This window comes from Oryza sativa, chromosome 6 (genome assembly GCF_034140825.1).
Source record: "Oryza sativa Japonica Group chromosome 6, ASM3414082v1".
Taxonomy (NCBI): Eukaryota; Viridiplantae; Streptophyta; class Magnoliopsida; order Poales; family Poaceae; genus Oryza; species Oryza sativa.
The window spans coordinates 23,638,471-23,709,798 of record NC_089040.1 but is presented as its reverse complement, the minus strand read 5'-3'; the positions used below and the strand labels follow the sequence as shown (position 1 = coordinate 23,709,798).

Here is a 71,328-nt window from a genome sequence, read left to right as displayed (position 1 = left end):
CAGTGTTGTACTGAAATTTTTTAAATTGTTCAATGATAGTACATCCCTCTTGTTTTGATGGGAACGAGAACACGACTCGGTTTGGATTGATGTTTGTACAATGATGTTTGTTGTTGGATTATGTCATTATCTGGGAGCAGTTGTTGAAGCCTAATTCGTACGTACGGACGACAGCGAGAAGATGGGGGAGAGTCACTACATACGACCAACCTCCGCGTGGCCTTGCATTGACCTCGCGATTGACAAGTCATATCCCACAGAAAACCACCAACAACTACGATAGTGATCCCCGATAAGATACTCGATCACCATGTGTTTTGTCCTTTAGAATGAGAGAAATTTTACGTTAATAAAGTACATATAATTAGTAAAGTATTGCATTAAAATTTTTAGCATGAGGTATTTATTACCAGAAAGTATCAAACTTTACATTGAAAATATGTTAACTCCCAATATTTTTTTCATGATGATAAAATTACATTTAGGGCACGTTTGTCACCACTCCAGCTCCCAACTCCAACTTACCTAGAGCTGGAGCTGTGCCAAACGATGTAGAATCTCTATTTTTGAAGCAAAGATGCTCCACAAATTTGTACTGGGGTGGAGCTGTGTTTTTTCGCTACTTCACAACACTGCCCTTTAATTTTTTTCATGTATTTACACGATATGCCACTGAACTACCCCTTTCACACCCCCTCTCCTCCTGTTCTCTCTCCTCCCCCATCTTCCTCCCTTGACAGCGGCGACCGGTGGCGGCGGCGGGTGGCGGTGGCGCATGGGCTGAGCGGCGGCGGCGGTGGCGACGACAGCGGCAGGGCGATGCCAACTAGATGTTTGATGAAATGCCAACAAGAAACGTGGTGGCATAGAGCTAACCAATCTACAAACACTTTCATACCCACTTCAGCTCCTATAGGAGCTAGCTCTCATAGGAGTTGGAGTTTAGAGTTGGGAGTTGAAGATTGGAGCTCTACCAAATGGGACCTTAGAATGAAAGCTGACTATTGCACCCTGCTATTTGTAAGAGGCTTTGAGCAATATAAACGTGCCCCTTACAGTGTTGCCAATATCTACTAGTTCAAACCGTTTGTTATACTATAAATATATAATTACTATTTGCTTGGATTATTTGGGAGTAGGGTTAAGTATTGAGTAAACTACACTGACGTACACAAACTTGCATGTTGGGTATAATCTAGTACACAAACTTACAAAACGATTGTTTTAATTTGGTGCACAAACTTATTTGGTCCGTGCAAACTCAGGACAAATGGGCATGTTATGGTTAACAGGGTCGAGTATGATACATCAACCGTCGACTCTATATCTTTGTACGAGTCCACAATCACTGGGTTCCTACTTAGTTAAATATTTATTAGGATGCCATGTGGGCACGTTTATCAGAATGATGTCTGTAGACATACATATGCTCAGTCAAATTAATAATAACAGACACTAAGTAAAAGAAACAAATAATTTGAAATATAAATGAAGGATACAATGAATTAAAAATAGTGGAAGAACAAAATTAAATAGCAAGTAGAGGCTATTCACACATGTAGCATGTCTTATAACCCCTTGTGTGACACAGGGTGAGGGGGCATCACACAAGCAAGCTGTACTACAGCGACAAGGCGGCATGCGAAGGCTAGGTGGTGAAGCCCGAGTGGTGCACATAGGTAGGAATGTAAATCGATAAGTGACTAACCCGTAAATCTATTTATAGCTTAAAATAAGCAGTTACTTATTTTGATCTATAAGTATACAGTTTACAAGTTAGCCACTTACGTCCCTAGGTCGACTCACGGTACCTATTGACTCGTATACTAATTCATTTGATTAGCATTTTCCATTTTTCCACCTAATATGAACCAGGAAGTGAGAGAAAAATGCATTGTTTAATAGTGCAGGTGCAGCAAACGTCTTCCTCCGTACTTCAGCTTTGCCTGCATTCCTTCAAAGTTTCAAACCATTTGCTATCTGCCCACTAAATATTTTGATGTTAATTTTCCCGGACAATTTGGTAGTAGGTTAAGTTATTCAGCCTACCTACGTTTGTATTACGTACGGAGGTCCAAGTATAGCTAGTCGTCTGGAAGGTTATCTCCTCGAGTGATCACAGATCAGTAGTTGAGACTGGCGATTTAGGCTGCGTCAATGCTTTTGATTTGAGTTAGAAACTTAGAATGACCGGGTTAGCTGTTTGGCTATATAGAGTTATGTAATAATGGAATAAATTATGACCTTGTTCGAGTAGCTACAGCTAATTATTAAAAATATCCGCTCAACAATAAGCACAAACCAAAAAGTCCATAACATGTACTAGAAAAAGAAAGAAGCGATGCACAAACTAATGACCACCAACACCAGATAAAAACCCAATAATATTGAAGTCTATTTGTAAATCTCCATTCACGGTCGGCAAATATTTGCATAACCATAGATTTAAATTAGGTTAATTACTTCAACAGTGGACCAAGAGGTTTTTACTGGATTAAATTATCTCACCATCTCACATGGTATTTACTAATGTGTTTAATAGAGTGAGGACTGATTCAATTCTTTACCCATATTACTCCTACTAAATTAAATTTGTACACACGAAAATGTTTACAATAAGAACGATGTCTTCGGTCGGTCACATGATGCCCGAGAAATATCAGGTGTATTCCTCTCCAGTACAGCTCCTCTCTTCCCCACCTCCTCTCCCTCCTGGTGATGAGGCAGTCACAACAAAGCCCCTCGATCGTACGTCGCCGATGGGCACCCCACAGGATTCACCAGCAAAGCACTCGGGGATGGATTCTCAAGGCCGAGGGGCACATCAACGAGGAGCTAGCAAAAGGTGTGGGGTGGGATATGTATGAGGAGCAAGAAATGGTCATAGTTGTCATGGAAGGGTATCGTGACACCAGCGATGGGGAAAGCGATAAGGAGCCTGTACCAGCTATGAGGTAGGATTTGAGGAGTGAGGTGCGGTCATGTCTGACCCGTGGGCTAGCTGCATGGCCGATGCCTTCTTAATGTTTATTCTTATGAAATTTTACAAGTATATGTCAATAGTTAGAACTCGATGTTACATGCGTGATATAGAAATGCTTAGGCATGTTTCCTTTCTTATTTATCTGTGATGTTAAACTCCGCATCAGTGTCTAATGTTTTGATAATGGAATTTTATATGTACACATAAATTTTGGTAATGTACTTATCTCGCACAACTTAATTATTATGTTTTTAAACACACTACAGAGATCTTTGAGCGACTAGATCAGTATATCTTCTTGAGATTAAGATTGATGAAGTCACCTTATTAGGTGTCTCGCTGTCGAGCTAGAGTCGTCGATGTCAAATCTAAAGTTTTAAACCAGGTGAACAAGTTCTAACCTAACCGCCGAGCTTTTGTTCAGTTCGCCATACTACTGAATTTTGCATCAAACCAAACATTATATCTTAATTAGTCCTACTGAAATTTAGAATCGAAATTTTGGTAGTGTAGGCAATCCAACCACACGTACAGTCTCTAACCCCCATGTCCTTTACCCAGTACTACTATATTTTCTTCACAAATCCACCAATGTCCTCGCCGCATGCCGCTGCATTATTGCACCCCCTGATACTGACGAGTGACGACTTACCCTCCTAATTAAACAAAAAAATACTGACGAGACATAAAACCACCAAACATTTGATACTCACTGATCCATAAGATAATCCCCCATCCAATCCAGTCGCAGGAGCTGACGCCTCCGACGACGCAGCCATTTACCCCACCCCAGCTCATAAATACTTCTCGCTCTCTTGCAACGAAGCCACTGCAGTGCCCGGCCAGTCACAGGCAAACCATCTACATTCTACACACATATCTCACTCATCCTGTCATCCACCCATCAACGTACGTACGTGTGATCTGCTTAATTGGGAGTTAGAAGAAGAGGCCGAGGTAAGTTGAATTTGCTGCAGAGAGAGAGAGAGAGAGAATCAATGGCGCTTATCCCGTCGCTGGCCGCCGCCCGCTACGCGCTGCTCGCGTTGCCGCCTCTCATGGTGGCCGCGTATGTTTATAACGGCGGGGGTCGGGGAAATGGAGATAGACCGCGTGCAAGAAGCATCAACAAATTCACCGATGGCGGTCCAGCTACCGCCGGCCCTGCAGCCCGGAAAGACAGCAGTGCCTTGTGATCGATCAACTGTAAGCCCTTCACACATGTACTTCCTCCATCTCATAATGTAAATCATTTTAGCATTGCGCATATTTATATATCTAGATTTATTAACATCCATATGAATACGGACAATGCTAGAATGACTTATATTATGAAACGGAGGGAGTACGTAATTTACCGATGATTGCTGTATCCAACTAAGCTTTGCGGATTTATGTACGCACATGCAACTACTATTAAGCTTTATGTCGTTGGTTTTCTCTACCGCGGTGCATGTGTACCGCGAGATATGTAAATTTATTTCCAGTGCCTTTTTCTGATGTAATGAAAGTACTACGTACGTACGTCTCGTACCAACGTACACTTGTGTGTAACTCTTTGTGTTGTTTTCCCCTTTCTTTAACTGAAAATTGTACTGTCTCTGGGACCGCTTACTGGAGTCATGGCGTGATGATCAGCTTTCAGCTAACCTTGATTCCTTGATCTTGTGAGTGATGCCGCTAGCGGGGGAATTTACTATTTGCCACTCTCTCAAAATGCCAGTGCTTAAATGCCACTCTCCCAAATTTTCATTCCCAGATGCCACCCGGGCCCACATGTCAGCCTCACTCATCATCGGGTCCCGCATCACTTTTGTTTGAATGGAGAGTGAGGCTGACATGTGGGCCCGGGTGGCATTTGGGAATGAAAATTTAGGAGAGTGGCATTTGAGCACTGGCATTTTGAGAGAGTGGCAAATAGTAATTTCTCCCTGGAGCTAGCACGTCCTAAATCCTGCAGATTAGTGCGATTACCTCTTTTTGAAACCAATAAAACGTTAATACATAAAAATCCAAATTATATGAAAATGGTAACAGCAAAAAGAAGTCTCTTCTTGGTTTGATGTAACATCATAACACTTCAGTTCGCTTCAGTAGGAATTTTATTAAGTTTAATGGATTTAAACTAGCATGATGAGTTATAATGTGTTGACATGGCTTTGATGTGTTAAAAGTAAATAATGAGAGTTACAACACAAGAGATCACCTCCAGTTGATCACGTACGACTTCCTTTTTTTTAAGCAATCCGTTCACAACCAGTGACGGAGCCAGAATTTCAACATAGGAGGGGCCTAATATACTACTACTTACTTAGGTTAATTACCTAATTAGCTAGGTGATTATTAATTATGTGTGAAAACAATTTTGTTTGAGGGGGGCCAGGCCACTGGCCGCCCCTGTCTCTGCCACTGTTCACAACATCGATCTATATCAGTGTTGACTTTTAAATATTTAGGTATCTTGATGATTTCTAATTCAAAAACTATCATGGAGAACTACAACTTTCATATCATGTTTGCTTCGTCCCGATGGAGTTCATATGAAAAGGTTATAAATTTCCTATTTTTCATAAAAGTTATGAACTTCTAAAGAAGAGATGCCATCTGTTATATCATAACAGACGATTCATGAATAAGAAAGGACTGCTCAGAAAGCTAATATCCTGCGTGGACGTTATCTCGTTATTGTATATCAACTAAATAATTATAAGAAAAAAATTAAAAAAATGATAACATAGATCACTATGTAATGTATCACACTAAAAATGTGCAAGTTAAAATTCAACTTCTGAGAGTCGTAACAAAAACAACAAATTAAACTTTAATTATTATGCTAATATTCATATTCAATTTTCTACAATTTGTAGAAGTGGAATTTAAACTTACGTGTTTGTGGAGCGATTTATTATATATTGATATAAGTTTTCAATTTTTTTTAAAATATTTTGTAACTATTTAGTTAACCTGCAATAAATGAGTGGACGTCCACCCAGATACCTAAAAGAAAGTTTCCTTTGTTCTTAACATGAACTGTATTGCCACTGCCGGTTGGGTTTGGTCTGATATTAATTATAACTAAGTTTAACTATCTTAATACATGCTTTGCAAGTTCGTCCGCCTATGTGAAACCGCAACTCGAAGAACAGGTGGTGCAATTTACTCTTTGGATATTGCCACGCTTCAATTCAGAAGTGCAACTTCATCACCTGCGTTTTCAATCAAACCAGATCAACGCCGACCTGCTCCTGTTTGTTTTGTTGGATTATCTGGGAGCAGTTGTTGAAGCCTAATTCGTTCCTACGCTGTGGAGATGTTCCAAGTAAAATTCAGGAATACATTACAGACGACAGCGAGAAGATGGGAGAGTCAGTGCATACGACCAACGAACCTCCCGCGTGGCCTTGCATTGACCTCGCGATTGACGAGTCATATCGACAGAAAACCACCAACAACTACGATATTGATCCGTGATAAGATACTCGCTCACTGTGTGTTTTGTCCTTTAGGAATTTGATAAAATACGTTTCTTAATTAAGTACTGTACTAGTACATATAAACACTAAAGTTTTACACTAAAAATTTTAGCACCTCAAAATAACTACACGAAAGTATCAAGTTTTATATTAAAAATATATTAACTCCCGGTATTTTGTATTTTCTTTATGACGGTAAAATTACCTTTAGAATGAAGCTTACTACTGCACTCCTCTATTTGTTCCTCTATACTCTATTTGTTACTCTATTTGTTAGCGGCTTAGAGCAATAAAAACGTGTCCTTATGTATTCAGCTTTGCCAGTATATGGGAGTAGTTATACTAATACATTATACGGGAGTAGGTTTATTCAAACCGTTCGTTATACTAATATATAATTATTGTTTGCTTGGATTATCTAGGAGTAGGTTAATAAGTATTAAGTAAATTGCACCGCCAGTACATAAATTTGTGAAGGTGGATGTAATCTGGTACACAAACTTGTAAAACGTTTGTTTTGGTGCACAAACTTGTCTGCTCGCTCCTTGAGAACCCAGGCCAAATGGGCATGTTATGGTTAATTCTACTTAGTTAAATATTAATTAAAATGCTATGTTGGTCACATATCAGGATGATGCCATGTAGACATAAATATACTCGGTCAAATTAATGTATAATAACGGACACTAAGTAAAGAAACAAATAATATGAAGTAAAACGAAGGATGCAATGAATTAAGAACAGTTGAAGAACAAAAATAAATATCAAGTAGAGGGCTATTCACACATGTAGCATGTCTTACGACCCACTGTGTGTACATATTCCATTCTAAGTAAACCCTAATTCAACATTATTAGCCACAACTTATCGTTTTGCCCTTATTCCGCATGTATTAGACAAGTTTATGCAGTAAAACGAATGTTTTACAAGATTGTACACTAGGTTACAACCATCTGTCAAGTTCATCACTACTACATAAATACACATAGAGGTCGGCACTAGCTAAAGAGTTAATCTCGGGCCATACCGGAAGCTCCACCACCGGTAGATGTGTCCAAATTTATATGGATGTCAGTGAATATAAACGACCGATGGAAAAACAAAACATTTTGGCATAATTTCGTTCTTACCCCTATTTTGATTTTCAATACTGGCTTTGACCCGGTTTTTTAGGTGTTCGTTATTGGATTTGACCCCTTTTTTTGGATTTTCATTTTTGCCCCTACTTTTTAAGTGAAGTAGACGTTTACCCATATTTTTAACAGAATTTAGTGGACTCGGGATCAATAAGCTAAAGAAGTAAAAAAAAATAAGTACTCCCTCCATCCCAAAATAAGTGCAGTTTTACACTATTCACGTTCAACGTTTAACCGTTCGTCTTATTTGAAAAATTTTTAGATTAGTATTTTTATTGCTATTAGATAATAAAACATGAATAGTACTTTATGTGTGACTAAATATTTTTAAATTTTTCACATATTTTTCAAATAAGACGGACGATCAAACGTTAAGCACGGATATCCACGGCTGCACTTATTTTGAGACGGAGATAGTAATGTTTTTTTCATTTATTGATTGACCTTTGTACCCCTAGTGTTTATAATACCTAGATTCCCTTTTTCCTTCTCCAATCCATATCCACAGAGCTCTCCCAGGTAGCAGAGATGAAGCAACAACAATGATGGCGGCTCAGCACAAGGAGGAAGCAATGGTAGCAGTCTCGTCAGGTGATAGTGGCTCGGCACGGAGTGGAGGTGACAGCGGCGGTGGCAGATTGAGACACTTATACGAATGAATTATTAATACGATATGTGTTGTATTCGATTGCTTTTATCGAGTGAACATCTTCGTTCTCCGCTCCATCTATATTTTAAAGCTGCGTCCGCCACTGCAGTTTGTATTGCCAAAAAAAAAGTACAGAAATGACCTTAACATATTCTGTAAAAAGTAAAACAGGATAAAAGAATTAAATCACACATGCAAACAAATTATGATCACTGCAGTAGCAGCTCAGCATGTATCACAGGGTAGGCAAGAAAACAACCTAATACAAGGGACTAGTGCTCCAAGTTAAAAGGAAACACTAAATTCAGACATCTCTAAACCAAATGAACACAAGCACTTCTCAAGTTTGTGATTAGTATTTACATTATGCTATTTTGCTGGCATTTAAGTAATTCTAATTAGCTAAAATGATTACACTTACTATTATCAGGCAATGATCTAATTTATAGGCTCTAAAGAGTCACTAGAGGTCTAGAGCACAAGTAAGCACACATCTCGTTTGGGATAAACTTGATACTTTCACAGGCTGAGGCACTTGAATAGAAACAAAGAATTGAGAGAATAACAAGCAGATAAAAAACAAAGAGTGCTACAAAGGAACTGGACTAAAAACCCTATTGACTTGCAACCAACTTTGCGAATATAAACCACAAAGATAATTCAGCCCATCGGGGGTAGTTAAATTGTCTACCCATCGGATGTAACCTAGCTCCATCTCTGACTGAAAATGCTGCATAAATACCCAAGAACGAACAAAGTCGACTGCACATTGCACAACCCAAGTAGTGGAGCTAATTAATCAAAGGCTGAAATATAGCGCGTTGCAGAAATGGATCGAGCCACATTGCTGTCCTGCCTGGAACCTGTCTTTGCGTTGTATCATCGGCTTCGCCAAATTGTTCTCCCCACTGCCCCGGGTGTTGAAGGGGATGTCCTCAGAGTTTGCCCAGCTCCAGCACGCTCAATTGCTCATGTTGTGCACAGCGCCGCACCTGCAGAAGGTGCAGGCGGTGCAGGCGGTGCTCCTCTGCACCTGCACCCCATACATGAACCACACAAACCTGCCATGGTGGCCACTTCAAGCTCTACAGGTTCACAGAGTGAGAGTGCCGCTGCACAAGTAGGAGTATGTTTTATATGAAAGTGATTCTATATTAATTGTGGATGATTGTGAATTATTATTTTCATACAATATTCATATCATTAAATTTGATATACGCATGATTTTAAAAGCGTTGCCTAGGCGTCTGAGCACCATCAGGGAGCAAAGCGTTGCCACCGCCTACCTTTCTACACGTCTTGGATCCTAATATCTCGTAAAATTAGGTAGACATGGGCAAGGTAGGGTCAAGGGTGCATACGCTGTATAGAATTACGCATGCTGGGAATGAAATCGCATAAAGATAGGATGGAAATCGGGTGAGTGACAATTTAGGGAGACGGAAGGGTGAAAGATGGAAAGAGAACAGAGAATAGGACGAGCAGAGATTGGAAACATAGCGACAGCCGACAGGAAAAGATAGAAAGAGAATAGGGGAGGGGAGGGGAGTGGAGTGGGAAAGATGGAAAGAGATGATGGTTCTCTCCCTTCTACTGCTCCCTTCTTCTCCAATGAATCCGTCTCCATGCTCTTCCTCGTCCCTTCATGTTCTTCCTCTCTTTTCTGCCTCATAGATCTCTAGCATGCCTCTTGTACTTGTGTGTAATGCGTTGTCTTACCCTTGTCTTAAACGCTTAAGGTGTCACCTAGGCAATTGAGCAGGGGTGGGCCGCCTTGTCGCCTTAAGTACACTGGATATACGGCATGAATTGAACTAAAACTCTATTGCACAAATCATAAGAAAATATATTTCACTGACATAATTTTTTTTAGTTTTTTCTTTAAAAATATAATTGCACCCTAGCGTTAGAATGGGCATATTACTGGTACGTTTAGTTGCCTGATTAGTAAGTTCTCTAGTCCTTACAGATTTCCAGGCTAACTTCATTTGCTGTTGCTTGGAATTGCAGAGTAGTAATTCAGATTTCAGAACCCTTGCCTGCCGGGGGCCTGAAGAACGAAGTCACAAGTTCACAACTAGGTACGGGAGGAAGTGTTTGCCTCCTGTGCCTTCTCGTACTTGTTTCTTCGACGATGTTATGTTTCTTCGAGCATATTATGCAACAGGATACAGAATGTTTTTCCAGTGGTTTCTAATATAATCAGCTACCTATGTGTGTACCTATGTTTGATTGCTGATAAAAGATTTGCCGTTTCATGTTGGTTCTCACTGATCGTTTGATTATATATGCTGCTATTCGCATGACTAGCTTTCCTTTCTGGGGATAGGAGGCTGCAGTACATTTTGTATGCCGCCAAACCTTCACAGGCCTGACTGCGGAGTACTTAAGTAAAATCCATGGGGCATAACTATGAAAACTAGATAGGTTTTTTTTTGTTTTCCCATCCACAGAGACTGAAAACTACAATAGCAATATAGCATAGTACAGCATCTCATAACTATGTCTTTCGTGCAGCAGAACCTATATTTATACATGTTGCACTTGCTAAGTTTGTACTGTATTACAAAAAATGCATCTCTGGTGCAGCTGAGCCTATGTGTATGTGTATATGCCAAGTTTGCATTGCGAGAGAGAGAGAGAGAGAGAGAGAGAGAGAGAGAGTACAGAAATGACCTTAACATATTCTGTAAAAATTAAAAGTGGATAAAAAGAATTAAATCACACATGCAAACAAATTATGATCGCTGCAGTAGCAGCTCATCATGTATCATAGGGTAGGCAAGAAAACAACCTAATACAGGGGACTAATGTTCCAAGTTAAAAGGAAGCACTAAATTCAGACATCTCTAAACCAAATGAACACAAGTACTTCTCCAGTTTGTGATTAGCATTTACATTGTGATATTTTGCTGGCATTTAAGTAATTCTAATTAGCTAAAATGATTACAGTTACTATTATCAGGCAATGATCTAATTTATAGGCTCTAAAGAGTCACTAGAGCACAAGCACACATCTCGTTTGGGATAAACTTGCATACTTTCACAGGCTGAGGCACTTGAATAGAAACAAAGAATTGAGAGAATAACAAGCAGATAAAAAACAAAGAGTGCTACAAAGGAACTGGACTAAAAACCCTATTGACTTACAACCAACTTTGCGAATATAAGCCACAATCATAGTTCTTAAAGAATCAGCTTAAAATATCCTGCAAAGGCATTGTTTAGAAAAATTGACATCTCGAAATTACACATGATCAATTGAGCACAGCATCCCACATAGGTTATGCACCCAGCAAGTATGACAGTAATTAAGCTAGTCAAGAATAGAAAACATATATGCATGTCTCCAGAATCTAGATCAACAGTATGTACCGAGTGAATTGGGCACATGCAACTTACAAAACTAGTGGAAGTAGTGCTTCCTAAGGAAATCCAGTATATCTCGTACAAGTGAATTCATCTGTTTAAAACAAGATGCACCCGTTTCATGCATCCAGTGACATCTCCATGTATTATGCAAGGATGCAACTTTTCTGAATCCTGACTATGGTATCAAGATGAGCATTCAAACAGTATCCGTGAACTGAAGTGCAGTCAAAACTGTTTCCTTTTGCTCCTGAACAATTTATCTCTCTTCGAGTAAACATAAAAGAAACCAAAAACGAAAATTCCAGACATGGAAACTGACAACCAGGGAAATGGTGGATCTTTGAAGCAAACCAGAGAAGCCTCCAACTCCTGAGACGCCTGATACACCAAAGTGTGGACGGCAAACAGATCATGATCTGACGATCTCAGAAAGTACATCGCTTTATTGTAGTCGAGGCGGGACATGGCTGAGACCACCTTCTCCAGTTTATAAGTGAGCAGATTCCATCTTTGAATGAATTCAACACGCCTTTTCCTTCTAAGGAGTATACTCTCTCCACCATGCGCAGCCATTGACTCCAAAACATCAATAGCGCTTGTGATTGTGTAGTTCAGAGTGGTTAGAAGAACATTCCTACGGGCTGCATCTTTCTGCACAAAAGAAAGCGATTTGGTCTCTGAGAATGGGCCAAATGGTGTATGTCCAGTGCTCCAAGTGTAGTCAACGACGGTAGCATTGTGCTCAGGGCTCCATGACTGGTGTGTCGGTGACACACCCCACATGCTCTGCAGAACTGAAGCGATGATCGGCCGGTCAAGATTCCTAGTCATTGTAATCACATGTCGACCATTACAGCTGTAGTCGCTGACCGTCTGTGAGCTCCTTGTCCTCACAGAAATCACCATATCACGAAAAGCCACTGCCTGGTGATACCTATCTAGCAACAGAAGCTTATCATAATCTAAATCAAACACAAAAACTGGCACAACCTTGTCATAGTCATCATTATCATGAACACCAGCCACCTTGTGCAACTCTTCCAACGAGTCAGACAGCACCTGCCTCATCCGCTTGGAGTCCAAGTATTCACTCACAATCAGCGTGTAATTATCAAACAAGAACCTGGACGTAAACGAGGTTGTCGACCGCGCAACCGCAAACGAGCAAATTGGGCAGTCAGAGAACCTGATCCTGTTCAAATCAAACTTCAACCTCTGCCCTTCATATGCCAGATTCCCATCACGAATCGACTGTTCGATCGAACCCCAATCAAGCCCGGACGTATCCCTCTCGTGTCCATGGATGTGAAAGACCTGAACCAGCAACGAGCTCTCGTAATGCACTGGAATTCTGAGCGAAGGCACTAGCAATGACTTGTAAGCACTGAGCACCAGCGAAGCAAGATCAGCAACCAATGCCTTCTCCGACCTCGGCCGGCCGTGGAGCGCGGCGAGAGGGTGGAACTCGCCACGGGGGAGCACGCCTTCACCGGAGAGCGCAGGGCCATAGTCCACCGGCCCTGCACCCAGGTCGATCCAAATGTACCGCTCCTTGCCAGCCCAGACGGGGGCGAGGCAGCGGGAGAAGCCAGGTGAATGCGCATCGGCCGGCGACGATGCCGCGGTGTAGGCGTACGGCCGCGGCTGCGGGCCGAGGTTGAGCAGGTAGATGTACACCGACGGGGCGGAGCCGGTGTCGACGAGCGCGCGGTAGTCCTCGGCGACGAGGTCGTCGACGACGGAGTAAGGGACGGAGGAGAGCGCGGCGGCGTGGAACGGCGCCGCGGAGGAGTCGAGGTGCGCGCGGACGGCGGCGGCGGCGCGGGGCGCGAGCTGGGAGGAGGAGGCGGCGACCTCGAGGTGGATCTTGTGGGAGAGCGCGAGGCGGTGCGGGCGGCGGCTGGAGAGGAAGCGCGAGGAGGAGACGGCGGAGTTGACGAAGGACTCGAGGAGGCGGCCGGTGGCGGGCGGGAAGGAGGCGCCGGCGAGGCGGACGGTGACGGGGACCTGCGCGGAGAGGGAGAGGAGGCGGGTGGGGAGGAGCGGGGACGGGGTCGAGAGCTGGCGGAGGAGCGCGGCGGGGAGGGCGCCGAAGGTGTCGTTGCCGGCGGAGGGGTCGCGGGCGGCCGCCGCCGCGAGGAAGGAGTCGAGGCCGACAAACGCGGCCGCCGTGGCGGCGGGCGTGAGCGAGGAGGAGACGAGGAGGAGTAAGGGGAGGAGGAGGAAGGAAGGGGCTCGAGCCATGGCTGGTCGCCGGTGAGCGGCGGAGGGGGGCAGCCGGCGGCGGCGGCGGCGGCTGGGTTCAGTGAAGAGTTTAGATCGATCTGAGTCTGAGATGGGGAAGGAGACTGTGATGACGACGATCCGCACTGAGATGGGGATCTTCTGTTGCACGAGACGTTGATCGATTGTGTGTGCTCTATAGGTGTCCAAACGGGCGGCACGGCCCGGCCCGGCACGGGCACGGGTCCGGCACGGCCCGTTTCGGCACGGCCCGTTAGGCACGGCTGATGAAACGGGCCGTGCCGTGCCGGCCCACGTGCCGAGCCGCCGGCCCAAGCACGGCCCGTGGATGGCCGGGCCGTGCCCGTGCCGGCACGGCACGCCTGCGGCCCACGGGCCGTTCGGGGCACGGCGGCCCGTGAAGGCAGGCCGGCAGCTGAGGCCCAGTGCACAGTGTTTTTTTTTTAAAAAAAAGCAAAGGAAATGTATAAGGAAAAAAAAATTAAAAATGGAAATAAAATGTTTAAAAAAAAGTAATGATTTACTAATGTTAAAAAATGAAAAAATGGTATTTAAAAAATGGAAATAAAAGTTTTTAAAAAAAGTAATGATTTGCTAATGTTAAAAAAAAGAAAAAATGGTATTTTTTTGTTGTGTTGAAAAATTTAAAAATATAGATTGTGATTCATTATTTTGAAATAATTTAAAGATAAATCCACACTTGCGAAAATATTGCAAAAGAATTTGTTAAAAATAGTAATGACCTTTATTGATGTTTATATCATTACAGGATACAATGATACATGCTGCCTCGTTAAAAACTTTGTCATGTAAAAACTCATAGGGGAAAATGAGAAAACCATGACAAAGAAAAGAGTACAGCTCAAAGGTCAGAACTACTTCTAACAAAATTCTACTGGGGTTGGTCTGGATCCAGGTAGAGTTGCTCGAACTGGGCGGCCAATTCTTGGTTGTCCGCAGTGTATTGGGCATGTTGTCGAGCAAGCTCCCAGTCTTTAACGCTTAGTAGCATTTCGACGTGGTCGCTGCGCAGAGTCGTCCTCCGGTCTTCGATGATTCGGCCGCATAGACTGAAGGCCGATTCGGAGGACACCGTCGACACGGGCACCGTCAACACATCCCGTGCTAGTTTTGAAAGCACAGGATATGTTATCTTGTGGTCATTCCACCACCCGAGGACGTTGAAATCTTGTGCTTCGTGGTGGATAGCGTCGCTGTCCAAATAACCGGACAACTCTTCGGCCACAACATGCGAAGAGGCGTCTCCACTTGTAGCCGACGAACTGCCACCACCTTGGATTGAAGACGATCCACCCCAAATCCTACCCCACTGTATCTTCTTCTTACCTGTAGTGGGGATAGGAGGGGGTCTCTGCTGGCGAACTTCCTGAAACTTTACTTCATATCTTCCAAAAACCTCATATAATTTACGTCTAACCTCAGTATAAAAAGAACTATAATCTACACCTATAGTATCTCCAACAAGTGATAAAATAGCAGACAATCCCCTTAATTTACACCTAGGATCTAAAACAAAAGCAAAAGCATACAACATAGGTATATTTTTCCAATATTTCAAATATTTTTGTTTCATGTGAAAGACAGGTTCAGTTAGAACGTCATCATTTTCGTATTCTTTAAATAAATTAGCAATTTCAAGAAGGTTGTGCAAAATTATATTAGCAGTTGGATAATAAACTTGTGACAAAGTTATAGTACAATCATAAAAAGTTTCTAGAAATTGGTGAAATTTTTGGACAATTGCCCAAACATGCTCGTTCAGTACTGAAGACCCGTCACTGTTTCTTGGGCCACCACGTGACTGAACAAAATCAGAAAGTAAACTACTATAAGGTAAAACAACTTTTAACATTAAATACGTTGCATTCCACCGATGCTCTGCATCGGTGGCAAACTTACGAGCTTTCACACCGGCCGCATTGCAAAACCTCTTCCATGCAGCAATCCGCGGGTTAGAAGCAGTTAACCACGCGATTGCTTGACGAACAGCATCGATGTGGTCACCTACCCTCTTCATGCCAGTCTTAACAATCAAATTAATTATATGACATGCACAACGCTGATGGAGTAGAAAAGATTGAGCATACACACAAAATAAAGGTTGCAATATTTCAATAGCCCTAGAATTAGCAGATGCATTATCTAGGGTGACAGCAAATATTTTATCAGCAAGATTAAATTCATTAATTACTTCCCTAATTCTTTCAGCTATGTTTTCTCCTGTATGTGAGACATCTATTAACCTAAGCCCTAAAACTCTCTTTTGTAATTGCCAATCATCATCAACAAAATGAACAACTACGCTAAGATAATCCTCTCTAGCTCTACTACTCCATATATCTGAAGTAACACTAACAGAGAAAGTACATGTACTAAACAGTTCCTTAAGTGCAGTTGCTTCCTTGTGATAAACATTCTCTAAATCTCTAGTTGATGTTTGCCTACTCACAGCTTTAAACCTAGGGTTATGAGATTGCTGAATGTAATGTTCAAAAGCAGGGAACTCCCCAAAGTTCAGGGGTAAATCTTGCCTGGCGATTAACCGGACAAGAGATTCCCGAGCAACCATGGGATCGTACTCCCAACTGCGTACCGTACCGTCTGGGTTTACCATAAGTTGCTGCTGCCGGAGTTGTATTCCTTGCTTCTTGGCACACGACTCTGCATGGCGCTTGAGGTGACCTGTACCACCAGAAGAACGAGCAGATAAAATTTGCCTACATATTCTACAACGGGCTTTCGATACCTCCCTTCCGTCGGGGCATGTTTCCTTTATCTCGTCGAAGTTTTGCCACACACCGGAGGTTCTCGATCTCTTCGAGCCGGTGTGTGTCGAAACACTTCCGCTCGCGGTTCCGGAAAATCCTTCCGAAGCTGTCGCCGCCTGAACCGGTACCTCCTCAACGACAGCCGTATGAACCGGTACCTCCTCCACAGATGGTGGAGTTGGAGCCGATCCGGAGGTATCGTCAAACCCCGACATGTAGTTGGGGTCGAAATCACCCAAGGTGAACGACGGCGACTGGTATGGAAAGTTCGGATCCATTCTGAAAATTTAAACCGACATAAACAAATTTTCGAATATTTATTGAATTCACAAACACAATACAAATAATACACAAATTTGAATATTACTTACATCTTTCCAACCGCGAGCTCTTCAAACCTCTGCGATCAAACTGTTGAACTACGAAACTAATTTTGATTTTTGACAAAATTTGAGCAAATTTTGTCAAAATCAAAAAAAATGCACACTTGAGAACAAAGAGAGCACTTAAAACACTTGAGGGCACAAGATGAGGAGTGTGGGATGAGGAGAAATGGCTGGGGTTCATGCCCTATTTATAGGGCGAAATTTGAGATTTTTTGGAATTTTTTCGAAATTTTTATGAATTTTTTAGCCTCCCAACGGTTATTTTCAAATTTGAACAGTCAAATAGCCGTTAGTGCCACGTGGCGCCTTCCCATTCGACCGTCGCCCGCCCTGTCAGTGCGCCGCTGGCCCGCTTTCGGCCTGACGGGCCGCCGGCGAAACGGGCCGTGCCGTGCCGCGGGCCGTGCCGTGCCGTGCCGCTACAGTAGCCGTGCCGTGCCGTGCCGGCCCGCGGGCTCGGCCAGCGGCCCAAGCACGGCACGGCTACTCGTGCCGTGCCGGCACGGCCCGTTACTGTAGCAGGCCGTGCCGGGCCGTGCCTGCTACAGGTTCGGCCGTGCCCCGGGCCGCCCGTTTGGCCCGGCCCGTTTGGCCACCTCTAGTGTGCTCACTCCATCGGACAGGTGCAAAGTTCGCAATGCCGACGAAAACCGGTCGAATTTCGCAAAATTTCGAGGTTTCGACGAGGATGGAAAGTAGAAACCATCTAAGATTTTGATGAGTTTCATCCAAATTCAAATTTTAATTGATAATAGGGGAAAAATCAAAAAAATCTTCTAAATAGTATGATATTCATATAACCTATTGGGATATAAATTTTCGAAAAAAATTGATGTATTCCGTATTTTTACTGAAATTTACAGTAGGAAAGAAAAGAATAACGAATTAAAATAAGGAAAACAATTTCAGTTTACCTCTTTTTCTAGTTACCGATTGAAATTTCAATGATTTCGCTTGGAATTCGTCAAAGCCGACCGGTTTTCGTGAGCTTAACGTTAAACTCAAGGAATTTATATTCAAATTTTGGTCAATGAAATTTGTTCGGAATCTACCGGTTTTCCACCGGATTTCTTGAAAACCGTCATTCCGCCATAGCCCGAAACGGACGGCCATCTCGGAATCGTAAACCCTAGACAGGTGGCAACTAATACTGCGAGCGTGTACGTGTATAGGGTTGTCAACAAGCCGAGCTCAAGCGAGCTTGTCTGGGTAAGCTCGAGCTCGATACAGACTCAAGCCGAGCTTGAACCAAGCCTTATCGCTCTTTGAGCTTAGAGGTAAGCTCATACTCAGCCCGTCCGAGCCTCGAGCTTTCACAAGCTTGTGAGGTATAGGTTGAAAACAAAAATCTGTGCTCAAAACAAATGGTTGTAGTAGTGACAAGTTGTGCTATGCACACACTTTTATGGGGAAAAATACTAGTGGATGGCAACAGAGCATTGATGGAGATGTAGAAAACTGCACACCATACCATAGAGTAGTACAAGCTTTTACAAGGCAGTAATATAGGCTACATGGTAGGTACTACATGTAGGCACTTTGAGCATACATGTGCCTTCGTTGTGACATGTCTTGGGTAGCATAGCATTTAGACAAATAAAAAAAGTTCAAGCTAAGTAACAAAAGGGTCTACGGTACTGACTAACACTACCATGCATGAGTGCTGAGCTCGACGAGCTATTCGAGCTCAGCTCGTTAAGGCTTGTGAATCTCACAACAGGCTCGGGCTCGGCTCGTGTGAAGCTCGAGTCGAGCTTGGCAAGCTCAAATGCTTCGAGCTTTTCTGACAACCCTATATGTATATTCGACTTTAAGTTGCCTATTTCGGTGTAACCTAAGATAAAAGCCCTTAACAAAAAAAATTTTGGTCCAATTCAAATTTTCATCTTAGTCCAAGGTCCAAACACAAGCTCATGGTTACCTCCATTGAGTATAAAAGTACAAACCCCACTCTGGAAAACCCTAATCCTTTCATTTTCTCCATGTCCCCTCTCCTATGGCGGCCAGTGGTTGGTTGAGCAAGCTGCCAGCTAGCTAGAGGAGCGAGGAAGCACGGCTCAATCGTCCTCCTCTGTCTCTTGGCTCCATCTCACATGTTCCTCTCCATCATCTTCTCCTTTTGTCCCCCAATCTTCTTTTTCTTCTCATGGAGGTATCCTACAGTCAAATGGGCAATTGTCATGTATACACTGGTGGCGTAGCGGTCAAGGTAACGGCAACGGCGACGACAGTCAGATGAGGGATAAGAACAATTGTATAGCTTCATGTGCATGTGTTAGTGTTGGTGATGCACGGATTTGCCGAGAAGAACTGCAACGTCCTGGTCTCCACCAGCTTGCGAAGGTAAAATAATCAATCCCATGTTTTGTTGGAACCACTGGTTGTCACTACAAGCCTTGATAGAGTTTGTGGTAGCCTTAAGGCTGTGTTCTTAGCCCAGATTTCCCAACTCAATCTCCTCGTTTTCCGCGCGCACGTTTTTTAAACTGTTAAACGGTGTGTTTTTTAAAAATGTTTCTATACGAAAGTTGCTTAAAAAAATCACGTTGATCCATTTTTTTAAAAAAATAGATAATACTTAATTAATTATGTGCTAATGGACCGTTCCGTTATCCGTGCGGTTGGGAACACGCTGGAGCAAACACAGCCTAAATATAGTACAAATGTTTAGCTAGTGCCAAAGCATGGTCATTCATTTTGATTCTAGAGAAAAGTGTATTGGCAAACCTTAAACTTGTAGGGTTGTGTCATATATGTTCGTAAACTCTCAAAATGTATATCCAGATCCCAGAACTTGTCAAAGTGTATCATCTAGATCCTAAATTGACACATCATCTCTAGGATCCTACATGGCGCTGATGTGGCAATGCCACATGGACGTGACGTGTTCTTTTCTCTTTTTTCTTCTTCTTTTCTTTTTCTTTTTTGTTTTCTTCTCATTCTTCTTTTTTTTCCTTTTTTCTGCATGGGTCACAGAGAAAGGAGAAGAAAGGGGAAAAAAAGAAGAAGAAAAAGACAAAAGAAAAAATTAAATGGGTTCCATTTGTCCGTCAAAATAATGCCATATCATGTACGTGTGGCATGCCACATCAACGCTACGTAGGATCCTGAAGGGTTGTGGCGATTTGGGACCTATATGACACACTATGACAAGTTCTGGAACTTGGATATGCATTTTGAGAGTTTAGAGACCTAAATGACATACCCCTACAAGTTTAAGGACCGCCCGTGCACTTTACTCTTGATTCTATTCTGCTGCTATTCATTTAGGATCTACTGATCTTCCCATTCGTGTATCTATCATGTACTTTGCTTATGAAATTGCTGGAGATGAAGGGACGAAATTCCAGTACTTAATTTCTCCATGGTCTCTGTTGCTTAGGACTTCTTAGTTTTAGTTTTATGCATCGACATTTAGCTTCCTTAGCTTGTGAACCGTATTCATGTAATGGCAGTAGACATTCTCTAAAAACTCAATATGCTTCATTGTGAGATTTAGTAATTTCTGAATGTTAAGGTTCAAATCAAATGAATGCATGCTACACAGAAAACAGAGCTTACTCTGATTCAATGCTGCTCCATGCCATGATTACTTATTACTCCTTCCATACTCACGAAGGGAGTCGTTTAGGACAATGTTTAAGTCAAACCTTGGAAGTATAAATCATGAATAACTCTCAAGTTGTTGAGTTTGAAAATATAAAAATTATATGAATAGATTTGTCTTGAAAAATATTTTCATAAAAGTGTACATATATAACTTTTCAATAAATATTTTTATAGAAAAAAGAAGTCAAAGTTGTGTTTTGGAGTCCGTGTCGCTGTCCTAAACGACTTCCTTTACGAGTATGGAGGGAGTAATTATTACTTATTGAATTAAATTGATAAGTAATTTCCTAACTTTCATTGAACTACATCCCTAGATGCACACATTGGTGTTGGTGATACCATGGATTTGCCCCCGAGGAGCTGCAGCACGGCGAGCGCCATTGTCGCCACCAACTAAACATCATCCTCAATTTAGCTAGAATCATTCATGTATGTGTGTAATGCATTTCTTTTAGAGAAGAGTATTTTTCCGGCCTCTACATTCAACTGGATATATGCAACCTTTTTAAAATTAGGAACTTAGCCTTTCAAACAGGAAACTTAGCCCTTAAATAAGCCAATCTGAAATTCGCTCATACGAAGATTTGAACTCAGAACCTTGGGGTGCTACTCAGGTCACTCCAACAGGACCAACACCAACACATGTATGTGTGTAATGCATAGGAAGGACATGTTTGGCTTTTTCTCCTTTATCAAATTCATCGCTATTCATCTTATCATACATTTTGATTAGTTACTAAAAAAATCACCACGGTGATATATTTTCACTGCCTTTTTTAGTTGAAGATGTCGGAGAATGTTATGGATATGCCGAGAGAAGTTGTAGGCCAAGATTTGTCGCAAAGAGCTACAACACCACGGTCGCCACTAGCTCACTAAGGTAAATAATCAACGTCCCACTCCCATGTTTTGCTATAATCACTGATGCAATTGTATAAAATAGTCACATGTTTTGTCTAAGGGTTAATTTGATCCGTGCCATTGCAAATGTGCCTATTCATTTCCATTCGTCTATTCATAGTCGTGCCACTCAAATTTTACAAAATTAGAACCATGCCATTGCCATCACGTTTTCCATCTTCTTCCCCATCTACATGTGGGGCCCACATGTCAGGAATCTATTGGATAAGCTCAACATTGGTGGTAGTAATCCCAAAGTAACGGTCGACGGGTTGATTTCCAAGATCAAAGAGAGGCCTAATGGCCCTGAGCTTGTATGTTTCTTCATCATGATCGTAGTGAACAAGCTTTTGATGGCCACCACTAGCTTCTATATTATTGGCATGAATGAATACATTGCTAGTGACCTTGGTCAGATATCAAAAGTGTACTGGTCAAGGATGGTTTTTGACTCACTGCGCAACAAGATCTGTGCATGGCATGAAACTGCTAAGGACAGGAATGAAAGCCTAAGGTGTAGCCTATAGGTGGGTTAATAGGCTTTCATGAAATTTTCTTCAATTGAAACGGTTAAATTATAGGGACCGAAACTTTCTAGCAGCTCTCACCCGAAGACAATAAGGGCTCCCTGGAACTTCCGGGGTTCTTTCTAGAAACATCCGGGGTTCTCGCTTCTCGGGACTCGAGTCTTGATTCTCAAGGAAACCCAAGACTTGCAGAGGTACAAAGGATAGTAATGAACAATTCAAAGCAGTAAATCAAAAGAGAAATAAATTGCACAAGAGGGGAGACACGAGATTTTTTTCCCCAAGTTCAGATTATAAGAATCCTACTCTCCATTGAGGAGCTCCAAAGATCTAGGTCTCAATTAACACCTTGTCTCACCAGGCAAAACCCTAAGAAGAAATCTCCAATTTTCAATCCAACATCCCTAGTTGCTTCTCTAGGTTTCAAATGACCAAAAAGATTCCCAACTTGGACACCTAGAGAACACCACGAATATGGATTGCTCTACCAAGACAACCTCCGAAAGCTCCGCTCGGAATTTTCACTCAAATTACCTCTTCTCCTTGCGGAGGCGAGGAAAACCTTCACAAACTTTCCCCGGTCAATCCACAATGACTTGGATGCACGCGGGCGAAACCTATCCGTCTAGGAGGTTGCCCTCCAAGAGAAACAAGCCCAAAGCATCAAACCCGAGAAGATCTTCAAGCGCTCACAATCTCCTAACACTCACCACATCTCCTATCTTCCTCGTCAACTCTCAAATCAAGGAGTAGAGTTTAAGAACTAATTGCGGAAAGCAAGAACATCATGGGAGAGGCTAGGGGACAAGAAAATGAAAGTGGATTTTCCAGCCAACAAAGGTGGGGGAGGCCGGAATATATAGGTACTCGTGTGACATCAGCTAGCCGTTACTCACAATTCAAACTTAACACAGGGCTTGAGAATCCTGGGTTGGCTCCCGGAGAACTTCCGGCCAACACTTAGGCGCAACGGAGAAAAATAGCGGCCAGAGGTTTTCCTAGCACCTCCCAGGAGAACTTCTGGGCAGATACAAAAAGGTGGCCCAACCCGTATGTGTGTGTGAAACATGTGTCTCTCTTCTAGAGAATGTCTATGAGCACTTGTAGACACCAGGCATCTGTTGAGAACCCCTCTTGATAATACGAAGATCCTAGAACTCGAGAGACAAAACATAAAAGAAATTTAAAATAACTCTTCAAGTTCCTGCTCCACGTTCCATTAGATTTGGGGATCTCCATTCATTTGGGACTAACACATGCACATACTTCTTCACAATATTATTGGTCCCTTAACTGGTTTGTCAATAATCCACCAAAACCCACTTAGAGGGCTAGATGCACTTTTCAGGGAATATTCCAACCTTTACTTCTGGTTGCATTGTTCCGCGCAGCTCTTGCGTGTCGCCACTCACAAGGCAAGATTACGGATAGTCAATTGATCCCATTGCGCACATATTTTCAATTCTTTTGTGTAATGTTAATTATTTCACGGTGTAGTATGATTTCTTAAAAATTGCTGTGTGGATTGCTTGGCTGGTATCTAAGCTAGAGTCTTTCTAGTTTCAAATCAAATTTGAATGAATGGTTGTTAGGCTTGAGTTATATTTTTTTATATATTTCTGTAAAAAATATCACGTGTTTACAAAATCACTGTACACGTTGTTTTGTAGCCTTGAACCGGCACTTATGAGTCCTCATCATTGTCGGTTCTTAACCCGACACTGATGATCTGTGCCGGTTTGATTTCTGGCATTGATGAAGGATTATGACCTGACACTTTAGCCCTTTTCTGTAGTATTGAGATGCTTCATTGCTAATTAGTGTAGTACTACCTCCATATTTTAATGTATGACGCCGTTGACTTTTTATCCAACGTTTGACCATTCGTCTTATTTAAAAAATTTATGTAATTATCATTTATTTCATTGTGACTTGATTCATCATCAAATGCTCTTTAAGCATGACATAAATATTTTCATATTTGCACCAAAAATTTGAATAAAACGAATGGTCAAACGTTGGTCAAAAAGTCAACGGCGTCATACATTAAAATACGGAGGTAGTACTATGTAGCTACACTATATAGCACTTTGCATTTGAGATGCCTGCAGTTAATCAAACAACAATATAGTTTCACGATACATTTAAAACAATAAATAAAAAAAAATTAATTCCAGCCCTAGGGCCTTCTGCATAAATGTGCATGTCCTCTATCATGACAATGCATTGGTTTCTTCCGTGATCTCCATCAACAAGTAGACCTATACGCACAAACATGCATATATATGCTCCTCCCCCTATCGCCCGGTCTCTAAATTTGCATTGCCACCGCTTCCAAAAATGCATTTAGTTAATACAACTTTTTTTTATATATAGAACCTATAGGATCACATTGACCAGAACCCGGCCACAGATCAAGATTTCTTGAATAAGTATACGTATATGTAGAAGAAAAAAAATTAAGCTCACACAACTACAAATAAGAATCGTCTCTCCGGCTAGCCGCCCGCCGCGCGCGGTCTAGCACTTCTTGCCGGGAGTGCACGGGATGAAGCCGGCGAAGCGCGTGAGCCTCGCGACGTAGGATCCAGGCTTGGGCTTGATCAGGTCCTTGTTGCTGAACTGCTTCTGGGTCGCATCGCCGGACGTGGTGAAGTAGGTCCCCTCCATGAACAGGTCCTCCTCCAAGTGCCATGTACACCCAGTTCTTCCACTCCTCCTCCGCCGCACCGAGATGCTTCGTGATCTGCTTTGCCGTCAGGTTCGGTGGAGCAGTGTACCGGTTCCCCTGGCTAATGATCGTCGGGTTCTTGCTCCCTCCGATGGCGTACATCAGCCAGTGCGTGTAGTCATTGTTCACCACGTGGAAATATCCCCATCGGCATCTGCACAACACATGATAAATAGTAATAAATGATGTTATATACATATATATAATAATATTTTTTATGTACGGTGATCTCTACTGGTAGTATTATTATGTGACCTGGGCATTCCTTAGACGAGGCTGCAGCCAAACTGGTTGAAGGCGACAGTGATCTGCATGATCTGGTCCTCGCTGAAGGAGTCACTGGAGCTGAAGAGCCTGATGTCGTTGTGGTTGGTGAGGTGGTAGTTGGAGATGCATGGTGACTCCGGTGGACTTGGCGATGACGTCGATGAGGCCGTCCTTGCAGTTGGAGAGGGAGAGGTGGTCGAGCTAGACGTTGGTGGAGCCGAAGATGTTGATGTCATCGCTGTCGGACTGGGTGCGGAAGCCGAACTGCTCCAGCGAGTCGCGGATCATCCCCAACTTGCCGAGCACGATGTCGTGGATGTGGATGTTGTGGATGATCACGTTGTTGGAGTTCTGCACCGTCACCTGCACGCCATTGGTGATCCGCACATGCGCTCCCCGCCTGTCGATTGTCTTGTCGCTATTGATCATCATCCCCTCCTTGAGGTTGATGATCATCTCCTTGGCAAAGATGATCCACAGTGGCTCGTCCTGGATCACACCCCAACGGAGCGTCCCCGGGGCGGATTCACCGCGTCATCGTCGGTGCCGTCCGTCACTAGGTAGAACTTCCCGGCCAACCCTCCGGTGGTGTTTAAGCCGAACCCTTGTGCGCACAGCGCCAGCCGCTTCCTGTCCGTCGCCCAGTCGGTGCGGCACCTCTAGCACCGGTCGATCGGATAAGTCGCCTTGCATGGCCCCGCGAACTTCTTCCTCTTCGTCATCGCCAGCTTCCTTCTCCCGCTCAACTCCTCTGATCTGCACACAAACGTTATCATATGTTCTAACCAACTGAGCTATCCTCATGATTGATTGATTGAACAATTTTCTTCCATTAAAGAGGTTAATATATAGGGTTTGGAACTTCCTAGCATCTCTTACCCGAAGACAGTGAGGGCTACCTGGAACTTCCACGATTCTTTCCAGAAATTTTCGGGTTCTCGCTCCTCGAGACTCACGTCTTGATTCTCAAGGAACCCCAAGACTTACAAAGGCGCAAAAGACAGTAATGATTAATGAACAATTCAAAGCAGTAAATCAAAGGAGAAACATAAACTGCACAAGAGGATAGACACAGGATTTTTCACCCGAAGCTCGGATTACAAGAATCCTAATCTCCATTGAGGAGCTCCAAAGAGTTGGGTCTCTATTAACCCCTTGTCTCACCAACCAAAACCCTAGGAAGAAGTCTCCGATTTTCAATCCACCATTCCTATATATGTACTTCTCTAGATTTCAAATGACCACAAAGATTCCCAACTTGGATACCTAGAGAACACCACGAATGTGGATTACCCTACCAAGACAACTTCCGAAGGCTCAGCTCATAATTTTCACTCAAACTACCTCTTTTCCTTGCGGAGGCGAGGAAAACCTTCACAAACTTTTCCCTGGTCAATCCACAATGACATGGATGCTCGCGGGCGAAATTTATCCATCTAGGAGGTTGCCCTCCAAGAATAACATCATATGAGAGTCTAAGGACAAGAAAACTAAAGTGGAATTGCCAGGCAACAAAGGTGGGAGAGGCTGGAATATATAGTTACTCGTGCGACATCAACTAGACGTTGCTCTCAAATTCAAACTTAAACAGAGCCCGAAGTTCTGGGCTAGCCCCCGGAGAACTTCCGGTCAACACTTAGGCCCGGAGGTTTCCAGGCATCTCTTTGAGAACTCCTGGCAGATAGAAAAAGGTGGCACAACCCAGTGTGCATGTGCGAAACATGTGTCTCTCTTCCAGAGAATGACTATGAGCACTTGTAGACATTGAGCATCTGTTGAGAACCCTCTTGATAATACGAAGGTCCTAGAACTCAAGAGATAAAACACAAAAGAAATTTAAAATAACTGTTCAAGTTCTCGCTCCAAATTCCATTAATTAGATTTGGATGTCTCCATTCATTTTGGACTAACACCTGCACACACTTCTTCACAAGATTATTAGTCACTTAACTGGTTTGTCATTAATCCACCAAAACCCACTTAAAGGGCTAGATGCACTTTCAGGGAATATTACAACCTTCATTTCTGGTTGCATTGTTCCGCACAGCTCTTGCGTGTCGCCCCTCGCAAGGCAGGATCACGGATAGTCGATTAATCCCATTGCTCACATATTTTCAATTCTTTTGTGTAATATTAATTATTTCACGGTGTAGCATGATTTCTTAGAAATTGCGGTGTGGATTGCTAGTATGGTATCTAAGCTAGAGTCTTTCTGGTTTCAAATCAAATTTGAATGAATGGTTGTTGGGATGTACTTATATTTTATATATTTGTGTTGAAAATATCACGTATTTACAAATCATTGCACACGTTATTTGTAGCCAACAAGTGGCACCGATGAGTCCTCACCAATGCCGGTTCTTAACCCGGCACTCATGACCTCGTGCCGGTTTGATTTCCAACACTGATGAGGGGTTACGACCCGACACTGAAGTCATCTTCTATAGTAGTGAGATGCTTCATTGCACTTTACATTAGCACTATATATTAAACACCTTACATTAGCACTTTGCATTGGAGATGCGTGCAGTTAATGAAACAACAATGTAGTTTCAGTACAATACATTTAAAACAATCAATGAAAAAAAAATAATTCCTGCCCTAGGGCCTTCTGCATAAATGCGCATGTCCTCTATCATGACAATGCATTGGCTCTTTCGTGATCACCATCAACAAGTAGACCTATACGCACAAACATGCATGCTCCTCGCCCTATCGCCCTCTAAATTTGCATCGCCACCGCTTCCAAAAATGCTTTTAATTAATACAACTTTTTTATATGTAGAACCTATAGGATCACATTGACCAGAACCCGGCCGGCCACAGATCAAGATTTCTTGAGTAAGTACGTATGTGTAGAAGAAAAAATAAGCTCACACAACTACAAAATAAGAATCATCTCCGGCTAGCCGTGGATCCGGTGGGGGCCGGCCACCGCGCTCTAGCACGGCTTGCCGGCCACGCATGGGATGGAGCCAGCGAAGCGGGTGAGCCTCGTGACGTAGGATCCGGGCTTGGGCTTGATCAGATCCTTGTTGCTGAACTGCTTCTGGATCGGGCCACCGGACGTGGTGAAGTAGGCCCCCTCCATGAACAGGTCCTCCTCAGAGTGCCACACCCAGTTCTTCCACTCCTCCTCCGTCGCCCCGAGCTGCTTCGTGATCCGCTTCGCCGCTAGGTTTGGCGGCGCGATGTACCTGTTCCCCTGGCTGATGATCGTCGGGTTCTTGCTCCCTCCGATGGCATACATGAGCCAGTGCGTGTAGTCGTTGTTCACCACGTGGAAAAATCCCCATCGGCATCTGCACAATACATGATAAATAATAATGAATGATGTTATATATATAATAATATAATATTATTATTATTAATATTTTATGTATGGTGTTCTCTACTGGTAGTATTATTATGTGACCTGGGCATTCTTTGGACGAGGCCGCGGCCGAAGTGGTTGAAAGCGACGGTGATCTGCATGATCTGGTCCTCGCTGAAGGAGTCGCTGGAGCCGAAGAGCATGACGTCGTTGTGGTTGGTGAGGTGGCAGTTGGAGATGGTGACTCCGGTGGACTTGGCGATGACGTCGATGAGGCCGTCCTGGCAGTTGGAGAGGGAGAGGTGGTCGAGCCAGACGTTGGTGGAGCCGAAGATGCTGATGCCGTCGCCGTCGGACTGGGTGCGGAAGCCGAAGTGCTCCGGCGAGTCGCGGATCATCCCGCCCTTGCCTTGCAAGATGTCGTGGATGTGGATGTTGTGGATGATCACGTTGTTGGAGTTCTGCACCGTCACCTGCGCGCCATTGGTGATCCGCACCTGCGCTCCCCGCCCGTCGATCGTCTTGTCGCTGTTGATCATCATCTCCTCCTTGAGGTTGATGATCATGTCCTTGGCGAAGATGATCCACAGTGGCTCGTCCTGGATGACACCCCACCGGAGCGTCCCCGGGCGCGGGTTCTCCACGTCGTCGTCGGTGCCGTCCGTCACCAGGTAGAACTTCCCGGCCAGCCCTCCGGTGGTGTTCCGGCCGAACCCCTGCGCGCACCGCGCCAGCCGCTTCCTGTCCGTCACCCAGTCGGCGCGGCACCTCCAGCACCGGTCGATCGGGTTCGTCGCCTTGCACGGCCCCGCGAACTTCTTCCTCTTCGTCATCGCCAGCTCCCTCCTCCCGCTCTCCTCCTCCGATCTGCACGCACACGTTACTATCATATGTTCTAACCAACTGAGCTATTCTCACGATTGATTGATTGAACGAACGATCGGCGTGCCTGTGGACGGCGCGGTTGAAGCTGTTGGTGACCTCGAAGGGGTCACGCTTGTAGGTAGCCTCGGCGGCGGCATCAGCCATGAGCTTGCGCTTCTGCCAGTACTCATCGTACTCCCCGATGTTGGCCTCCGATGTGGCTGCCGCCGACAGCAATAAGAAGACGGCGTACAGCACCAAGGAGCCGGCCGCCGGCAGCTTGCTCCACCGGATCAGCACCTCCATTGCTAAAACTCAACTCAGATATGATCTAGCTACGTTAAACAAAATCTCCTCTCTTATACGGTTACCACAAAAAAAAACCACAATTGATCGAAATCCGTCGAGCTCCCGGCCCTCCTCCTACCTTTATCTTGTATATGAGGGAATTTTTTCAGCTGTGTGAAGGTAGGACGATGAGCTCCATTGCTCGGCCTGTGCGAGGAGGAAATGGATCAGATGAGTATATATATAGCTTGGGATGCATCGACGGTGCCCATTGTTAGGGAGCGGTGAAGCGAGGAGGGAGGCGAGCCACACGCCTGTGGTTTTGATCCTGTGTCTCTGGAGCTGTGAGCTAGAGAATTGCAGTGGCTTTTTCTAGTAGTGTTTGTGCATGTATTCCTTGATCGGCTGGTGCTTAGAGGCTCTGGCTATTCTTGGCCGTCATGCAAGAACTGGGTGGACACTTGACTGAACGGGAGAGGGGAAGGTTGGAAGAATTTTTTGTGGGTGCAGAAACTACAGTTGATTTTGATTTTTTTTGCGGGGAAAAAAACTACATTAGATTAACTGTTAGTAAGACTATGTTTAGATACAGAGGTGTAAAGTTTTGGCGTGTCACATCGGATATACGATATACATTTGAAGTATTAAACGTAGTCTAATAACAAAACAAATTACAGAATCCGCATGTAAACTGCGAGACGAATTTATTAAGCCTAATTAATCCGTCATTAGCAAATGTTTACTGTAGCACCACATTGTCAAATAATGGTGCAATTAGGCTTAAAAGATTCGTCTCGCAATTTACACGATCTGTGTAATTAGTTATTTTTCCGTCTATATTTAATATTTCATACATGTGTCCAAACATTCGATGTGACAGAGTGTAAAATTTTGGCAGGAGATCTAAATAGGGCCTAAAGACACCGCGGAAAAGCCGAAAATGAGAGAGATGAAGAACAAGAGAGAATTTGTATAAATTTGTTTTTACGGTGAGATATGTATAGTTTTTCCAATAATGAAGTATGATGCCGTGCTATTTTCACCCATTAACAGACATTTTATTATAATTAGTTACATATCCGTGTATTGCAAAGGGATCAAGAGAAAGAAGTATGATATGATTCAGTTTTTTATGCTGGTTTTTATCATGAGTTAATTTTTTTTGTAATATTTTATTAAGGAGAGGGAGACGGGTTTTTAAAGAAGGGACATCATTTTTTAAGTAGTTAAAGATTTCCTTTTGAGCGGTTTTTTAAGAATGGGAAGGGAGTGGTTTTTTAAGGGGGTGGATGACTGTACTTTAGGGTAGTTAACATATATACTTCCTAGTCTCCTCGACCAATCCATCATCAACTATGTTATTATTATGTTATTATCATAGCATATGAGATATTAATTAATTAAGAAACACTTTAATTATGTATGTCCAAAGAGATCCCATATATGAGGGACCGATCAAGTTTTATCAGCAAAACCAAATCCTGAATTAGCGACCGACCAATGACTATTGGTATATGGGCATGCCTTAAAATATAGGTTGCTATGGTTGATGCAAAAGATCGAGAAAAATGATACATAAAAATCACATGCAATGCTTATCATAGACCCAATAAGGTGATAAGATATATTGCATCGATACTCTAATAGCATCTCTAACAGGCTCTCTACAGTCTCTCCAAGTCAAATTTTGGCCATTCAAGCACAAAAACAATGTTCAACAGACTAGCTAACCGGATGGCCAAACTCGCTCGGCGGCTGGCTAGATTTGGCCAGCCCGAGGGGACTCGCCAAACGGTGGCCGCAGCAGGCGCAGCGGCTAGGCATCGTCAAGGTCGTCGTTGCCCCGGGTCGTCGTCGAGGTCGCCATCGCAAGCCGCCGCCGCCCCCCTCTAGATCCGCCGTCGAGGTCGTCGTGAGATGCCCCCCCCCTTCCCTCCTCTAGATCAGTCGTCGAGGTCGTCGCGAGCTGCCGCCGCCGCCAAGCTCCGCCCCGAGCATCGTCGAGGTCGTCGTTGCCCCGGGTCGTCATCGAGATTGTCGTCGCGAGCCGCCACCGCCGAGCTCCGTCACCGCCCCCTTCTAGATCTGGCAACCTGAGGGGATCTTGACGACGTCTCGCCTCCCGCCTCCCCGCATCATTGAGCCACCGCGAGCCGCCGCCATCGGCATCAAGGAAGGGAACGGGAAGGAAGGAAAGGGGAAAAGAAGGAAAGAGAAGGAAGAAGGGGGAGAGAGAGAGAAAGAAGAGTAGTAGAGGCTGACACATGGGTCTGTTATTATTTTGGAGATGATTAATATTGAATCTGTTGAAGTGAGCATTTAGTTTGACTAGCTAAATCAAATAAAAAGTTGGTTATATGGGTGTTTGGAGAGTCCGATTTAGAGAGGCTGTTAGAGATGCTCTAATAGAATTTTGGTTATCAGAGTTTGTGCTGATATCCATGTCGTAACACATTTTTATTTTATCAGCTATGTCAATTGATAGCTTTGTTTTCCCTATCCCTGTTACACCAAAAAATCATTACCAACTTATTTCCCGTCATATTGAGAAAGTGATCACGAGGGAATGTTGGAAATATAGTGTACGGTAAAAGTGGCTAGCTACCTTAAGAATTCTTCAGTACAGCTAAAGTCTATGGGAGCAAAAATCCGTTAGTGCACCGGTAATGTTTATTGCTGACCAGGAAACAATGGTGGGTCCATTGTTTGGTAGCGGAACTAGTAGAACGGACACGTATGCGTGGAGAGAAAATAAGATGGGACAACGTCCAACCTAGCCTATCATCAGCCTTGGTGCGATTAAAAATGAGATGAAAGTAGCCCACCTTTGTACCAGGCCATGTCTTGTTAGTGACCCTTTTGCAGCTCTCATGATGTTTTTCATATGCAAACAATAAGATATTTAATACTTACTACTTGCTGAAGCGCTATATTATGGATGTCCTTATACCATCAATTTCACAAAGCGATGCTATTAAATTTGTGTGTTATGCAAAATTTTGAGCAGTATTTTTATTAGGTTAATTGGATCCATAAGATTGTAAACGTGGTAAATCAGAAGAATATCACTACTATTCGCGTTATTGGCTGGATTCCACTAAAATTTTTTTAAATTGAAACCATGACACTCCTATCACTATTTCCGTCCTCTCTCACGTCATCCTCCTCACTCACGTCTGCAGAGTGAGAAGGCGAGCGGCTCACGTCTGCACAGTGAGAAGACGAGCGGCGAGGACGATGAGGCGCTGGCGAGCGGTGAGAGGATGAGGCCGCCGCCGGCGAGGACAGTCGCGAGCGCGAGGAGCGGGCGCGGCCGCCACCTGTCACGGAGCGCTCGCGGGCGCGGGCGCGGGCGCAGCTGCTGCTGGTGAGGACGCTCGCGGGGAGGTCGCGGAGGGGCGCGGCTGCCGGCGAGGACGGTCGCTTGGCGGGTGCGGGCGCCGCCGCCGCCGGCAAGGACGGTCGCGAGCGCGGCCGCGGCCGCCGCCGGCGAGGGCATGCTTCCTTCCTACTCTTTGTTTCTTCTTCCTCCGGAGAAATCAATGAATGCTGCAATGTCTCATGCGGGGACTAGGGATGCGGATGACTCCTGCATCCGCCGCCGTGCTGCCGTCCTCCAGCTGCCCATCCGCCGTCGAGACGAGGACGACGAAAAGATGAAGACGGAGACTGCGGAAAATGTGACGGAGAGGACGGAAATCGTGATGAAGTGGCACTACTACAAAAAAACCATTTTTGCGAACGGGCCGGAGCGATCTTCGCATGCGCCAAATCGTCTGCGAAAATGCAAATCTTTGCATGCGGCCAGGGCAGCATGCGAAAATAAATTCAGCAAACAAAAAAAAATAAAATCCAAAACCCCCAAAAAAAATAAAAATCCAAAAAATCCCAAACCCTAGCCCACCGTCCACGCCGCACGCCGTCGCCGGAAGCGGATCCGTTGCCCCCCGCCGTCCGCCGTCGTCGCCCCAGCCGCCCGCCGTCGTCGCCGCCGCCGCTTCCGTCTCCCCCGCCGCCCGCCATCGTCGTCCCCGCCGGATCCGTCTCCCCCGCCGCCCACTGTCGTCGCCCCCGCCGGATCCGTCGGCGGCGGCACCGGATGCGTTGCCCTAGTCACCCGGCGTCGTCGCTGGCGGCGGATCCGTCGCCCCCGCCGCTCGCCGTCGTCGGCGGCACCGGATCCGCGCAGTGCGGCGCCACCCGAGGCGGCCAAGCCACCCCTGCCGCGGCGGCGTTGAGGAAGAGGAAGGGCCGTCTCATCGTCGTCGGTGAGGAGGGGATGGCAGGCCACCGAGCCGAGGCTGCCAAGCCGCCGCCCGCCGCCGCTGCTGTAGCTGCTCCCTATGGCGGTGGATCCGGCCCTCCCGAGGGCGGCACCGCCAGATCCGCCACCCGCGCCGACGCCATTGCCATCCGCCGCCTGGCCGCTCTGAGAGAGGGAGAGGGAGAGAGGGAGAGAGAGGAGAGAAAGAGAGAGGGAGAGAGAGGGGAGAGTAATAAATTAATAGAGGGAGAGAGATGAGATGAGGTAGAAAAATTTTGAAGTGGTGGGAGGGAAAAAAGAGTGGAGGAAGATGAAAAAATTGGGGTGGTATTTTTGCATGTGGACCACTTAAGGAGCCGCATGCGAAAATAGTTATTAAAAAATAATTTAAAAATATGAGAACTTGGAATCAAATTTTTTAATACTAAATGAACTCAAATAAAAAAGTTGCCAAAAACAAAGTTGTAGAACTTGTTGAGATCTACCAATTTTCTTTTGGTCATTTCTCCATCCGAGTTTTATTGAACTATATAAAATTTGAACTTTATAATATAATAAATTCAAATAATTTTTTTACATAGTAAATGATTTCAAATAGAAAAGTTGTCAACAACAAAATTGTATAACTTATCAAGATCTGCAACTTTTGCATTTGTCATTATTCCCTATGACTTTATTTGAACAGTTTGAATTTGAATTTCAAAATATGACAACTTCAAACAATATTTTCAAATACAAAATGATTTCAACTGAAAAAGTCATCAATAACAAAATTGTATAACTTATCAAGATCTATAACTTCTATTTTGGTCATTTCTTCATCCGATAAATAAAAGTTATAGATCTTGATGAGTTATACAACCTTATTATTGATGACTTTTTCAGTTGAAATCATTTACCGCTTCAAAATATTATTTGAAGTTTTGAAATTTAAATTTTTAATTGATAAAACAAAGTCACAAGAAAAAATAGCCAATATAATACCAGTAAGAACACAATAACATGATAGAGCATGATTTTAGAAACATTTAGGGAAAAAAAATCATCCAATTTGGAGTTCATATGAGTGAGATACATTAGTTTCAAATTTTTCAATTTTTATTTTCGCATATAGCTGCTTAAGTGGCCCGTATGGAAAAAAATCGATTTTTCCATGCGGTCGCTTAAGTGAGCCACATGCAACATGCGGCCCTCTTAAGAGACCCGTATGGAAAATTGATTTTTTCCATACGGGCCACTCAAGCAGCTGTATGGAAAAATGACCCTCGATTTTTGCAGACGCCACTAGTTATGGTCCGCATGGAAAAATGATGAGGCCTCGTATAGAAAAATCACTTTTGTAGTAGTGTGGCATGATTCTAATTTACAGTAGCATCTACCCGATTTCATGAATAATGGTGACATTTTTCTTATTTGTCATATTTATAGAGGCATGAATCCAATTAACCCATTTTTATTAATGGTGTATTCTTTCCGACACTAAATGTAAGGGGTTCTGTCTATAAATTTGTTCAAGTATACCTTACATTCAAAGGCATGTGTAGTGTACCTTAAGAGTTTAAATAATTTGTTGTAACTTTTTAATTGATGCTACCTTATTGAAAATCTCTTTTAATGTGCAATGTCATTGACTTTTTTATAATAACATTTGACCATTGGTTCATTAAAAATATATGTACATTATTACAAATGTTAAAAGTAAAAGTCATACTAAAGTCTTTTAATGATAACATAGTCAAACGTTGTAGAAAAACAAAAACATTTAAAAGTATTTATCATAACAAAATAAATAATATTTATATATTTTTAAATAGAACAAGTGGTTAAATATCACGTCAAAAATCAACTGCATCATTTATTAAAAAAATGAGTGAGTAATATTTAAGGACCTGTTCAGATGGTAGCCAAAATAAACCTTACCAAATTTTGGCAAGATTGTAATATTGACATGATTTCTTATGTATTGATAAAATTTGACAATAAACTAAATGTAGATATTTTTTTGGCAATTTTTTGGAATAGCATCAAAATGAACATGCCCTGAAAGCACAAAAACTATCCATATGAAATTTGAAGTTTGAAATTCCACTCATAAATCATTTTGTTACATATACCCATCCACGATCCACATGCTCAGTTTTAATGCAAAACCACCCCACTCCTCACGTAGACTTGTACCATAAAAATGGAACTGCTAGCTGACTGTCGACAGTGAAAACTATCGATTATTTTCACTGTTGATTCCGCGTTAACATTTGTGCTGAGATATTTTGCTATCGGATGTAGACCCTCTTTTTATAAGCTAGTTCCATCATCACATGTTTATGGCAGATTTGTTACATGCTAGTTACATTGTAGTTACATCTAAGTTATATTCTAGTTACATTGTAGTTACAACTATAATTAATAATTATAGTGTAACTATAGTGTAACTACCCTATAACTATATTGTTATCTCTATATAAATTAGATATAAAGTTGCATATATTATTTTAATACATATATACAAGTTATTTTTATTATAGTATATTTCTAGTGAATTACTCACTCCGTTTCACAATGTAATTCATTCTAGTATTTTCTACATTCATATTGATGGTAATGAATCTAGACATATATATCTATTTAAATTCATTAACATCAATATGAATGTGAGAAATGTTAGAACGACTTACATTGTGAAACGGAAGAAGTATATACTTAGATTTGAATGTTTCCAAAAAAAAACACTCGATAGTTTTTTTTAGCTAATTCCCCATAAAAATCAACTACAGAAGTCGTAAGCTGCGGTTCCTCTCTCCAATGCAGCGGCGCTGGCTGAAAACCGATCGCCGCCTCGCCGGAGCCCGGATCCGGAGACCCACGCGAGCTCACGCGACTTGGTCCACTTCCACCAAATCAATCAGTAGACCGTAGGTGATTTTTTTTTATAAAAGGTCAGGGCCGTCTCATCCCACCAGCCGTTGTCTGCAACCTTTCCTCTCACTGCCATTAGCTCACGGCAGGGTGGTCTCTCTGCTACTTTTATCTCATGGTCGCACACAAGATGTTCGATGAAATGCCGAGCCTTTCTTTGTTCCCAGGGCTCGGGCAGCTGCAGCGCCTGTAGCCCTCCCGAAGCTTTGCTGCGTGTGTCACAAGGGTATGGTTAGGATGCTGATGCACTTGTCATTGTCAATTGTCATGCTGACATGCTTCGTACGGGCGTAGCCTGCAATCCTTTTTATTTTTCTTCTTTTTCTTTCTTTTTTTTTTCAGAAAAAAGTGCAGCCTGCTTGGGTTTGGGGATCAATTTTGTTGGTTTTCTGTGCTAATGCAGTAATACAATCCCATGACTGATGGCATACACCGGACACAAACACAATACAAAGGAGAAAGATCAACATATGCCAGACCTACAGTGCTAGCACTCCAAGACACTATCAGGTACCACTACCAGTGCAGTAGCTCTTTGGTTTTGTATTATTCACTGTACTGCCAACACGAAAAATTGATCATTTTCTTAGTAAGTTCACATCCTTGAAGTCAAAGTACCGATACAACATGGTTTATTGCTTTAGGAAGATAATACTGGTATGCATTACATGATTTACATATGAAGTGAAATTCAAGATAATATGACAAGCCTTGATGCCTAAATGGTCAATTATTCAAACTCCACTTTTGGACTATGTATCTAGTACCAGACTATTTTGCTACTTAAGAAGTAAGCTTTATGAACTCCGTCTGCCTACTACTCTGCTTGCTCACATGCATTTTCTGGTACTGGACTTTCCCTTCTTCATAAATGGATTCTTCATGGAAAGAATTTTTCTTTGATTTTGTGAAGTTCTATTACAGCATCTCGTATTTGCACCCGTTCTGTAGGCAATTGTTTTGAACAGAGGATACCAACCCTCAAAATAGAAGTTATGCATGCAAGTGCTGCTTCCTTGTTTAGGAGTGTGTTGTGATCCATCTCTGTGTCTTCCCTTGGTAATATGAGATTCTGGTCCACAACATCCTCTACACTATCAGGCAGCGCTTCCTCAACAAACCTGTGAAGGTTAGTATTCTCCTCAAAATTTTGTTCGGTAGGCCTTCTTCCTGTAAACATTTCTAGTAAGATTATCCCATAGCTATAAACATCTCCACTTGTAGTAACTTCATTGCCAATTCCATATTCTGAAAATGTGAATGCAGCACAAGCATAAGCTCAATGGGTCATTACCTAAGTAAATTAATTATTTACAAGGTATCGTAAATGTCTCATATATTTTAAATGGTAACAAGGCAAGAAGTATATTTTTGGCAAGTGATAAATGCGCACCTGGAGCAGCATATCCAATGGTCCCTCTAAATGCGGCCCAGCTGGATGAGACTTGAGATGCATTGTTATCTCCTTGATTTGTGAACCTTGCCAGTCCAAAGTCACCCACATGAGCCATCATATCACTGTCTAGAAGAATATTGCTAGGCTTAAGATCACAATGAACTATTGGAACTGGCTTGTAATCATGAAGATACTCCACTGCAGATCCTACATCGGTGGCAATGCTTAGCTTCTGGTAAATATTTAGGACACTTTGATCACTTTGCTCATCTATATGAGTATGCAACCATTTTTCAAGGCTTCCATTTGGTAGATACTCAAAGATAAGTGCTTTAAAATCATGCCCCCTAGGATCAATTGATGAGCAAGCTGTTAATATCTTCACAAGATTGCGATGCCGTAGGTATCTTAATGCCTCACATTCCGCAAGAAAACTATGTGATGCTCCCCTCTCTTGGAGCTTGAGTACCTTTACTGCAACAACACTATATTGATCGAAACTCATATTTGCCTTGTACACTGAACCAAATCTTCCTTCACCAATGAGATTTGAAGAGGAGAACCCATTTGTTCCCATAGATAGCTCAGTATAAGAAACTCTTGGCAGTTGATTCCTGACAGCTCTGGTAGATGTCGGTCCACTGCTGGATTTATGTTTCTTACATAAAACGGAGATCAAACCTATGCCGATGACAAGAAACAAGCATGTTATGGACACTGACATGGCTACAGCTAGTTTTGGGAATTTATGCTCTCTTGCTTGTTGGTTTGTACATGATGGCAAACTTAATACTGGAATGCCCCCACATAGGCCCACATTTCCAACAATTGAGAATGCAGTTGCATTACGAAATATCCCATCATCTGGAACTTCACCTATCAAGTTGTTGAAGGAGAGGTTCAGATACGTGAGACCAATAAAGCTGCCAAGAAACACTGGAATGATCCCCGAAATGTTGTTGCTTGAAAGATCTAGCTCTTGAAGGCCTGTCAACTTGTTCATTGTAGAAGGAATTGAACCATGAAGGAAATTTTGTGAAACAAGAAGGAATTCCAAACTCTGGCATCCTCCAATTGAGATGGGAATCTCACCAGTTAGCTTGTTTTGTGAGAAATCAAGACCTTGCAAATTTTTCAATAGACCAAGCTCCGAAGGCATGGGCCCTACTAACATGTTGCTCAGCAAGCTAATGGATCTTAGTCTACTAGACGAGAAAATTTCTTTTGGTATATTTCCACTAAGTTTGTTGTAAGCAAGAGCTAATACACCTAAAGGGCATTTTCCAAGAGCTGAAGGTATTTCCCCAGTAAATGCATTCATAGATAGATAGAGTTCACTCAACTGTGTGAGATTTCCAAGAGTTGGTGGGATCTCTCCTGATAGTCTATTTTGAGCTAGTGATATCACATTCAATTTTGATAGTTTTCCGAGAGAAGCAGGTATGGAACCAGTGAGGAGATTAGGACCCATGTAAAGTGCCATCAAATTAGAAAGCCTCCCAATTCCTTCAGGTATATTTCCTCCTACTTCATTGTTGAGAATCGCAAGGTGTTCTAAGCTGATTGAAAGATTAGAAAGTGAGTGTGGTAGCACACCCCTAAGCCTATTGAAACTTAACTGCAGAACTTATAGTTGGGTGCAGTTTGTCAAGGCATTCAAGAAATCCCAGTCAGAGTTGTAGTTTGCCTCTAATTTATTGTAATCGAGACGCAGTTTGGACAATCTCTTGAGGTTTCCGAGATTTGAAGGAATTGTTCCTGAGAATGAGTTACTATCTAGTTGAATTAGTTCAAGCATTGAACAGTTGGAAAGGGATAAAGGAATGGGACCATGAAATTTGTTGTCATTCAAGGCAAGTCCCTGGAGTAGAGGGAACTTATCTCCAAAATAATTCTGCAAGCTGCCACTTAACTTATTATTTTGCAGATCCAGCTTCTGAAGAGATGAGAGGTTAAATAGCAATAGAGGGATCTCCCCTATAAGGTTGTTGAACTGCAAACCAATATAAACAAGATTAATAAGTTTGCCTAGGGACGAAGGAATGGTGCCTGTGAGCATGTTCTCCGTAAGACGGAGACTATGCAGACCATAAATATTGCCTAAGGAATGGGGGATGATTCCAGTAAGATAATTCCTTGCAAAGTTTAACTCTGTGAGGGAAGAAAGGTTCCCTAATGATGGAGGGATGTTCCCTACAAGTTTGTTCCTTGCTAAAATAAAAGTACTGAGATAAGGGAGTCCACCAAGTGATGGCGGGATGGTTCCAACGAGACTGTTGTTTCCAAGATCCAACCAATTTAGGGAGAATAGGTTACCTAAAGATGCTGGAATGGATCCTGAAAGTTTGTTCTTTCCAAAGTCCATGAACTGCAAATTTTGAAGGTTGCCAATTTCAGGAGGGATGGATCCAGTGAGGCCATTATCACTTATATCAATCAAGATTAAGTTTTTTAAATTCCCTATGTAAGAAGGGATGCTTCCTGTGAGATTATTATTGTAAAGATTGAGGAGCTCAAGACATTGGAGTGAACCAAGCTCACTGGGTATCTCTCCCTCTAGATAATTAGCAAAGACCTCAATGGTTCGGAGTTATGAACAGTGGCTAAGATTGGATGGAATTCTGCCTTGGAGGTTATTGTACCACAAACTAATGGTTTGAAGACGCGAGCATTGAGACAGAGATGTCGGAATTTCTCCCTCGAGAGAGTTGATACTCAAGTTTGTTAGATATGTGTATAGCGATGTAGTCTTAGACTTATTTTACTGTTGGCCCATGAGGCCCATATACCATTGTATATGCTAGTGCTCTCCTGGAATACACCGTACTGATTTTAGCACAATTCACATGGTATCAGAGCTAGGTTGCTCTTGCGATTCCCGTCGATGTCCGCCGCCGGCGAGCTCTTCACCGGTCTTGGTCTCCGGCGAGTGTCCTCCCTCATCTCTTCTCCCAGTGGAAGTTTTCTGCTGTGTGTTCTGTTTTTCGTGGTCACTTGATTTTGGGGATCGACCCTCTTCTCTTCTGGCTGGAGCATCTTTTTCTCCTGCTGGATCTGCTACTTGATTTTGGGGATCGACCCTCTTCTCTTCTGGCTGGAGCATCTTTTTCTCCTGCTGGATCTGCTACTTGATTTTGGGGATCGACCCTCTTCTCTTCTGGCTGGAGCATCTTTTTCTCCTGCTGGATCTGCTTGACTGCTTTTTCTCCTGCTTCTTTTTCTCCTGCTCGAGGTTGCATTATCCAATTGTGCTAGCTGCAGTGGTGTCGGCTAGCTGCAGTCTGCAGGACCCGCAGCCTCCATCCTTTGCTGTCGCACTTGCCGCCAGGACTCTTTCCAACAAATCTGCCATGTGTTGGATCTCCTGCTGCTGATTACAATACCTAATTGCAGCCACTAATTGCAGCAGCGGCAGCCCAGTGCAGCAGTGCAGTAGCAGCGTTTCAAGTGCAGCAGCAGCTCAGCCTTTCAGATTGCAACCATGGCATCAGATCCACTTGGGAATGTCATTCTTTTGCCTTTGGATATAAAACTCAATGGACAAAATTACCGTGAGTGGGCTTCCTCTGCTCGTATGCAACTCAGGTCGTATGGTGTGGCCTCTCACTTGAATGATGATCCACCTCATGAGAAGGAAGATGAGAAGAAAATTGCAGCTTGGCGGCGTAATGATGAGCGTGTGATGGCCTTCTTGTGCATGAGCGCTGAGGTCCCCATTAGAATGAATTTTATTGATCTTTCTTCTGCTAAGAAGATGTGGGAGTATCTTCAACAACGCTATCAACAGAGCAGTGCAGCTCTCCGCTTTTCTCTTCGCAAGAGCTTGCAAAGCCTTGAACAGGGCGACATGACCATTGAGGAGTTTCATAATGCCTTCACCTCATTGTCTAGACAATTGGATTCTATGGTGCCAAAGGCTGGAGGTGGGTGCAGACAGTGTATATGCAAGGAGAAATATGAGGAGCAGAGCCTTATGTTTGATTTTGTGATGCGTCTTCGGTTAGACTTTGAACCTATTAGGGTGCAGCTTCTTGGTCGGTCTACTCTTCCTACCATGGCTGAGGCTCTCGCAGACTTAATTGCCGAGGAAACTCGTCTACAGTCACTTCCCAACGCCACAACACCGCAACACACTGTCCTTGCTTCTTCATTGATGGGAACCTCCTTGTCTGGTGATCATGCTTTCCAGCATGGGTCCTTAGCAACTTCTTCCACTCAGATTGTTTGCTCCCACTGCAAGAGGTCTGGTCACCGTGTTGAGAAATGCTTCAAGCTACATCCTGAATTGTTGGCTGAGTTTAGGGCCAAGCGTGGTGCATCTCGCCGTGCCCCTAGTACTTCAGTTACACTTGCTGCTCCCGCTGTGACTGCAGCTTCAGTTAGTGCAACTTCAACCAATCAGCCCTACATGAATGCTTATCAACCTAATGGATCAGCTTCTTTGGCCCCTGCACCAGGTACTTCTCAGTCATGGGTGTTAGACTCAGGAGCCTCTTTTCATATGACATCAGATGTGTCTCAGCTTGCATCCTGTCAACCAGTTATCAATGGTACATGTGTTCAGACAGCTAATGGCACATCCTGTTTAGTTACTCACCAGGGCACTCTTTCCACTTCACAACTCACTGTACCAAATGTTTCTCTTGTGCCACAACTTTCCATCAATCTCATTTCTGTTGGACAACTCACAGACATGAACTATTTTGTGGGTTTTGATAATACCTCTTGCTTCGTGCAGGATCGTCAGACAAGAGCACTCGTTGGTACTGGCCATCGCCATAGTAGTTCTCCTGGGAAGCTCTATGTTCTCGATCACTTGAGTCTTCCACCTTCATCTTTTGGCTCCACCACCACTAGTTCCACAGCCTTGGGTTATGCATCTTCTACAACTTTTCCACAATGGCATCATAGATTGGGGCATCTTTGTGGGTCCCGCCTTTCAACTTTAATTCGTCAGGGTGTTCTAGGTCATGTCTCTATTGATACTACTTTTGATTGTACGGGTTGTAAACTTGGAAAACAGATACAACTTCCTTACCCTATTAGTAATTCTAGGACTAGTTGTCCTTTTGACCTTGTTCATTCTGATGTATGGGGCCCTGCCCCATTTGCTTCTAAGGGTGGACACAAATATTATGTCATATTTATAGATGATTATTCGAGATACACTTGGATTTACTTCATGAAACACCGTTCACAACTTTTATCCATATACCAATCCTTTATTCGCATGATCCATACTCAGTTTTCTGCTACTATTCGTATTTTTCGTTCTGATTCAGGAGGGGAGTACCTCTCAGCTGCTTTTCGACAACTTCTTTCTTCCGAGGGTACTCTTCCTCAGCTCTCTTGCCCTGGTGCCCATCCTCAAAATGGTGTTGCTGAGCGCAAGCACCGGCATATCATTGAGACTGCACGCACTCTATTGATTGCATCATTTGTACCTTCTCATTTTTGGGCTGAAGCTGTTTCCACTGCTGTTTATCTCATCAATATTCAGCCATCATCTCGCCTTCAAGGAAAGTGTCCAGGAGAGGTTCTATTTGGATCTTCCCCATGCTATGATCATCTTCGTGTTTTTGGTTGTACTTGCTATGTTCTTTTGGCATCTCGAGAGCGCACCAAGTTGTCAGCTCAATCAGTTGAGTGTGTTTTTCTTGGCTATAGTATTGAACATAAAGGGTATCGTTGTTATGACCCCTCTTCTCGTCGTATTCGCATATCTCGAGATGTCACTTTCATTGAGGATCGTCCATATTTCTACTCTAAAATCTCGTCCTCCTCATCTCCTCAGGAGTCCATTTCTTTTCTCCATCTTCCACCTATTCCTTCTCAAGACCTAACTACCATCAGTGAGACACCTTCTCCATCTTCCATTCCTTCACCCTCTTTGGATATACCATCATCCACTCTAACACCAAGGTCAGAGATGTCACCTTTTCCTTTCCACTATAGTCGTCGACCTCGAACTCCACATGAGTCTCAGCCTCCCTCTTGTCTTCCTTCAGATGTTCCAACTAGTACCATTAATGCTCAATCTGATGATCCACCCGTTGCTCCGCTCATTGATGATCCACTTGTGTCATCACCACAGTCTGCTACACCACGATATGGTCTTCGAGATCGCAGCAAGATAATGCCTCATCCTCGCTATATGTGTGCAGCAATTGATGGTGTTCAGGAGCCTAGTACATATCAAGAGGCTGCTGCCATTCCTGAGTGGCAATTGGCTATGACAGAGGAGCTTGCTGCCTTAGAGCGAACAAGAACCTGGGATATTGTTCCTCTTCCTTGTCATGCCATTCCAATTACTTGCAAGTGGGTGTTTAAGGTGAAGACTCGCTCTGATGGCTCTATTGAGCGCTACAAAGCTCGCTTAGTTGCTCGCGGTTTTCAGCAAGAACATGGTCGCGATTATGATGAGACTTTCGCTCCGGTTGCTCACATGACCACTGTTCGTACTCTTGTGGCCGTGGCAGCTGCTCGTTCCTGGACCATATCTCAGATGGATGTGAAGAATGCTTTTCTTCATGGTGACCTAAAGGAGGAGGTTTACATGAAACCGCCTCCTGGTGTTGATGCCCCTGCAAATTATGTTTTTCGTCTCAATCGTGCTCTTTATGGTTTAAAGCAAGCACCTCGTGCTTGGTTTGAGCGTTTTAGCTCCGTTGTTTGTGCTGCTGGATTCTCTCCAAGTGATCATGATCCGGCTTTATTCATTCATGTTTCTGACCATGGACGGACTCTATTGTTGCTTTATGTTGATGACATGCTAATCACAGGGGATGACTTAGAGTATATTGCTTTTGTGAAGCAATGTCTAAGTGAGCAATTCATGATGTCTGATTTAGGCCCTCTTAGCTACTTTTTGGGGATAGAGGTCACTAATACAGAGGATGGCTACTACCTTTCTCAGCATCGATATATTGATGATCTTATAACACGCTCTGGTCTTACTGATACCAAGACTGCCACTACTCCAATGGAGCTACATGTTCAACTTCGTTCTACTGAAGGTGTTTTGCTTGAGGATCCCTCTCGATATCGTCAAATTGTTGGAAGCCTTGTTTATCTCACTATAACCAGACCAGATATTGCTCACATTGTTCATGTGCTTAGTCAGTTTGTCAGTGCACCTACCTCTGTTCATTATAGCCATTTGCTTCGTGTGCTCCGTTACTTGAGAGGGACTGCATCTCGACAACTATTCTATGCACGCTCGAGTCAGCTTCACCTCCATGCATATTCTGACTCAACCTGGGCGAGTGATCCAATGGATCGTCGATCAATTACTGGATATTGTATTTTCCTTGGTACTTCTCTCATTGCTTGGAAGTCCAAGAAGCAAACTGCTGTGTCAAGATCCAGTACTGAATCTGAACTTCGCGCACTTGCTACTACCACTTCTGAGATTGTTTGGCTTCGTTGGTTATTATCTGATCTTGGTGTAGAATGCAAGGATCCAACACCTCTTCTTTGTGATAACACAGGAGCTATACAAATTGCCAATGATCCTGTAAAGCATGAGTTAACTAAGCATATTGGAGTGGATGCATCATTCACACGCTCTCATTGTCAGCAGTCAACAATTTCTCTTCGATATGTGCCATCTGAACTTCAAGTTGCTGACTTCTTTACCAAGGCTCAAACTAGAGAGCAACACCGTCTTTACATTCTCAAACTCAATGTGATAGATCCTCCAAATCATTCTCCAAATCCACCTTGAGTTTGAAGGGGGCTGTTAGATATGTGTATAGCGATGTAGTCTTAGACTTATTTTACTGTTGGCCCATGAGGCCCATATACCATTGTATATGCTAGTGCTCTCCTGGAATACACCGTACTGATTTTAGCACAATTCACAAAGTTCAGAAACTTAAGATCGTCGAGAAGGCCGAGTTCATGTGGGATGTGCCCACCAAACTGGTTCTGTGGCAAGTGGAGCTTCCTGAGGTACGTAAGATTAGAAATGGAAGGGGAGATGCTACCAGCCAGCCCGAGATTGTTAAGGTCGATGGCGATGGCGCGACCACGACGACGCCCACGCTTCCCGCACATCACACCTTGCCATCTGCAGTGGTGCAGTGACCTGTTTCCCCATGAGGTGAGCGCTCCAGAGGGGTCTTTTGTTATGAGTGACTTGAATGAGAGGAGCACTTGGCGATCTGAGCTGTTGGAGGCAGTGTTTGCAGTTGGAGCTTTGAGCATGGAGGCATCGGTGGTGCTTGGGGCGTTAGATAGCAAAGCAGCTGCAAGAAGAAAGCTTACTGCCCAGGATGCACCTGTTGTGCATTTGCAGGGTCCTAGCTCCATTGAACCCAGGATGATCAAGAGACAATGGGTATAATGTATTGCATCTCAGGTAAGGCGAACTCACCTGTCTTAAATAGCTTCTGAGTTTCAAGTGCATAACTTGTTGTGAAACCGAAGTACATGAACCTTCAAATGGTGCTCGCAGGCTGTGATGGAAGACTCAAAGTCGTGGTAAAGCATGACAAGGACAGGACTTACGTGTAAACCACTGCCAATTGTGACCTTTGATGCTTGGTGAATAATATGATTCGGTGATCCTCTTTGCATGCCTTTATAAGCTTATTGGCTGAGTAACTGACACGGCAAATTCGGAAATGGCATTGAAAGAGAGATTGCCATCTCAGAACTCTGAACTCACCGTCAAACAAGTCCATATTTTGTTGCATGCTCATTATCAGTTTTTCTATTATCAATCCTTTTTCGATATAATGATTTCCTATTAGGCTGTGACTTAGAAACCTGATTCTCGTGTAATACTCGCAGTAATTCCTCTTTATATGACCTCTCACGGTTCACAAGCACAAATGATGTACATATGTGTTGCATCATTTTCTCCAAGTTTTATCAACTTGACTAAAACGTCAGTGTGACAGTGTAGCATACTATTTGAGGATAACTCAGCAGGCGACCTGCGGCTGACTGGAAATGTAGTGTCCAAATGAGAACGACCATGTTGTCAGTCAGTCACTATCTTTGTCTCAAGTCTGAAACCGTTGATTGCAAACGTTCCATTTGGGCATCCCTTATTCTCTTTTCTGTTTTCTTCAATATGAAAGAACTGGATGATTGCTAGTTGAAAGGTAATGCAGCTACAGCTCTGCTAGCTTACAAGGTAAATAGAGATATCGCATTGCTTTGTTACTTGCTTCTTTGTTGCTTCTGTGCCCATCCATGTCACTCTGTGAATATGCCATGCCATGGAAGTGATGATCAGGTTGGCTTTTAGGATCAGGGGTGTGAAGAGGTTTTGTGATGTACACCCTCCATTGTCCATTCCATAATATAAGACGCAACTTTTTTTAGGTGTTCCATAATATAAGGCATGCATACAAACATGCAATTAACTATGACATCTTCTTCATTAAATTATTACTTTTTTAATCCTTCACTCTCATGTTATCTAATCCTATTGGATGCATGCATTATATTTATTAGGATGATCCAAACTACATGATGATAATAATTATTTCTTAGTCTTTGGGTTAAAGGTGGATGTGCCTTATATTTTGGAATTGAGAGAGTATGATTTATTTTTCAATCGGTTTTGTTAAGCTCTACTACGTGCATGGCTGCTAGAACCATTTACACCCCCGTTTCTAAATAATTGATTATTTTCACTTTACTATTTAAACTTTGACCACAATTTACTCTTAAATGTTTAGAGTAAAATGAATAAAAGTTTCATGCTGGTATTTATTAGATCATAATACACCTTTAATAGTATGAGATCATTTTAGCCTTCGTAAATATATGAAAAATAGACACTGGTCAATGTGTGAAAGTGAATAGTAGCAAGAGAGTTATTGGTTTCCCTGGGTCTTGATGTACTTCTATAATATTGTCACCGGGTTATACCTGCATATGCTATTCATAGAATATGGGGATCGTTGGAACTAGGATGTACGTGAGGTCGGATTTGCGGAACATGGGACAAGGATTTATATTGATTCGGGCCTTCAAGATGAGTAATAACCCTACTACAGTTTATATGGATATATGGATGTAAATACAAGGATTACAATGGGGAATAGGATGACTAGACTAATCCGCTGACTAGAAGCTGTCGAGAACGACTCGACGAGATCTATTCGCCAAATATGGTCTGGCTTCCTCCGGATTGTTTCTCAATATGTCTTTTGCTATGACTTGTAACTCAATGTCCCCCTAGATGAGGGGGACCTGTATATATATAGCATAGATCATCTTAAGTGGAACTCGAAGAGATAAAGCATGATACAAGCCCGAGAAGACCTTATATTCCCCAAATAGAACTCTGGCATCTTCTATTCCGGAAAGATAATTTCTTTTTTTTGTCGTATGTCCTTAATTAAGGGATACCTAAGATAATTTCTTTTTATCTGTTGTATTTCCTTAATTAAAGAATACCTTCTCTCGTATAATATGGTATTGCCGTCCACAAACCTGTGTATAGAGGGTATGCCTTCTTCTTGACATTGACAAATATATTGATTAATTGGGAACGAAGGAGTGTATAACTTTCACGTCCTTCAATGTTATTACTAGATGGGCACCTCGCGTGTTGCTGTGGGAGAATTGTGTGATAATAGAGTATATATGAGTTTTAAAATTTTCTTTCTAACCTACCATAAGATTTTTTTTTCATGTGCTTATATATTTTATACAATCATTCAAAGGATATAAATGATTGGGTTCTATGGTATGCATTTTAAGAGGAAGAGATGCAATTTACACCCTTGATGAATCATCCAAAGATTAAAAATAATTGAGGTGATGTGGTTTCATAAGAGAAGAGAGAATTAACATTAACTACACTTAGGTGGAATGAACTTTATATATATATATATATATATATATATATATATATATATATATATATAGGATTATTTGGGAGGAAGGAGTTTGTGGTTTGAGAGCGAACGGAGTGATGCTGGTTGAAGTTTTGGAGTCTTCCTACCTTTTTTTTTGTCTTAACTTCATTTGTCCCACTTTCTACTTTGATTCTAAACTGTAGCAAAAGGCAAACTTTTTAGGCCCGTTTCGAACCCAACAGAATATAGAGCAGAAACAAGAAAGCAATTCTGAAACATAAGAAATAAAATGCAGAGGCATGAACATTTAGATGACTTTTTTGGGATAAAGGAATTTCTTTCCCTCTAATGGACAGTAAATATAGGGTACCAAGACCTACTTCATCCGTGTAAAAATAAACCAACCTTATACTTGTCACATTCAAGTACGATGTTGGTTTATTTTGGGATGGAGGAAATATTTCTCTCTAGTTTGTACAATACAAGTTGCACAAAGTTGTGATGGGATTTTGTTTTCCTATGGAACACAGAGCGGAGGAAATGACCTCAAACATTAGTGAGTACTATTCAGACATTCCTTTGTTTCAAACGGTGCAACAATGAATGTTTTCCGAAAGAATAAAATCCCTTCCCCCCTTAAAAAATGTATCTCTTCAAAAAATAAAATCCTTTTACAATTTTTTGAATTGAAATACTCCCTCCATCTACTTTTGATAGTAATATTTCATCTTGGCACACAGACCAAGGATAAGCAATTCTACTTATCATTCATTTAAACATGGTACTAGTCATTCCTTGTAAACAAGCGATTTATTAATATTTACATTTCTCAATGCTCATGTAGCCAATCATGTGTGGAAGAATAGAGAGTCATGCATTAAATCCGAGAAAGTCATTAAGATGATAGGTTGTTGGATTGAAATATGCCTATCAAAAATAAATTTTTCAGATTTGGAAATATGACTATCAAAAGTAGATGGATGGAGTAAAACTTTAAGGATGTGTTCTTAATTCAAGGTTTGCGACCTTTACTTTATCGTTTTCCGCGCGCACGTTTTTTCATACTACTAAGCGATTTGTTTTTTTTTAAATTTCTATAAAAAAGTTGTTTTAAAAATATATTAATTTATTTTTAATTTTTTAAGCTAATATCTAATTAATCAATGTTAATCCGTCTTTCCTTTTATACGGAGGAGAGGGATTCCTAACCCCTCCTCAAAGAACACCACTCAACCAAAATCTCGTTTGGAATTTGAGGTTTGTGATTACCTAAGTTTTGGAGTATAAGGTGGTGTCTGAATCTCCTAAAGATGAAGATGAAGATGAAAATTAAGTGTTTCACGTAAAACGAGGTGGTAATAACGTGCGATTAATTAAGTTTTAATTATTACAAACTTGAAAAGTGGGTTAATCTGATATTTTATAATAATTTTCATATAGAAAGTTTTTGCACGAAACATACCGTTTAGTGGTTTGAAAAGCGTGTCACGAAAATCCAAAACTTAATCCATCCTTTTCCAGAGGAAATGAACGGGGTCTAAAGCTTCCAGAGTTTCCCAGGTTTGCTCGGGAACTTTCTACTACACCCGACCGACGCTCTCCCATTCGCACCACGAAAGCATCGAACGGCCCACGTCGCGTCTCTCCACGATCCAACGGCCCACGATCCCATCTCGGCTATTCCTCCCCTCCCCTCCAAACTCAAAACGCCGCCCGCGAGCCCAAACCCAAACCCAAGGAGAGGGCAAAGAGGGGAAAAGAAAAAAAAAAGAGATAAAAAAAAAATCTCCTCCTCCTCGCCGCCGCCGCCGCCGCCGCCATGGACGCCTCCGCCGGAGGCGGGGGGAACTCGCTGCCGACGGCGGGGGCCGACGGGGCCAAGCGGCGGGTGTGCTACTTCTACGACGCGGAGGTGGGGAACTACTACTACGGGCAGGGGCACCCGATGAAGCCGCACCGCATCCGGATGACCCACGCGCTGCTCGCCCACTACGGCCTCCTCGACCAGATGCAGGTGCTCAAGCCCCACCCGGCGCGCGACCGCGACCTCTGCCGCTTCCACGCCGACGACTACGTCGCCTTCCTCCGCTCCGTCACGCCGGAGACCCAGCAGGACCAGATCCGGGCGCTCAAGCGCTTCAACGTCGGCGAGGACTGCCCCGTCTTCGACGGCCTCTACAGCTTCTGCCAGACCTACGCCGGGGGATCCGTCGGCGGCGCCGTCAAGCTCAACCACGGCCACGACATCGCCATCAACTGGGCCGGCGGCCTCCACCACGCCAAGAAGTGCGAGGCCTCGGGATTCTGCTACGTCAACGACATCGTCCTCGCCATCCTCGAGCTCCTCAAATACCACCAGGTTCTCTCGCGCTGGAGAGCCTAATAATCTTGCGGAATTAGGGTTTTGGGTGTGCTAATTGTTTTTGTATTGCAGCGTGTTCTCTATGTGGATATCGATATCCACCATGGGGATGGTGTGGAGGAGGCGTTCTACACGACGGACAGGGTGATGACGGTCTCGTTCCACAAGTTTGGGGATTATTTCCCGGGGACCGGGGACATTCGCGATATTGGGCACTCAAAGGGGAAGTATTACTCTCTGAATGTCCCGTTGGACGACGGTATCGACGACGAGAGCTACCAGTCGTTGTTCAAGCCGATCATGGGGAAGGTGATGGAGGTTTTTCGCCCTGGCGCGGTGGTGCTCCAGTGCGGTGCGGACTCTCTGTCGGGTGATAGGTTGGGTTGCTTCAACCTGTCAATCAGGGGCCACGCGGAATGCGTGAGATTCATGAGGTCCTTCAATGTCCCGCTGTTGCTGCTTGGTGGTGGTGGGTATACCATAAGAAATGTTGCGCGGTGTTGGTGCTATGAGGTATGTATCAGGGGCATTTCCTGGACATACATTTCTCTGTTGTTTTTGTTTGAAGAGCCTTCACTAATTTATTAACTTTAAAGATGTATGAAATGGCATAGTTCTTCTAGCATCCATTTTAGCGCCGGCACTATGCCTGACATGTGTATGTAGCACCTTGGACAACTGTTTTGACTAAGCGACTCACATCTATAAGTACTTATGTAAAAAAACCTCTGTTAATCATTTCAAACTGTTATAGCTATTCTAATAAGCACAACTCACTCTGTGATGAACTACTATGGATTGTTTGATAATTATTGTACTTTTAATCACTGAAATCTAACAGTATATAACCAATGATTGTCTGAGAATTTTATGAAATACTTTGAGCTTCTAATGCTTTTAGACGCATGTTTCTTTTATTGTAATCATTATTTTCCCGTATGGTCTTATTTTTCTCCTTATGTTTATGCAGACAGGAGTTGCACTTGGTCATGAGCTCACTGACAAGATGCCTCCAAATGAGTATTTTGAGTACTTTGGTCCAGATTATACACTTCATGTTGCACCAAGTAACATGGAGAACAAAAACACACGCCAGCAGTTGGATGATATAAGATCAAGACTTCTTGATAATCTTTCAAAACTTCGACATGCTCCTAGCGTCCAATTTCAAGAGCGACCCCCTGAGGCTGAGCTACCTGAGGTGAGTGAGAAATTATTGGCATTATGGTTCTTTTTTGTCCTGTAGAATTCCTCAGCTTCAAGGATAAAGGAGTATAAGGCGTCTTTCTAGTAGTTGCTGTAAATAATAATATTTCACAATTTGTATGAATTGTAAATGTCAGCTCCGGAAATATCAGGAATGCCAAATTGACAGGTGGTTAGTTATTTTTACATGATTGAATTTTGAAAAGTTCGTTTTTTTTGTTTTATGGTCAAAAGCTTTATATTATGGTATGGATTATCTATGCAGATTTTTTCATGCTTGAAGTAATCTGTCATGTGTGCTCTAATGCTGGCACTTCACATTCTGTTAATAATGTTCAAATCGACTTTGAATTTTCAAGCTGAATGCATATAATTTAAATTACTAATTCCTAGCATAAGGACCAGTTGTCTGATGTGTCTCAGTTTATAGCTTTGAAACTTTACAAGTGTTGTAAGATGCCCAGTGGCATGCCCATATTGATTATGGATGTAGTTTCGAAAGTGAGAGGAAGGATTTTCGCTTAGTTACATCTATGTGTCTCGTGCAGCAAGATGAAGACCAAGAGGATCCTGATGAAAGGCACCATGCTGATTCTGATGTGGAAATGGATGATGTCAAACCTTTGGATGACTCAGGAAGGTATTTGTTTCTATTCAGTTCTGTAACCGTTCAGGGGATTCTAGCAGTTAGAATCATATGACATGGTCTGATGTATATCCTTTTGTCTTTTAGGAGGAGCAGTATTCAGAATGTGAGAGTTAAGAGAGAGTCTGCTGAAACAGATGCCGCAGATCAGGTATTTTTCTATTAAAACTCATTGAAGTAATGTTATGTGCTGGTGGTGACAGTTGTTATGGTTAATGTGTGCTCAAAGGTGTGTAAGCAGCTATACTTTCTTTCATGAATAGTGTATTCTGCTGTTTGTTCCTTTCTGAATGGTTGTTGCATCTTCAGAGAGCATATTGATATTAAATAGCCGTGGACTGCGAAAGACATCAATTGTGAGTTGATGTGTTGTGATGTTGAATATTTTGAATTTTAATCCTTGCTGTAGCGACAGTTCTGAAATTTATATACTCAACTTTTCAAATTAAACACTAAGGATTGGAAGAGCTGAATCATCATAGCGAAGTAAAGGACAACTATTATGATGTGACTATACAACATGAAAATCTAATTTCATTTTTCTGGATAATGCATCAGTACCATATTCGTTTGTCTGTATCATGGTTTCTTTTATGGTCCTCGGGTGTTGGTATTAGTTTTTCAACCTTAGCCCTTAATTTTAGTTAAGGTTGTAAGATGAATGAAGCTATATAGGATCCAGCATTGTTTGATTCTTGAGAGTCAGATATTTAATTCAGATTTCTCAAATGTTCTGATGCACATTTGCACCCGGTTGGGACTTATTTCTAATAGTAATTCTATTTGATAAGTGATTTGCATAGGCTTCAAAAGTATAATTTGACAGTTTGACCATTAACTTCTCTTACAATATATTGTTAGTGGCAACAAAACCAATTCATGTGGAAGCACTTCCGAATATGAATCCACTGGTACAACTTTTGTACAGTAAACTTGCAAATATAATTTGACTCATTGTTGGTTAGAGCTTACAAAATTTGACTTTTCAAGTACATGGACGAGTTAGGGCAAAGGGAATACCTTTTCTTTGCAAGTGCAAATCTAATTTATCAATTCACTGTGGTTATGTATATCAAATAATTTCCTCGGACTTGTGAAAGTTTGATGCTCCCATGTTCTACCGTTGGTCTTTTGCTGTTGGTGCAGTTCTAGTAAAAGAATTGTTGCATTGATCATTTAACGTCTTATAGTGAATCCTTTATTGGCACCAAAAAGTGTTATTCCCTCGTATGGAATCAAATAAAAAAATTATCCATCTCGTCAATGGTCTTGTTTGGTAGAACACCGCAGCAGCTACAGTGGCTGCAGCGGGACACGCTTACAGTTCTGCTTGATGACCATCCACTGCGGTGCTGCCGCTGTTCTGCTCGGGCTGTGCTGTACAGTAAAAAGCGCTGCATGTTGGCCTACCTAGCAGGCCCAATGTGTGCTCTTCCGGGTGCTACACAAGCACCGAACAGGATCATTGCATCTAGGCAACAACTGCCTACTGCCTCCACAGAGCAATGCTGTCTCGGTGGCAATGCCAATATAGAAAAAAAATGCATGACAAAATAGGAAAAAAAATATTACCACACAGCTTAAGTTTTTCAAACACCAGAGAAAAAAAAAAGAGTGGTGTAATTTCGAAATGTAGTTGGACCTGCAAGATATGGACAAGCTGTGAGGAAGTGGTTAGCTCAGCTCACACATTGGAGACCGCAAAGAGGGCATGTATCCAAAGATTCGGAGATTCATATCCTGTTCTTCCATGAGCCCCAAATCAGTGAAGTTTGTCATTTCAGGCCTACCAGGAGGAGCTACACCCAGGGTCGGGCAGCACAAGTGCCGGCACACAACCCTGCTGCAACATGCTCTGCACAACTTCATCGCCCTTACCATGGTTGACCTCATCTGGAGGAAGGGGCACCAGAGTTGAGTCACAATCCACCATGGCATGGCGAGCAGGAGGTGGAGTGTAGCATGACGGATGTTAAGTGCGGTGGCAGCTCAATACGGTATCCAAGGCTGGTGGGAGGAGCGAGATTTGTAGAGATGAGGAAAAATAATAGATAAGAGATGATGCTGACAAGTGGGCTCAGGGGCATTTTACCATTTGCTTACACTACTGACAAACTCTGCTAATGGCAATTTTTAACGGTGGCGTCCGTAGTGGCTTATGAGGGATGTGAAAAATTGCTCGGTAATATAAGGGAAGCATCTAATTTAGATGTCGAATAAGGAAACTTGTTAATTTCAGATGTCAAATAAGGAATTTTCTCTTCAGATGTCCTTGTTCTTTTCTGATTAAGATTCAGATTTTACCTTGGTTTCTGTTAGGACGCTTTTCAAACTACTAAACGGTGTGTTCCTGTGAAAACTTTCTATATATAAGTTGCTTTAAAATATCAAATATATCCATTTGTCAAGTTTGTAATAATTAAAATTTAATTAATCATGTGCTAATGGTTTTCTCGTTTTACGTACGTCAACTTAATCCTCATCTTCATCTTCATCAGTGAAAACTTAATCTTCAACTTAATCATTCTCTGTTGGTAATAGTTTGCCTTGTTATTTGTATGTTGCAGGATGGTAATAGGGTCGCTGCAGAGAACACCAAGGGCACAGAACCTGCGGCTGATGGAGTTGGTTCCTCGAAACAAACTGTTGTAAGTGCTCTTTTATTTGTGCAAACTTGTAATCTTGCAAAAGGTAGACTTGCACGTAAGTGAACTGTCATGGATCTCTGTGGTAACAACGGCTGCCTTTTCATGTTTTGCTCTTTGACAACTGCAGCCTACCGATGCAAGTGCGATGGCCATAGACGAACCAGGCTCCCTGAAAGTCGAGCCAGATAACTCAAACAAATTGCAAGATCAACCATCGGTGCACCAGAAGACATAATAGTTCTCTCTACCTTAAAACTTAGTAACTGATGCCATCTATCATCCATTGATTATATTGGAGAAACTCCCAACTTTGAAGCAGAGAGTTCATGCCATACCAAAAGTTATATACCAAATTTCGAATGGTATGTACACCTTTCGAACTGGTGGTGTTTTGTGCAATACATTTATGCCAGGCTGACTATTATGTGGTATCTATTATTAGCTTTAGTTTAACCCTGTCTGCTGTCGAGCAATCGGTATAGTCGTGCAATATATTCTGGATCTATCAAGCAATGTGAGACGGATGTCAAACCATTGGTTGTGACTTCAGCAATGTATGTATATGTAAGTATAGGGACAGGCAGCAGGCGTTACTTTGGTGGAAGCTACAAGCTTTGTCTCTCTTCTCATCCCTAATACCTACGTGGGGTGCGTCTCGTTGTTGTTTAGGTATTACTGCATTCTTAAAAGTGCTCATTTAGGGTGAAATTCTAACATCTTCTACATGTTAATTTCCGCTTGGGACATTTTTCCTGGTTTTGTGGTCTCCTGTTACTCTTTTTGGATGGCCAATCTAGCTCCTGCTGATTACGGCGGCTTGGCTGTACTGTGGACTGCTGCCGTTTGCTTGCTCTCAGTTGTGGTGTGTATGCTGTCGGATTGAGGGCATTGGTGAATGGTGATGAGCCATTCAAGTTCAAATTCCCGGCCCACCCATGGGGAATTGACTGGAACCAGGCCTGCCAAATATTTTGGGCCAAGTTTTTTAGTAGAAGGGCCCGTCACTTAAAGGGTAAATAAATTCGATTTTGCTATATCTTTGTCGGGTGATTTTTTGTTTGGTATTTGACGCTTTTCTGTTTGTTGGATTGCACTACGATTCGTGCTGGAATAGTGCAAAAATTTAAAGTGGGTGAGAGCGAAAAGGAAGAGAGGATGCGAAAAATTTCTAGTGGGTGAGGGAAAAAATGAGAGGTATTTTCCCCTGCGGTCCGCTTAAGAGGTCTACATACGAAAATCGATTTCTCCGTGCGGTTCTCTTAAGTTTATCCCGTGCGGTTAGATTAAGACACCCGCACGGGATAATGTATTTTCCTATGCGGGCGACCGCCCGGCGCTGGTCGCCTAGTTTTTCCAGATGGCGCCACTTACGGCCCGTCTAGAATCTACGACGTCAAAAAAATTATTTATGTACTAGTGTCGGGGTCGTCCAATCTGATTAGTTCAAAGAACGTGTGTGCAATCTAACAGGAGAGACTGATTAAACCATTGGTTTTACCACGTGGAATCTCTTTTTCCTATGAAGTTAAGATCCAAAGCTGAAACCTTAGTGTTCCACGTCATCGCTAATTCTTAGCCGTTCGATCGGTGGATGAGATTGCATATGAATCGTTGGATGAGAAGGTCCCCGAGTGAGATGTTGAGCAGTGCGTTTATGATCAGAGTCCATGTACCATGGTTAATGCCACTCCTCCTAAATCTCTCTTAATTCTTCTAGATTTTTCAGTAATCACATGCATGTAACTGAACCGAGCCAATGCCATTTTGGAGGTTATTGGTTCAACATGGAAATGAATTGGTTACATGTGGGTTCAATCTAAATGCATGTATACGCAGTAGACCCACCCGATTATTTTTAAGCAAAAGCAATTTCAATTTACTAGGTACTTCCATCAGTTATCTATATGCAAAGATTAATCTGAGAATGCTACGTACTGAAAGTATGTTATGTATTTCCACAACAATATCAAACCACCTTTATTTAAATTGTTATAAACCTCACTATCTTAATTATTTATAGCTTTTCTTAATAGTTGATTAGAGTTGAAAATTATACAAGTGTAGCTATTATTTCTTCTAATATCATAAAAAAACTCCAGCATCATTGTGCAGGGTTTCATCTAGTAAATAGAAGAGGAATAGGCGCGAGTAAAACACCTGACTTGATGCATAGAAATAGGCACATACAATATACTAAAAAATATATGTGCATTGTAACAGGTGAAGATAATTTTCACATTGATAAAAACTTTGTTAATTTAAATGACAAACAAAAACAAGACAAACAAAACAATGAAAAACTAAAGTTAAAAAAATCATATATAGCATTGACGTAGTTCCGCTCGCTTCATGCGTCATCACACGAAGAATCCTTCCTGTACACCTTTCCATAGCCTCACAAATCAATCAGGTGTCTCTTCCGTAAGTTGACGCATGTATTTTACTATACCACATGGAACATCGATTAAAATTTTAATTATTCAATTAGTGTGGAGATTATGGGTACCCCATACCCACACGGCATGGTTATCCGACTAGTTATAGGGGATAACTTATATATATAAAATATGTAACAGATCATGACTTGGGTATTACGTTTCCCTGTATATTATGGAACGGCCTAAAGTCCTGGTTTGATAAGATTGTAAAGTAGATTTAGGAAACCGATACCGTATTGGTTAAGGTTTCTATCTTATAACCCTGCCCCCCAACCTATATAAGGAGGGCAGGGAGCTCCCTCTAGGGGCATGAGACAACTAGATCGTCAGATCTATACTACACCCGGCGGATTCAAATCCCCAAACAGGAGTAGGGTATTACCTCTCATCGAGAGGGCCTGAACCTGTCTAAATCCTTTGTCTCCACATCCATCCACTTTTAGGTCTCGTGCGCTACCCCGTTTTATTATTGCCGAATTCATGTTTCGACAGTTGGCGCGCCAGGTAGGGGTAAACGCCGAGTTTCCTGACGACGAGTGCGATGGAATCAACTTTATGAGTCGCCGGCTTCGTCTTCGCTTTGGGAGCTCCTTGATTCCTCGCCGCCGACGACTTCAACAAGACGAATCGTCGCTGCTATTCTCTGCCTGATCTTGTTCGCATCAGCACGACGGCAACGACGGGGCAACGACGGTTCGACGGATTTGATGGTCGTCCTCGTCCACCACCAAGCCTACTGGTCCAATCTACCCAACGAGGATGCCATGGTGTTGCAAGATGGATCTACAAACACGAAGCATGTCAAAACCGATCTAATCGGATGCATAGGAGACGGCTGCAGCCACGCCGATGTCTTCCTGCCGTCCTGCGTCGTGCTGATGGACACCAACGCCGCCCGCGACTGCGACCTCCGCCTCCTCCGCTCCGACGACTACGTCGCCTCCCTCCCCGCCGTCCTCCCGGAGTTGTGGATCTGTTCCCTCTGCCGCTTCAACGTCGACGAGGATTGCCCGATTTTCCATGGCTTCTACATCTACTGCCAGACCTGCGCAGGGGACTGTGCCCGCGCCATCATCGATCGCTACCATGGCGCACAAAACGTCGTCATCAACAAGGCTTTGGATGGCAACATGGCCGACAAATGAGACGATGGCACGTCACCAGCATGGACATGACTATGCAACAGGACCATGCAGCAACACGCATCCTCCTCAAGCCACCCATTAATCACCTCGCATTGATATTTGAACATTTATCTTTAATTAATTCCTTGCTGCCGTTGATCAGATTAATTCTTTGATTGATTACATGTGCTACCGAGACGCCGTGGTGGTCAGGCTGTCGCCGTGCTGCAGAATGTCGACTTGATTTGTCCACGAGTTGGCCGCTCATTGCTGCCGGGCCTCTACGCCTGTGTGGCTGGCTACATCCGCTGACACTGTCGACCCCTTCAACAAGTTCACGATCGGCTGCCTCCACACCACCGAGTCCGAGTACCACAGGAGCTTGGCCCGGCTACGTCCAAGGCATGCACACTCGAGCCCGGGGGGCTCCGCCATGCGGACCCGGCTGCGCCTCACCGTTCGCCGCTGCTGATGGGCGTCTTCACTTTCACCGACCGGCCGCCTCCATCGCCGCCGACTGATGTTTCCGCCTACATGGCTGGCCTATTATGCCGCCGTTTGTTGGGCGTCTACGACCTCACCCTCGGCGTGCCTCCGTCGCCGCTGACTGGTGTCCTCGCCTATACGGTTGGTTGGTCACACCACCGTTCATGGGCGTCCACGTCTTCACCGACCGGCTTGTCTTCGCCGCCGCCGATTGGTATCTCCGCCTACAGGGCTGGCCTATTATGCCGCCATTAGTGGGCATCTTCGCTTTCACCGTCGACAGCCTTCGTCGCCGCCGACTGGTGTCTTCATTGTTATTAATGGACGACTTTGTTCCCACATTGGCCACCTCTGCCATCACCAAGGGGAATATTATAAAGCTAAGTCATCATTTATTTTATTCTTTATATGATATTTTTCCTTTTCCTCTGCCTCACTACACCAATTGGTCTTCCATTGAGTAGTGAGTCGGAGGCTACAGATGTTATATCATATTTTTTATAATATTTATCTTGATTGCTTGCGACATAATCTGAGTACAAAAGTACCTATCGAGTTATGGAGTTCTATCTTCCTATGCTTTCCGTTTGGTTTGCCAATGGATGGTTGCCTTTGGGCCGATTCCTAGCACCCGGGGGCTCGTTGGATGGACCGAGTAACGCAAGGTGCTAAGTATTATTCGGAATAAATCAAAAGCATAGAGATGAGATAAATTTATTTTCTGCTCTTAATAATTGCAAAAGTACCTGAGTAGTAAATTCTGATCCGTGAAACTTTGTTCCATTAATGACGAACTCATGTCACTCATATGCATGTTTGGGAAATGCCTAGGCCGACTCCCGATGCTTGGGGGCTATGACTAGTCGGACAGAGTGTTTAAACGTACAGAGTCATCTGCTCGGGGAAATCAAAATTGACAAGAGGAGAAATACATATTTATAAATATTTTAAAATACTTGATTTTTTCTCGAGTATTATATTTATATCAGATACTACTCATCCTATATGTTTGTTCTGCAGGATCCAGATCCAGATATGCACAAAAGGGATTCATGGCTTTAAGCTTATCTCTTACGCTCCAGGAATGGATCAGTCAGAACATCACCACCGGCTTGCCGTCATCGCCGCCGACTGGTGTCTTCGCCTATACGGTTGTTTGGTCACACCACCGTTGTTGGGCGTCTACGTCTTCACCGACCGGCCGCCTCGTTCGCCGCCGACTGGTGTCTTCGCCTATACGGTTGTTTGGTCACACCACCGTTGTTGGGCGTCTACGTCTTCACCGACCGGCCGCCTCGTCCGCCGCCGACTGGTGTTTCCGCCTGCACGGTTGGCCTATTATGCCGCCGTTGTTGGGCGTCTACATCTTCACCGACCGGCCGCCTCGTCCGCCGCCGACTGGTGTTTCCGCCTGCACGGCTGGCTTATTATGCCGCCATTGTTGGGCGTCTACGTCTTCACCGACCGGCCGCCGCATCCGCCGCCGACTGGTGTCACCGCCTGCACGGTTGGCCTGTTATGACGCCAACTGATGCTATCTTCTTCACGGCTAGCCACGTCGCCGTCACCGCTAATAGGCGTTATCATCTTCAACGCAAGCTGTCTACATCTGTAACGTCCCGCCTGCACGAGGCCGGGCCCGCTTACATCTAGCAGCTTAAATAGGACATAGACTGCCCTCACAAACCAACACCAGTCTTTTCTGCGCACTTTGTCCTCACTCATGCGCACCTGGGAAGACTTCCCGGTCGGTCACCCATCCCTAAATTTCTCTAAGCCAAGCACGCTTAACTTTAGAGTTCTTTGGAGATGGGCTTCCGGAAAAGAAGTTGCAACTTGTTGGCATGAGTATCCTATCAATCCTATTATGTCTTAGGCTAGGGTGTTACATCCTCACCCCCTAAAGAGATCGACGTCCTCGTCGATCAACCCCAATCCAGGAACTCCCTCTCATGCGCACCCGGGAAGACTTCCCGGTCGGTCACCCATCCCTAAATTTCTCTAAGCCAAGCACGCTTAACTTTAGAGTTCTTTGGAGATGGGCTTCCGGAAAAAAAGTTGCAACTTGTTGGCATGAGTATCCTATCAATCCTATTATGTCTTAGGCTAGGGTGTTACATCCTCACCCCCTAAAGAGATCGACGTCCTCGTCGATCAACCCCAATCCAGGAACTCCCTCTCTTGGCCACGTCCGTGTGTCCAGTGCCAGCGCATGTGTCATGCTGTGTGACCATACCGGGTCCACACCAGCCATGCACACCATGCGTGCGCAACTGCGACACACCCATGTCCAGTGCCAGCGCATGTGCCATGCTGTGTGACCACACCGGGTCCACACTAGCCATGCGCACCATGCCAGCGCAACTGCGACACACGCGCCCGTGAAACCGTGAGAGTCGGTTCTGATACCATACTGTAACGTCCCGCCTGCACGAGGCCGGGCCCGCTTACATCTAGCAGCTTAAATAGGACATAGACTGCCCTCACAAACCAACACCAGTCTTTTCTGCGCACTTTGTCCTCACTCATGCGCACCCGGGAAGACTTCCCGGTCGGTCACCCATCCCTAAATTTCTCTAAGCCAAGCACGCTTAACTTTAGAGTTCTTTGGAGATGGGCTTCCGGAAAAGAAGTTGCAACTTGTTGGCATGAGTATCCTATCAATCCTATTATGTCTTAGGCTAGGGTGTTACAACATCTGCTGCCGACTAGTTTATTCATTTCCATGGCTGCATGATTCCGCCAGTGTTGATTGGCTTTATCTTCTTCATCGCCGGTCGTCTCGTCTACTGCTGACTAGTGCCCTCGCCTCTACGTCTTGTTTATACAGCTACCACTACTGATGGAAATCATCGTCTTCCGTCGCCGACTGGTTATGCCGCCGCCGACTGGTGCTTTTATCTTCACAACTGCGCGTCTTCACTACCGGTTTGCTTCCGTTGCCGCCGACTCGTGTTCACTTCATCACGGCAACGCAACTTTGTCATCATGGTGGAGCGACTTCATCTTTATTATCTTCGGTACCAGCAAACTCTATTGCTGCTACTTCACAAGTTTTGCTACTTCACCAACCATGACGTCTTTGTGAATCTCGACATCTCGGCATGCGATGCCGTATTATTTTACTACAACAAGTGGCTCTCCAACATTCATGATTTCTACTTGGACATCTTCAACACATATCTTCAATCAAGCAATAACTATTCAACGACAAGAAACTACAGTTCTCGACTCTATGTTCAGTTGTTTCCCAACTAATCAAAGAGTCGGGGGCTACACAAATACAAGGCTCAAAATTTGACAAATTTTATGTCAAGCTGAAGAAATCAATTCATCAACCCACGAGTCAACTCCAGGAGTCATTATCTTCATCTTTGCTTCGGAGCAGACATTCTACTTCAACAACTTCAAATATTTCGGTTTAGACGAGTTGGGCAACAACATCAACTCTCCTCCAAATGAAGCATCTACAACAGTTATAACATTAATTTGATGGATTATTGTCACTGACATCATCACCAGCACCTCTGCTTCATCGACCCTGACATCTCTGCTGTTGCTAATGGATGATTATGTTTTCGCCGACTTATTATTTCACCTTCACGGTTGACCTACTATGCAAATGCTGATGAGCGTCTTTGTCATTATCATTGGTTGCTACACTGCTATTGGCTGGATCACCGACATCGTCATCTTCATCATGTCGGTTGCGTTTGTCGTCGTCAAGTATTTTCTTCATCTTCATGATTGGTGGATTTCGTCATCGCCTTTGATTTGCCTCGTCTGTCACCGACTGATTATTTCGCTGCCATAGCTACACAACTTTATCGCTGAGCGCCTTCATATTCATTGCTGGCTGGTCTGACTGCTGCCGACTGGTTTCTTCGCCTCCACGGCTGTGCAACTTCATCACTTTTGATTGGTATCATTATCTTCACTACCACCAATATTTTTGCCACCTCTGGTGGGCAATATTATCTCTATATTGGTCGTCTTGTCTCTATGCCAACTGCGTCAGCTACCATCAATGGACAATTGTGACTACGACAGAAGGACAAGCTATATGCTCAGGGGCTTACTAGCTCAAACACAAGTATCATACCTTCAATTTGGACTTGCTCTGGATACATGCAATATGGATTCATGATCATGGGTCTATTTTCTATGTTTAAAGACTGGACTATTTATTATTCCCCATAAGGGTTACAACCGAATACTTGCGCCAGTCGGGATTTAATTATTATATTTATTTTGGAATATCCTATAAGGGATAATCACTCAGATCATAAGCGATTGATATGAGCTACACTTGGTCTATATCACCCGTTCCAAATTTATTACTCGGAAGCATGTTACATGCGTCATCCTTTAAAGGGTGTCGAAGGCATATTTTTTGGCCTAGGCCTAATATGTCTGCAGCCCATATTTTCAGGTGTGGCCTGTCACGTTCTTTTAGGGACTTAGGCACTTTTTGCTTAGGCCAAAGTGCGCGTGATCAAGTGCCCAATACCTTAAAATCCTTTTATACCACAGTTACTCAACTTTTTAGGAGTTGGTACAATGCATCTTAAAAGGTGTCAAACAATAAAGCTTTATATAGCTGCCCTGCTGACTTTTTTATATAAGTCAAGGTGTTGTTTGGGTTTTTAAGCAATTGATTGGGTACAATATCGTTGCTTTTTGCCACGTAAGTGTGCATTTTTATTGACCAATATTATGACTTAGGCTGATTAGATATCTTGGTCATTTTTCAGGCGGTTGGTAAATCCTTTATGAGTTTATTTACTCGGATTTTATACCACATATGCCATATATTTCCAGGTGTGGTGGAACCATGTGTCTTCTAGGGACTTAAGCACATCTGTTAAAGCAGTGTGCGCATGGCGTATGCCCAATACTTTGGAAATTTCTTTATTCACAACATACAAGCTTCTTTATAGCTATTTTGCTATGTGAATTTTCAATGATGTAGCCAACTTTAGGTTACACTCATCATATTTTACAAAGCAATCGGTATATCACTTGGATCATATTATTCAGGGATTCACACCGCATATGCTACATATTAATATTAAGTCGCTTGGTTGACTACAATTATCGAAACCACTCGGTGCATCTAGTCGATGCACCTGACTTTATTTTTTCAGCCCTCCACAGTCTTCTGATTTGGAAAAAGTACTCGGGAGATCATGGCGAAGATGATTGAAGCACTCGGCTTTGGAGTAATCTAGTTCGAGAAAAGATTATCTTTCCGACTGTGAAGGTCTCAGGGGCTACTGTGGAGATTATGGGTACCCCATACCCACACGGCATGGTTATCCGACTAGTTATAGGGGATAACTTATATATATAAAATATGTAACAGATCATGACTTGGGTATTACGTTTCCCTGTATATTATGGAACGGCCTAAAGTCCTGGTTTGATAAGATTGTAAAGTAGATTTAGGAAACCGATACCGTATTGGTTAAGGTTTCTATCTTATAACCCTGCCCCCCAACCTATATAAGGAGGGCAGGGAGCTCCCTCTAGGGGCATGAGACAACTAGATCGTCAGATCTATACTACACCCGGCGGATTCAAATCCCCAAACAGGAGTAGGGTATTACCTCTCATCGAGAGGGCCTGAACCTGTCTAAATCCTTTGTCTCCACATCCATCCACTTTTAGGTCTCGTGCGCTACCCCGTTTTATTATTGCCGAATTCATGTTTCGACAATTAGTGAAAAAATTACTGAAAATTGAAGCATTTGTAAAGTAACAATGTTGCCACATACACACCTTAAATAATTATAATTTTTTAAAAAATATTTATGAGGAGAGAAATTTGGAAGAGAAAAAAGCAGGAAAAGGAGAAAAAGGAGATTGGAAGGATCAGGATGTCCCGGATTAAAGAAATAGAGAAAAAGAAAAAAAAAGGGAAGGAAAAAAAAGATATTAATCGGGAGAGGGGTAAATGACGCTGAGTGGAGGCATGCGGGATGAGAAGGCGGGATGGTATGGGCCGGTTTGTTTGGACTAGAAGGTGTATAATAGTTATTTTAAACTCACATCGAATAAGATACGGGCAACTTATAACCAACTCAAACACCGGCACCAAAATTTCAGCACAAAAATCTTCAATTTTTTATTTTTTTACAATATAGTATAAATAAACACCAGTTTTCTTAAAAAACTGACACAAATAAAAAAAGCTACAGATGTTGGTTTCTTTATTTACCTGACACAAATTTGGAGCAACCACGTGCAAAAAAAAAAAAAAACAGCGCGGAGTAAAAAAAATCAACTCCTGAGCGCCCGTTCATGTCTCGCTTGCCTCGTTATCCCTCCCTTATATCTCGCATCTCTCGACCTCGTCGTTGCCTTCATCTCTCTCGAACGTTAATAAGAGTCAGTTGTTAGGAAAGTGTGTTTAGTGTTCAATCGGGACTTATGTTTTTTCCTTTTATCTTTAAAGAAGTTTAAGTTGTGTCCAATAAGGACTAGTATCTGACGATCGACTCTTTGATCTTCAATTCATACATCTGGTTAGTTGAAGGATCAAACTGACTGGCACTCTCGCATCTCATTTTAGGACCTGTACTGGAGCTAAGAAGATCTCCCAAGTCATTGTATTCATCGACTTAGTTCGCGCTAACACATATCTGGCACCATCGGCCAAACACGGATTATTCGTCAATAGTCACCTACTATTAAACTATTGTTTAATGTGCATCCACGTTTGCTAGTTATGGGATGGCCTTGTATTTTGGTAGGCCAGGAAAGAATGAATTAGTCTAAGCGGGAACTACCTATTTACTTGTATTTTATTGGGGTAGTTTGGGCATCTAAGTTTGTCCAATTCAATGGTATAGTGCCTCCTGGGGGAACGGACGTGTTCGTAGCCGCGATGTTAGGTTTAAGGCGTGGGCACGCCACCTAACGACTCTAGGTCATTCCTAGGGTGGATCCACACTTGCTGTGCTGGTGCAAGGCTAGGAATTAAGTAATGTAAAGACTACTTTGTGACCTCTAAACCACATTGAACATATAGAGTGTGGTGGTACTGATGGGTACAAGACAAATTAGAGCGATTCACATCATGTGGTTAATGCTGTACAAATTTTTTAGAGTCTAAAATTAATCGATTAGTTGTGCTCATGGTTATGAGCGACATAGTATGTGTGCCATAAGTATAGTTCTATGTTTTCAAATATGTTTGAAAATGGATATAGGATTGGGATCCATGACTTATGATAAATATGATGTTGATTATGATGACTTGCTATCATGGAAGGATGGTGCAAGCATGGAGATGATAATTATGTTGACAAAATTATTTAAGTTGATCACAATGTTTTACATTATGTACATGTCCTTCAAATGCTTTATAAAACCTCCGTGCAAACTGTTTGTGAACTAAAACTTGCTTTTATGCTGAAAATATGAGACCACAAACAACCATTCTTTGCTTAGAGCTTGTATTTATTTAGGTTTAATTGTGGCCTTGCCAGTATATTAACTTGTTTGTGAACTCTTGCCATGTATATTTAAATTTGTTTTGCAGGTGACTTAGTTTATTTTGAGTGGTCGGGAATCGTTGTTGTTTTGTATTTGATTCCATTAGGGCAGCGTTTGGCTAATGGGATGGGGAAATCATTTCCCACACATCAAAAGGCATCTTTAAATCCTAACCATTCATTCTCTCTCTTCCATTTAATCCTAACCCTTCATTCATTTCCCAATCTCAATCCCACCCTCCATTTCCCATTATCCAAACACACCCTAGGGGTTTACCCTTAGTTGGCTTACTCGTGGGTTGGGCATGTAAGCTTCCGCGAACCCGGTTGGCCTATGTATGTCTAAAGTATATGTAATTTGAATTTTAGTTCTTGTATATGTCTTATTTCCTATTTATCATTGCTTTCGATGACAGCATGAGACTAGTCCTTATCCTGGGAAGTAGTCTAACACGAGTATGGATTTTGAGCAATTGAGATGTTATTGAGCTTAGCAATTTGAGTAAGTTTCCCGAGATGTATAACACAGTTGGTTGCCGCCTTCGTGTGGTTTGACGGGCACATGTATCAGGCTGAAGTTGACTGGCACGCTGAGTCCCATCAATATTTCGTTTGCTCATTATTCGAGATTTGCGGATTTTGTATTAAATGGTGTAAAGTTCTGATCATGGACACATTGAGATTTGAGTGGCTATTTTTGTGTGTATGGATCTCACTATTCAAAATCACGTGGTGGTCACATGGATGGTTTAAATTCGGCATGTCCACATATATGAAATACATATATGGATCTATGTATAAATCTATTAAAATATAAAATATTTCATAATGTGAAACGGAGAAAGTATGAAAAAACTCACTACTACAATACTCATTTTTCCGGGTGGTTGGATCTATTATCCCATGCGGTCGCTCGGCCTGCCTGCAGCTCCTCGTTTGGGAAAATCGATATTTTCGCGTGCGGGCGGGCCGACCGCACGGGATAATCATTTTCGCGTGCGGTCGGGTTAGGTGGACCGTACAGAATAATCGGTTATCCCGTGCGGTCAAAATTATACCGCTCGCACGGAAAAAAAACAAAAAATAAAAATAAAAAAGCGAAAATCACCGCGGGCGCCGCCACGACCAGCCACGGCTGCCCGGTCGCCTCGACCAGCCACGGCTGGCAGGCGCGCGCGCACGCGGAGCCAGCGGTGCAGCCTCGTCGTGGCGCCCGCCGCCATCTGCGCCCGCCGCGCGTGCACGTAGAGCCGGCGGCGCCGCCTCGTCGTCGTCGTCGTCGCGCGCGCCCGCCGCCGAGCCTCGTGGGGCCCTGCCGCCGTCCGCGCCCGCCGCGCGTGCACGTGGAGCCGGCGGTGCCGCCTCCTCCTCGTCGTCGTCGTCGTCGCGCCCGCTGCCGTTCACGCCAGCCGCGCGTGCACGCCGAGCCGGCGGCGCCGCCTCATCGTGGCGCCCGCCGCCGTCTGCGCCCGCCGCGCGTGCACGCAGAGCCGGCGGCACCGCCTCGTCGTCGTCGCGTGCGCCCGCCGCCGAGCCGCGCGGGGCCCCGCCGCCGTCCGCGCCCGCCGCACGTGCACGCGGCGCCGCCTGCTCGTCGTTGTCGTGGCCCCCGCCATCGTCCGCGCCTGCCTCCACGACGACCACCACCCCCCACCGCCGCCACACAGCCGGCGGCCACCACCCTATCCCCGTGACTCCACCGCCACACTAGCTAGCTGCTGCTTGGACTTGGAGCACACAGAGCAAGGGTAGTAGAGATGCGGCTGATGCTTCTCGAGTTCATTCAAAAGCAGAGGAGAAAAAGAAATGGAGAAGATGCGGCTGATGCTTCTTGTGAAAGGAAAGATGTGAAGTAAAGATGCTGCGTGCGCGCAGAGAGAAATAGCTGTGTTTAGTTCAGCGCGAAGTTTGGATTTTGGTTGAAATTGGAGATGATGTGACTGAAAAGTTGTGTGTGTATGACAGGTTGATGTGATGAAAAAAAACTGAAGTTTGGATCCAAACTCTGGATCTAAATACAGCCATAGAGAGAGAGGGGTGAGGATGAGAAAAAGAGGAAGAAAGAGGAGAGGGGAGGGGAGGAGATCGAGGAGACTAAATGGGGAGAGAGAATAAAAAAGAAGAGGGAGAGTGTGTAAAAAATTTGAAATGGGTGAGAGAGAAGAGAGAGAGTATTTTTCCGTACGGTTCACTTAAAAAGTCCGCACGCGAAAATTGATTTTTTCGTGCGGTCCTCTAAAGTCGACTGCACGGGATAATAAGGATTATCCTGTGCGGTCGGGTTAGGACGCCCGCACGGGAAAATGCATTTTTCCGTGCGGGCGATAGTCCGGCGCCGGTCCCCTCATTTTTTCTGTGCACTTCGAGTTATGGCCTGCCTGGAACCAAAAGTGCCGGGCGTCCAAAAAACTCTTGTCCGTAGTAGTGACTTATTGTCATCAAAGTATTTCTTTACAGCACACATATATGTACTTTCTAAAAGTAATACTGTCATGAAAACGGCATAGTAAAATATAACAAACACTGATAATAATTTATCACATGAATCGCATATTACACCACGCCGTACTACTTTTTCACCAGACGCTAACACGGTTATCGGCTCAATTTATGTCTCTTTAGTTTATTAGGCAACGGGGTAAGAGGGTTGCATGGCGAGGCCGCAAAGGCCGGTGTTGGACGCGACATCCCGCGCGATCTTCATATATCCTCCCTCGCCCCAGTCGGTTCCCCACGAGTTCTTCATTAGCCAGTACTTGGTGCCGTGCTCGTCGGTGCCGTACCCCACCGCCGTCATGGCATGGTTGAGGTCAGTGGTGCACGTCTCATTTTGCATCGCGCCAAACACTCCGCTGCTGAAGAACTGGGACACCTTGCCCACGCCGTCGAGTGCCACGGACACAGGCTGGTGGGCGACGGCCAGCAGGAGGGCGGTCTCGTTGTTCGGAGGGACATACTGGAAGCCTCTGATGGAGGCCGCCACCGGTTTCCCTGAGGCGCGGCAGGTGCCCAGCGCGCGGTCTTCGTAGGGGTAGTCTGACTCGGCGGCGATGCCGCCGTTGCTGGTGATGTAGCGGAACGCTTCGTCCATGTCGCCGCGGTTGCAGCCATGGTTGTTCCTCCCGGTGGAGCAGTCCAACAGTTGCTGCGTCGAGAGGGCAACCAGATTGTGACTCCTGATCTGGTGGATGCCTTCCACCGCTGCCACCGCTGAGAACGCCCAACAGCTCGCTGTTTATACATACGACGACACAAAAAGAAAAAAAAAAGTAGTTAATCAATATATGGAAAATCATATTTGCTAGTAGATATCTAACATAGAAATAGTACTACTGGTGATCCGTAAGCAATTTTTCCGATCATTAATTTTATTATGATTAGTTTTACGAGTTACTTGAGTTTAATTAAGAGATGACACAGGAGGAAAAAGAAGATATACATATATATATAAAAAAAGAAAGGAATGAATGAACTGAATAATTAAAGCTCACCACAATCCTTTTGGTTCTTGACTTGGGTGACAGCGCCTCTATCCCTCCAGTTTATGTTGGCTGGCACGTCTGAGGTCCTCACGTTCCCGTACATGAAGCCACTACCTCCAATTACAGGCGTGCTAAACGGCCTACCGTAGTACTCCGCGAACTCTTCGTTTGTCAGGTCGGCGAACTTGTTGGTCGTCAGCCGGGGGCTCTTCTTGCCTCCTGCAGCATTAAACGAATCGATGAACAGGGCGTTGGTCCTGAATACCTCGAATCGCCGCGCCTTCTCCAGGGAGTCCTTGTACGTGCGCCCATGGTCCGCCGCCCACTTCTCGTACCTCTCCCTCATCGCGCTGTCGTCGCCGCCGCCGGCAGCAGCCGGCCCCTTGCGAGCTGCCTCCACCAAACCCGTGGGGCAGCAGTACATGATGATGATGAGGAGGATAGCAGCAAGTGAAAACGACGACGACGCGATAGCCATGTCTTAAGTACAGTAATATATTTAATTAG

General features: G+C 43.6%; 5 protein-coding genes, 2 long non-coding RNA genes and 1 pseudogene across 8 annotated transcripts in view; 2 read left to right on the top strand and 6 right to left on the bottom strand.

Annotated features, from left to right (window-relative positions):
* Positions 1-11,421: 11,421 nt before the first annotated feature.
* On the bottom strand, positions 11,422-14,007 carry LOC4341393 (uncharacterized). The gene has a single exon (XM_015789060.2). The coding sequence runs from the start codon at positions 13,855-13,857 to the stop codon at positions 11,839-11,841; it is 2,019 nt and encodes a 672-aa protein (XP_015644546.1). The 5' UTR covers positions 13,858-14,007; the 3' UTR covers positions 11,422-11,838.
* A 572-nt stretch (positions 14,008-14,579) lies between these two features.
* Positions 14,580-17,168, bottom strand: LOC136356826 (uncharacterized). The gene is made up of 2 exons (XR_010741850.1): positions 17,018-17,168; positions 14,580-16,925 (listed from the first exon to the last, which is right to left on the bottom strand). It is a non-coding gene; the product is annotated as an uncharacterized lncRNA (long non-coding RNA).
* Positions 17,169-24,588: 7,420 nt separating this feature from the next.
* On the bottom strand, positions 24,589-27,101 carry LOC107281298 (pectate lyase-like; annotated as a pseudogene).
* Positions 27,102-27,809: 708 nt separating this feature from the next.
* Positions 27,810-29,863, bottom strand: LOC4341389 (pectate lyase). 2 transcript variants are annotated; one of them, XM_066311377.1, is made up of 4 exons: positions 29,671-29,863; positions 29,329-29,578; positions 28,482-29,246; positions 27,810-28,368 (listed from the first exon to the last, which is right to left on the bottom strand). In XM_066311377.1, the coding sequence occupies exons 2-4, from the start codon at positions 29,547-29,549 to the stop codon at positions 28,008-28,010; spliced, it is 1,347 nt and encodes a 448-aa protein (XP_066167474.1). In that variant the 5' UTR covers positions 29,550-29,578; positions 29,671-29,863; the 3' UTR covers positions 27,810-28,007. The 2 variants fall into 2 exon arrangements, with proteins under 2 accessions (XP_066167474.1, XP_025881795.1); XM_026026010.2 differs by having other exon boundaries at positions 29,329-29,551; positions 29,671-29,862.
* A 6,720-nt stretch (positions 29,864-36,583) lies between these two features.
* Positions 36,584-37,840, top strand: LOC136357056 (uncharacterized). Its single transcript, XR_010742085.1, has 3 exons — positions 36,584-36,937; positions 37,115-37,221; positions 37,663-37,840. It is a non-coding gene; the product is annotated as an uncharacterized lncRNA (long non-coding RNA).
* A 30-nt stretch (positions 37,841-37,870) lies between these two features.
* Positions 37,871-41,346, bottom strand: LOC107276079 (receptor kinase-like protein Xa21; the record flags this gene model as incomplete). The annotated part of the gene is made up of 5 exons (XM_066311756.1): positions 41,169-41,346; positions 40,424-40,663; positions 39,795-39,865; positions 38,105-39,725; positions 37,871-37,959 (listed from the first exon to the last, which is right to left on the bottom strand). Coding segments are annotated over exons 1-5 (2,199 nt in total), but the record flags the coding sequence as incomplete, so codon positions are not given.
* A 9,295-nt stretch (positions 41,347-50,641) lies between these two features.
* LOC4341387 (histone deacetylase 1-like) lies at positions 50,642-56,245 on the top strand. The gene is made up of 7 exons (XM_015788295.3): positions 50,642-51,289; positions 51,365-51,805; positions 52,263-52,493; positions 53,047-53,138; positions 53,232-53,295; positions 55,712-55,792; positions 55,920-56,245. Exons 1-7 carry the CDS (start codon positions 50,750-50,752, stop codon positions 56,025-56,027), a joined length of 1,557 nt encoding a protein of 518 aa, XP_015643781.1. The 5' UTR covers positions 50,642-50,749; the 3' UTR covers positions 56,028-56,245.
* Positions 56,246-69,846: 13,601 nt separating this feature from the next.
* LOC4341383 (senescence-specific cysteine protease SAG39-like) overlaps positions 69,847-71,328 on the bottom strand; it is a 1,608-nt gene continuing 126 nt past the window's right edge. The window contains exons 1-2 of the mRNA XM_015786530.3: positions 70,831-71,328; positions 69,847-70,570 (exon numbers count right to left, since the gene is read on the bottom strand). The exon at positions 70,831-71,328 is cut by the window's right edge and continues 126 nt beyond it. Coding sequence (XP_015642016.1) covers positions 69,966-70,570; positions 70,831-71,299 — 1,074 coding nt within the window. The 5' untranslated portion in view covers positions 71,300-71,328 and the 3' untranslated portion in view covers positions 69,847-69,965. The remainder of the gene's footprint in view (positions 70,571-70,830) is intronic.

Excerpts from the sequence above, each read along its gene's own strand:
- LOC4341389 (XM_066311377.1), bottom strand. The coding sequence starts at position 29,549 with ATGGAGGTGCTGATCCGGTGGAGCAAGCTGCCGGCGGCCGGCTCCTTG. Across the intron at positions 29,247-29,328 it reads TTCAACCGCGCCGTCCACAG|ATCGGAGGAGGAGAGCGGGA; the intron begins GCACGCCGATCG and ends GTGTGCGTGCAG. Across the intron at positions 28,369-28,481 it reads CTCGTCCAAAGAATGCCCAG|ATGCCGATGGGGATTTTTCC; the intron begins GTCACATAATAA and ends TGTATTGTGCAG.
- LOC4341393 (XM_015789060.2), bottom strand. The coding sequence starts at position 13,857 with ATGGCTCGAGCCCCTTCCTTCCTCCTCCTCCCCTTACTCCTCCTCGTC.
- LOC4341387 (XM_015788295.3), top strand. The coding sequence starts at position 50,750 with ATGGACGCCTCCGCCGGAGGCGGGGGGAACTCGCTGCCGACGGCGGGG. Across the intron at positions 51,290-51,364 it reads AGCTCCTCAAATACCACCAG|CGTGTTCTCTATGTGGATAT; the intron begins GTTCTCTCGCGC and ends TTTGTATTGCAG. Across the intron at positions 53,296-55,711 it reads AAACAGATGCCGCAGATCAG|GATGGTAATAGGGTCGCTGC; the intron begins GTATTTTTCTAT and ends TGTATGTTGCAG.